This window comes from Schistosoma haematobium, chromosome 1 (assembly GCF_000699445.3).
Source record: "Schistosoma haematobium chromosome 1, whole genome shotgun sequence".
In the NCBI taxonomy this organism is placed as follows: domain Eukaryota; kingdom Metazoa; phylum Platyhelminthes; class Trematoda; order Strigeidida; family Schistosomatidae; genus Schistosoma; species Schistosoma haematobium.
In genome coordinates this window covers 43,847,169-43,919,257 of record NC_067196.1, presented here as the reverse complement: position 1 = coordinate 43,919,257, position 72,089 = coordinate 43,847,169, and the positions used below count along the sequence as shown (strand labels likewise).

Here is a 72,089-nt window from a genome sequence, read left to right as displayed (position 1 = left end):
AAAAACAGAAGCAATGTTTAGCGAGAATCACAATAAGTAAAGAAAGGGTGATTCTACTTTTTCATCTCATCATATTAGCTGTTTGTTTTTAATAAACCAACATGCTAACGTGCAAAATACTGATCACAAGAATAACATAATTAGAAATCAACTGAAAGATGAACCAATAAGTCAGTCAACTACCAACGAATAATATGACTTTCAGTTGTGCTTAACATATCATCCTAACAATTGAAGGTTCTCACTCGAACATCAAGAAATCTGTTTTGAAGTTAGTCAGTCTGCAATTAATATTTCAGTGTTTTATTGAGATTTATGTAAATTTTCATAACGAATCTATTTAAATGTGGATTTGTGGAGATTGTAGTAATTTTAATAGTTGAATTCATGAGTTGATCTAAGCTGGACTTCTGACAAAACGGTAGTCCAGTGCTTCCAAGTTTTCAGTGGTGATCTAGCTTCAATTGACTCATAATTTCAACTACTGAAATTTCTAAAATTATAATTTCAAAGAAAGCATAATATTGATAACATACTTGACTATAAACGGTCTAAATGATCTAAATGTATTTTAAACAGAAGTGGATACAATTTTCAAAGTCAATTTAATGAATTATTATTGAATGAATTACCAAGCTTTTAACTGTATTGGAAAGATTACAGAAACAAATAGTCTATATTGATCATAGATTAGTTTGAATATTGGAGAATTGAAACTAATTATTAGGAACCATTCAATGGACTTAAATTGTTTGTTTATTCACCAACCAATTATGTATAATAAACAAGACAGATCTATTTGAGAGTTATTCAAGTTCATTATTATCGTTAGATTTGTAGCTTACTCTATCTTTCTTTAAAATACAATTACATGTTTTACATCAACCTGATAACTGTGTACATTAAATTTTGGATAGTTACTCCAAACAATCATTAAAAAGTACGTGTTTTATATATATTGACTTCTATATTTAAGAGTATAACTTTCTAACAATGTAGAATTCTATTTGTTTTCAATTAGTTTAATTACATAATCAGATAGATTATGGAGAAGTTTCATGTTAAAATTAGACAATAACTAAAAAATTTTTTAGACAACTAAGTAAACAAACGGTCAAATGAATGAAACAAAGAAACTAATATAAAACTTGATACTGTTATTTATAAACATAGTCTGAGTCATAGAGATAAGTAAAATGTTACATATAATATTAAAACAAAAAAAATAATAACTAAGTCATGGTAACAATCGAATAAAATTCAAAATATTCGCGCAAATTAATTTTTAAACAGAAAACTGTATCAAAAAGAAACTCTACTTGAACAAAATGATTAAGTAAGATGAAAATAGACAGAAGTTATCCGTAACGGTTTACTATGGACATATCCAGTGCAATGCAGATTGACATACCAGATGAGAAACATTTGTGGTAAAGTTCTTACTTGAAATGAAACCTTTAATAAAACCGATACTTCAATATACAGCGCTCATCTACCAAGTGAATGGGAAAATAATAAAAGCTCCGGGTGCGACACACATACACAGTTAATACTAAAAATGTTATGAATGACTTTGGGCCAAGTCGTAGAATATTCACTTGAATTGGAGTTCAAACTGTTTTGTCATCAAATCTATGAATAACTTAGCATAATACTGTTAATTCAGACACCAATGTAGTTATTTGAAATTAGTATAGGGAGATTTGTGGAGATTGTAGGATTTTCGTGGTTTAAACCAGAACCTGATCTTAGCTAGACCACAATTGATAATTTGGCAGTACTGAACGGTCGTTTCATCCTAGTATGGGGCTCTTCACCAATGTGCATTCACGACCCCACTGCCGGGAGTCTAATCAAATAACTTCGGACTCATTCGGGAATGCTTAACTTCTAGACCACTGACCGGCCACCCAATAGTGCACATATTTAACTTCAATACGTTTACGATATTGCTCAAACAGCAGTCCAGTGCTTCCAGGTTTGCAATGGCGACCTGGCTAAGAACAATTAGTGATTTAAGCTAAAAAATTATTTAACCTAAGCTCATTCTACGGAACCGTATGTACACAAAACATTTAACCAAATATGACTAGTTAAAAAAACCTGTAACTATGTTATAGATCAGACAGGTTACTTTAAGAGATCTTAGTTATTTACATGATAGTACCTAACATAGTATGGTTTAAAGACAAGAACATTCATCAAGTATCATTTGAACATTATGACCAAATCTTCAAGACTGGTAGACTCTTTGTTTAAGCCTTGGGCCTAACATGTAAACATATGGAGCTTGGAAGGAGTACAGTTGATTAACATTGTAAATGCCACTTTAAATTCTTAAGTGTCATCTAAATATGGCTGACTTTTTCAATAGGTGTTCACACTTATCACCTTAACATGTCTTAATCCAAAAATAATATAAATAACAGTATTTAATCAGTAGAACTATCTGTCTCTTCCATTTATTTGACTGAAGCGATTAGTCACAATCATGATAAAACCAAATAGTAAAAACTGCCCACATATGTGATTAAAAGCTAAGCCGCAACAAGCTAAAAATAATATGACATTTACATTTAGAAAATTAATGCTACAAATGACCACATTTATCAATATTTCATTCTATAGAAGGTTCAAACTACTGACCAAGTTTCACCTTTGACTTAAATAAGTTGTCATAATGACAACATAGCTAACATCTTGACACACCTAGCCCATACATAGAATTTCAATTCACACTGTCTGTTCAATGAGAAGTTAAAAATTGTGAAAGTAGTCGAAATGAATCATCAACTGTATGATATTTCAATTGATCAATTCATTAATACTGATGGATACTGCAAACTTAGTGTGAATAGGTATTGATTATTGGATTATGTCATGAATGGACGAGTGTATTCTGTATTCTAGAGTTCTATAGGATGATTCATTACAATAAACTGACGAAATTTATTCATATCTGCTTATTAAATATGACAAATATAAAAGAAGATAACAGAAGTGAAAAAAAACATCGAAACCATGATGAAACAGACTTTAAATATTTGACAGTTCAGTAAATTGCTGTAGTTTAATAAGATTCATTTGAAGTAAATTCAGGATACATTTACTTCAGTAACCTAGGTAATATTGTTTAATTAAACAGACACATAGAATATAGACACTTGAGAATAAAAATAACTTCAGTTTATCATTGTCTAGACAATCCGATATCCATAAATGATTTAATCGTATAGCTTTTGAGTTTAGGATAGTGTGATAAACAGACAAGAAGTTTTTCATTAAGGGATTTTCTATTGATTTTACAAGTCGAAGGAAAACTGAGTTAAAAAGGACAGTGAATATATTATTGTCGTCTGAGTAGCAATCTAGGGGATCTTAGGGACGAACCAAATCTCTACGATAATAACTTTGTTTTTGAACTTGTTTTGAACCGTAATTAGTTATTATTACCCTCTAGTAGTTCTTTATAAATATTATTGAACTGTTATTGTGATCACTTGGTACTGTTTACTTAAATCTTCCCATTGATGTTTAGCACTACAATTGATCAGCCTCTTTTTGGCATATGTGCATACTGTATGTATCGCCTCGATATTGTCACAGAGTGAACATCAACCCTGAGTTGCAGGTACATCCAGGTGACGAATCCCAAGTAGGACGAAACGTGCGTCCTGGATTCTACTGCTAGCTACTATCCATCTTTGCTTGTTATTATATCTTTACGATTTTTTTATTGTTCGGTGGACAATTATCTATCATGTTTCCAACCCATAAATTATTTTCGTCCTCCTATTCCTTTCTAACCTCTTAATCATTACTCAACCTTCTACTGATTTTTTGATATCTCGGGTCACTTTATGGTGTAATCTCTTGTTATTTTTTTGACTATAGCCAGAACAATTACTGTAGTAGAATAACATGAAATCAATATATATTTTGCGTTTTCTCGTCAGCTGCTTACAGCCAAAACATAATAGTATTAATCTCTAGAAACCAGTGCACATTATATCGTAACATCGGAAAAGTTTTCATGAATGAAGGCTAATGAAAAGAGTAGTAATTATGAAAGAATGATGAGAGATGTTAATCAATATGAATATCTATAGATTGAATATAAGAATATTCTAGAATAATCAAATAGGAACATAGAAACAATTATTTAAAAATAACATATTGATGTTATAGCCCTATATCTTTGAAAACAAAATTAACTAATTAAGTACAGATCCAACAAGAAATGAGAATAAATAATTAGTTTCATGGAAAGAATTACATAACGAACATTTATGAATGAATTCATTATGGCAAGGCAAGATTAACTCCTGAATCTTCCTTCTTTAGTCTCATATATTTATCAAACAACTATATATATTACTTATGTCCACCTTAAATAAATAATTTCGTCGAAAAGAGAATTTTCTTTATTGAATTCTCTTTATTTCTTTTTAATGATACACTGGGTTACTTAATTATCAGTAAGGTATATGTAATCAACAAGTAGCTAATGAGTTTCTTAAATTATCTGGTGACCATTACATACATAAGAATAAAAGCGTTTGTTTATATATTTTTCTGTAAGAATAAGTTAATGACCTGTTTGTTAATGGAAGTACTATACAGTAGATTTCTTATCTGATGAATACACATTTTTACTCTTTCCTTTCTTATTGAAAATATTCTCATTGTGTATGTACTAATTAGCAGAGATCAAAGCAAATTTGGTATATACATAAAGTACGTTAGTACTTTATGTATAATTTATTTAATAATTTAAACCAAGTCATATTTAACTATAACTCATTACTTCAATATTTGTTCAATGGGAAGGTTAATGATAAGCTTATTACTTAAGCAAGGTGTAAACTTCTCCTTAACGAATAAGTATGTTCATTACACACGACATAAACCGGCATGGTAATATTTACTAAATGAACATTCAAAAACTATCTATTATTAGTAGTACAGTTATAACGCTCCATTTCCCCGTCTACACGAATGTGACCTTGATTTACCTTAGACGAATATCTACACTAGATATCTTCCTAGCGTCTATTCTACAGGACTTCAACGCAACTCAGATCAAGGACACGTGACTAGCCTGACTAGAACGTAAGTACATTTCCACTCCAAAAATCGTTAATAATCAAAATAATAGTAAGGGTAGAAGGATATATAACTTATCTAGTACCTGTCAGAAAACGAAAATGGTGAGAGATTTGCAAATCTATGTGCCTTCAATAAGCTGGTCATAGGCGGCACCATATTCCCACATAAACGCATACACAAAACCACATGGAATTCACCGGATCACTACACAAAACCAAATCGACCATATTTGCATCAACAAAACGTTCAGGAGGACTATAGAGGACGTGAGAACCAAGAGAGGAGCTGATATAGCATCAGATCATCACTTGCTGGTCGCCAAGATGAAATTGAAACTCAAGAAGTACTGGACAACGGGGCAGACAGTATCACAAAAGTTCAATACGGCCTTTCTCCAGGATACTAACAAACTCAACAAATTCAAGATAGACCTCAGCAACAAGTTCCAGGCCTTTCATGATCTACTCAATGGAGAAGGAACTACTGTGGAGAGCAACTGGAAGGGAATCAAAGAGGCAATCACTTCAACATGTCATGAGGTCCTGGGTCACAAGAAGCACCACCACAAGGAGTGGATCACTGTTGGTACACTGGATAAGATTCAAGAAAGGAGGAACAAGAAGGCAGCGATCAATACCAGCCGAACAAGAGCAGAAAAAGCCAAGGCACAAGCTGAATACACGGAAATAAACAAACAAGTGAAGAGGAGCATCAGAACCGACAAACGTAAATATGTGGAAGATTTAGCAACGACGGCGGAAAACGCTGCAAGAGAAGGAAACATGAGACAACTGTATGACACGACAAAGAAACTCTCTGGAAATCGCCGCAAACCAGAACGATCAGTGAAAAGCAAGGAAGGCGAGGTAATCACCAACATTGAAGAGCAACAAAACAGGTGGGTAGAACACTTCAAAGAACTCTTGAATCGACCAGCTCCACTGAACCCACCCAGCATCGAAGCAGCACCCACGGACCTCCCAATCAATGTTGGCCCACCAACAATTGAAGAAATCAGCATGGCCATCAGACAAATCAAGAGTGGCAAAGCAGCAGGACCGGACAACATTCCAGCAGAGGCAGTAAAAGCAGACGTAGCGGCAACTGCAAGGATACTCCACATTCTCTTCAATAAGATTTGGGATGAGGAACAAGTAACAACAGACTGGAAAGAAGGACTCCTGATCAAAATACCGAAGAAAGGCGATCTCAGCAAGTGTGATAACTACAAGGGCATCACTCTTCTCTCAATACCGGGAAAAGTCTTCAACAGGGTATTGTTAAACAGGATGAAGGACTGCGTAGACGCCCAACTTCGTGACCAACAGGCAGGATTCCGTAAGGATAGATCGTGTACAGACCAAATCGCAACTCTACGGATCATTGTGGAACAATCAATTGAATGGAATTCATCACTCTACATCAACTTCATTGACTACGAAAAGGCATTTGATAGCGTGGACAGAACAACACTATGGAAACTTCTTCGACACTACGGCGTGCCTCAGAAGATAGTCAATATCATACAGAACTTATATGATGGATTACACTGCAAAATCGTGCATGGAGGACAGTTGACAAAGTCGTTCGAAGTGAAGACCGGTGTTAGGCAAGGTTGCTTACTCTCACCCTTTCTCTTTCTCCTGGTGATCGACTGGATCATGAACACGTCAACATCTGAAGGGAAGCACGGGATACAGTGGATAGCTAGGATGCAGTTGGATGATCTAGACTTCGCAGACGATCTGGCCCTTCTATCCCAAACGCAACAACAGATGCAGGAGAAGACGAACAGTGTGGCAGCAGCCTCAGCAGCAGTAGGTCTTAATATACACAAAGGGAAAAGCAGGATTCTCCGATACAACACAGAATGCACCAATCCAATCACAATTGACGGAGAAGATTTGGAAGATGTAAAAACCTTTACGTATTTGGGCAGCATCATTGATGAACAGGGTGGATCTGATGCAGATGTGAAGGCGCGGATCGGTAAAGCAAGAGCAGCATATTTACAACTGAGGAACATCTGGAACTCAAAGCAACTGTCAACCAACACCAAGGTCAGGATTTTCAATACAAATGTCAAGACAGTTCTACTGTATGGGGCAGAAACCTGGAGAACTACAAAAGCCATCATCCAGAAAATACAGGTGTTTATTAACAATTGTCTACGCAAAATACTTCAGATCCATTGGCCGGACACTATCAGCAACAACGTACTGTGGGAGAGAACAAACCAGATCCCAGTGGAGGAAGAAATCAGGAAGAAGCGCTGGAAGTGGATAGGACACACATTGAGGAAAGCACCCAACTGCGTCACAAGACAAGCCCTCACATGGAATCCTGAAGGTCAAAGGAAAAGAGGAATACCAAAGGACACATTACTCCGGGAAATGGAGATAGACATGAGAAAAATGAACAAGAATTGGATGGAACTAGAAAAGAAGGCCCAGGACAGAGTGGGTTGGAGAATGCTGGTCAGCGGCCTATGCTCCATTGGGAGTAACAGGCGTAAGTAAGTAAGTAAGTAAGTACCTGTCAAACTATCTATTAGTCTGACTAAGCAAACAACCAATCATTATGTTCCTCGCCCACACATCAAGTACTCAATTCAAAGAATCTTGATTTCAACAACATTTTGTCTTGATTGGTGAACAGTGAATGACCGGACTTTTCTGTAGTCTACTTCAATAATGTATACAAGGTTACTTACGGTTATGAAAGTAATTATTTAGGGAGGCCTGACTAAAGGGTTTCCTCAAGATTTTGTAAGCATGTTCATCGAAACCTACAGCTAGGGAACAAACGTTTTCATAAGATAGCCAGACAACTGGCTGATAGTGAACTGAGAAATATATACTCAAGAGCTTTAAAATAAGTAACAAACAACCAACACTGTATTTACTTTACGTGTCTTTGACTTCTATTCACTTTATTCTAACGATAACGTTTATTATGTAATCACTCATCATTAATTGTAAACTCATCTTCCCATATTTGCGTTACTAAATTTTCAAAGTAAAAATATGGGTCACTTTTTTCTCTTAAACTACTACTTCACTATTTTTTTTCAAAATTCATTAATGAAATGATGTCAAACATTTGCTTTTAAGCAGATCACTTGTTGTAACTTGGATTCGATGAGTAGTTTTTAATATGTTTTTAAAAAAAAGTGAGTTCGTTTTTTTAATTTTGTAAATCTGTAGTGGCTCAGCTTCGTTAATCAATCACCTTGATAACCGTTATTATATAAATCTCAACGATGTTTGAAATCAGAAGGCAGTAAGAAGCGGCGACTGCAGTTTATTAGGGGATATTACAGACAGCAAAGTATTAGCACATCAAAAGAATGTGAAGCAGAGAAGCGAATGTGTATATGCGAGCAAATACAGAGGCGAATTTCTAGTCAAAACGAATAAGGCGCAGCCAAACGAGGCGAAGGCTAATAATGGGATTCAAGTACATGATTCATTGGGTGACATTTAAGGTATTAGCATTTTAGCTAGAGAGATATGTGCGTAGGCTGTCATGTGATCAGGCGTATACGTGTATACAGATATGGTAGTGATCATAATAATACAAACAAAATATGCGAATTGTTACTGTTCTAATAATATTGTCTGTTAAGTAAGTTAATAAAAGAGCTTAACAAAATTTAACCATAATCAGAGGTGATCGTAGGAGAGTTGCCGTAACTCATACTGTTGTCGCTTTATTGAAAAATGATCAAGGGCACCAGAGCTGTATTAAAATTTCAAGTGTCGATTAGTCTCTCTTCTTAACTATGCAAATCATCTTATGCTTTTAAATTATGTAGGTCTTATTTTATTGTACAATATTACACACGAACTGTTGTGTAAATTGATTACGTTTTGTTGAGAAGTATTATTCTCAAACGCCTATTTATGTTCATTCATACCTATTGATATGAACATAAATATAGTGTTATTACTCTTAATCTATTGTGTTTCTCAAAATAAGGAAGTGTTTTTTTAATATCATTATTCCATCTCTCTTAATATGAACATTTCGTTGTAAACTGATCTCTTTCATTGTCTTATTCCACCGGGGATAGTTAACATATTCAAGTACAACTTAATGTTTTTTTATTTATGTTCTTCAAAATATTTACTATGGTGTTTGTAGATTAATAATTTGACTAGTTTGTAAACATAATGAGTATTTAAAACGTATATTTGGAAACAGCACGAAATGGATGACTTAAAATTGAAACAACTGTATAACTGAGTTTAATTCCTTAAAGACATTTCTGCAAGTCATGTCTTCAAGGTTTAAGTAAATATTGTTACAATAACTTATACTTTAATATTTTTATTTTAAATAATCTTATTCCGGTGAATATCAACTGACAAAAGCGTTTACGGGCAAAAGTAATAATAAGTTGCTTGAAACTGTTTCTCATCGACAAGAGTAACCTGTGTTGAAGACCATTTAGTTACAGATTCTATAAATCTATGGAGACATTGCATCATAAACTGACTGATTACATAAGAAAATAACTTATAATTATGAAAAGTGGAATCACATGATTATACTGCTTTTAAAGATTCGAGTCTATTTGTTATTTTCATTGTCAATGAAAAAATGGTTTTTCTCAAAAATTCATACTTCTTGCTCAATTATCACTCAATGAAGACCACAATTGTATATTTATACGAGATGTAAAAGTTTAGTAAAGGGATGAGCCAACTAGAATCCAGAAAAAGATTGTCAGTATTTTAGATGAAATTTGAAAATGAACGACATTTACCTCATAACTCGTAAAATGAGTAGTAGAGATAACTTTGTAAAGTGTTTAGGACGTTGAAAATTATAACAATCTAAATTTTCCAAATAGAGTGAAAATAATTGTGTTAAGTATAACAAACACCCAATTCATTATATGAGGGTTGTATATGAAACATAAATAAATCCTGTTCAGGAAACCTGACCTGAAACCCTTAGTCTCGGCCTAGACCAGAAGTTTTCAGTCCTAAATCTCCAAAATTGAATCCCTAATCTCTACTCTAACGAAAAACGATCTGGGGACTACTACAAATCTTTTTTATCTTTATAAAAGTTCTGTGATCATGAGAAAGATTTCACATTGTCATTTGTTCAGTTTATAGACAGAAAAGCCATTAGAATACTTCAAAAATTCTTTAATCATGTGAAATCTGTTTACACTGTAATGTTGTTGTTTTCTTTTCCATAAACTATCCATTTACAAAGTTCGTTCTCTGGTTGACTAACAAATGGCTAAAAATTTATTACATTTGTTTCGGGCTCTTGCTTATATGATCTGCTTACCATACGAAGCAACACTGATTTTGAAATACCACTTGTTTCACTCGAATGACTTAAAATACTCGGATGGTGAGTACCTCATTTTTATATGAAAGTAAAGGAAATTTAAATAATATCGTCCAGTAAGAATATGCGAATATGTAAAGTGGATTTTGGAATAATAATAAATCTGAAGGTACTGAAAAAGATGTAGAAATAGATGAGACTTTTATTGAAGAAATGATTTATAAATGTTTGTGATGCAAAGTGATTTGGAGCCTTGTGAATGAATTCTCCAACCGGCCTTAATTTAATCGCAAAACAGAAACCTATAAATAACTGACACATCCATTACTCACATGAGAAATAAATGTACATTTCAATTTTATTAATTGCTAGAAGTTGTTTGGTCATATCGTCTACTTCTGGATTAGCCAAAATATGACAGAAAATTTTCAAGGTCATCTAAATAACCTCATAAATTAGCTCAGATACTATAGCTTCACTGTTATTTTACTCATAACCAGAGAAACAAATTAAGTTTACCAGATCTTTTGAACAAGAAAATAATTACTTCTAGGGTAAATAATTGAACTAATTTAGAAGAAGGTTTATATAATAAGATAAGTTAATAACCATTAGTTATTTTGTCTCAAAATATGAATGATTGATTAAGTTTATGAAATGAAAAATTAATTACTGCATACCATTATAAGAATTTTATGTTGCATAATTTTTAATTAAACTAAATTTCTAGTTACCACTGGTCTCAGTGTTCAGCTTTTTTCTGAGTTTTACTTTTTCAACAAACAATTTATCCTTTTTTGTTTTTCTTACCTAAAGTCACATTGGTACACTTGTCTAAATCTAGTCTGATTACAATTCGCTTCTCCAATATTATTTTGTTTAGTAATTAACATTTTTTCAGGCAATAGAATTAACCATTTACGCCATTATTACATTTAAACAAAAGCCTGTCACCGTATTCCGTGTCACGAAAACTATGTAAACAAATCAAACAATTAAGTACAATGGAAATAAAAAAACTGCTCAAAATCGTCCACATGCAAATAACGTTCAAAGGAGAGAATACCTTCTAGAACATATTCCACATGAAAGAATTAAGCAACATATTCAATGTATTCTTTAGCGAAGAAAACCTACCTGTACAAATTCATTAAAATATGCTCACTAGGTATCTTAATATCCTACATTATCTGGCTGCCCAAATAGTGTGAAACTATTCTTGCAAAGTTAGACGAAGTTCTTATAAGCCATAAAATGATTTGTGTAAACTATCAAAAAGACTTTAGAGATAGGTTGGTTTAATTCAAACTCAATATATAATGTATAAACCATAGAATGTAACTACTAAAGGAAGCAATCTGAATGTCATCTACTAATAAATCTATCATGACTATGATGAACACTATTTATATCCATTGACATTAATTATTTGTCAAATATAAAGATTTATTTTTGCACATCATTATTATATTCAGATATTTTGTAAACATTACATATATAGTATCAGACGAAGAACACTTAGCTAATTTAAGTGAAATAGTTCACATGTGTAAAGATAGTAGATTGAGTAATTGTGGTGTTTGAATGAACTGATGATTTCTTGATACTTTTTGAATGCTTGATTTCGAATTTTAAATACAATACATTCGTTCGTGCTTGTCTAGTACTTCTTGATTCGATTGCGTTAATTCTGGGATTCCTAGTTCATACTATAATTCAAATAATTCGAAACATTATAGTAATGTAATAAGGAGGATAAGATTTTCGAATTGTATCCTTTACTCGCCCATATAACATTTAAACAGTTGAAACCATTAAAATTAAAGAAACTAACATCAAATGTGAGAGATTAACTGAAATATATATATATATTGTTGAAAGTTATTGATTATTACTTATCTATATAAACAATGATTATTTATTGATTTCTAATTTTTTGATAATCATATTTCCTAATTTGTACAATTTAACAAAAATTACTGATAGTTTAATCTATTTGTTACATGAAAATGTTTATATAAAACTAAGTTGAACAATCTTAACATTAGTCTTTTAAATTCATGTATTATTTGAATGTATTACTTATTTTATTTAAGGAAGTTACATGTAAAATACCAACACTTTTACACATAATGAAAATGGTCAATAATACCAAATATACTGTGCTTATACTATAGTATACTATACTATACTATACTAATATGCATCATAAGTCTTTGTTACTTAGTATCAATAATATTACTACTATTGTACTATTAATCTATTCACCTTCTAATTGTCCATAAAATTAAAAAACAACATATTGTTTGAATCAATCAATAAACATTTCTACTAATTAACGCCTGTAAATCAAGTTAACACTTATATAAATTCTAAGCAAAAGTTTAATGACAACAAACAAACAAACAAACAAGTAAATACATGAATAAATTTATATAAAATAATGATGTATCATAGTGATGTTAATGTGAAAGGATTATTCTATTCATTTTTTGTTTAATTACAAATATACCATAGAACTACGCACGTAGTGATTATTAATCTACATGTTTTTTTTTCACATGAACCTACAACATTAAAACATGGTGCTAATCACACGTTTTTTTAGAAAAAAAAACCCTTAAATTATTGGCAGAAGTTCAAGTAAAATAAAAGTGACCAACTCTGTTAAGTTTAATGATTTAAAATAAAGTCATAGTTAATTTATTGAGAATTAGTGATATAGAAACTAATTTTCAATGGTTTAAATACATTTGGTATTGTTTGTTTTTATTTTCCGATTATTGTGTCTTATTGACATATGTACATCATGTTCGGACTGCCTCAATATTGCTTATAAAGCTTGTGACTTAAGACAATATCGAGGTGATCCGCACAGGATGCACATATGTCAAAAGAGACTGATCAATTGAAGTTCTAAACAACAATAGGAGAATACAAACAAACAATACCAATTGAATTTAAACTTCAACCCATTGTACAAACAAGTGGTTATTGGGAATCAGTAGCTAAGTGGATAATGTGATGACGTTTGAAGCGAACGTTATTGGGTTTGAGCCCCAGAGTGAACATCAACTCTGAGATGCAGGTACATCCAAATGACGAGTCACAGATGGGACGAAACGCGCATCCTGGATTTCACTGCTAGCCACTGCCCATCTTGGCTTATCATTTAGAATGGATTTAAAAATATATCAGATTATGCATATATTCAAAACATGTGACTTCTTTGTCTATTCACCTAAAATCTTCAAGTTAATGAACATTGAATTATTGTTTCTGGTTAGCATTTTTTTAGCGAGTTAATTTTCTACGGGATGGGGTCGCTATCCCCATTCCCAACCCTCCTCGTTTACCCGGGCTTGGGACCGGCAGTAACTCCAGAAGAGCTACAGGCGGATGAATAGCAACTGGAAAGAGCTGGAAAGGATCTGAATAAAAAGCTTTTTCCAATCCTATTTGGGACCCATCAGCCGAATGTGCCTGCATCCCAGAGTTGGCGTACATCCAATTGACGAGTCTCAAACAGGAGGAAACGCGCCTCCTGGATTCCACTGCTAGCCACCATCCATCTTTGCTTATAATGCTTTTGTCAATGCTTTTTTTTGAACTGATAAATGATCGTGTTAATGAACAATAATTAATGAGTTTTCTCTATTCATTTATTAATTACAACTTATTTAAAAGTATTTGGTTGGTAAATACAAATAGAAAAAATTGAAACTTGGTAAACTTAAAAATGAACAGAAAATTGTCAATAACATTTAAATATTCTGTTTGAAGATTTATTGTTCTGTTATAAATTAAAAAGAATCTCTTCTATTTTGCTCATTTGAATACGTTTGTTCGATTGATCTTTTCAGCCGGTACATATTGTAGCCTCAGTCATATATGGTTTGTCTATGAGCAAATTATTTAAACCTTTAATTGCACCTATTTAGCATTAGTATTTTAGTTCATAATAATCTGCCTACATATTTTAAACATACCTTTATGCTTGTATGAGTATTATGATTGGATGCATGCGACACCTACATACTTATTTTCTCTTAATTGTTTTGATGTTAATTCTTCAAATTATTAATGATTCATTAGCATGCACATATGTATTAGCTTGTTAAACTACATTTATCCTGTTCTATCGTGATGTGCTTTCTGGTTATTTAATCTGACCTAGGCTTGAAATAAACTATCCAGATTAATTTGTTCTGACTTTTGGAAATCGCACATCGTTGGGGAATTATGGTAATAAAGATTGTCTAGCTCATCGGTATACAAATTATGGGAATAATCTTAAAGATATTCACAACACACATTCTAATGAAAATATTAAAAAAATTATGTATTTCATGGGAACCAATATTTCAAAGATGGGACTTTTGTGGAGGTTTGGGAAACCTATGATACCAAAAATAGTTCGATTTGATCAAAAAATATTGTAAGCTGTCGTACAGAGGAGCACTAAAAAGTTGCTGCACGCTCAGTAGTTCAGTATAGATCCAAGGTCAAACTGTTTGATATATCTGCTCCTGAATTCCTATCTGTCTCAGGAGTAATGTCGGGTGTGGTGTTAACGCAATGGATAATGAATCGGTATTTCATGGGCTATGTTCTGGATTCGAGTCTGAGTGTAAAAACCAATGTTGTAGTGAACATCATATGTTAAATCAAATCATGGAAATATTGTGATGCATCCATTAACTAAAGAAACCATAAGTGTCTAGTGTAAAAAACTGTCAGTTTGCTCAGGAAATCAACCTCTCAAACCCAACCGACCAATGGGCCATCAACTATTAATTCGTTAGTTCGAAATCCTTTCCACTTCGACTTAGGATGCTGGGTAGCATTACTAGCTCTCAATTCCAAGAAAGTGGGTTGGATCCCAAATAGACGAGCTTTTATCCTATAAGCAAAATAATCTGATGAAAAATGATTGTACTAGGATGAAAACGGATGTTAAATTGAATCAGTGATCATCCATTTCTGTCTATTCTGACGAAATATTTGAGTGCTTGTTGTGGTGAAGTAATCAGGCATTTCGATCTCTTCAATTTTTGTTGACGTTTCTTCACACCTGATAGTTCAGTAACTGACGTGACCTTAACAAGGATATGATAAGTTCATCTGACTTTTGTTTAAATACTCCACTTATAGCATGAACAAGGTGTCCATCTGTTTATCTGAGGGCTAATATACTGCTCAGCAGTCTGCTATGCATTACTTCTGGTAAGCGCTTTTTTGGCGAGTTAATTTTCTACGGGATGGGGACGCTAACCCCATGCCCAACCCTCCTCCTTTACCCGGGCTTGGGACCGGCAGTAACTCCGGAAGAGCTACAGGCGGAGTTGCTATGCATCAATCTATTATTATAAAACTTTGTGTATGGAAGTAGAGGACATATGTACTATGTATTTGGTCACCTATAACTAAAACATTTCTTGCACACAATGTACAAATGTCGAATTTCCTTATTATTCTCTATTTTCATTACTACGTAATTAACCTCCGTTTAGGAAATTACTAATTAAAAAATTCCATTTCTTGATGTAGTGAATTCAATATTACTTATAAATATTTGTTAGTAGTCTCCAGTAATTTGAAAAAAAGTTTCATGTTATGTGATTAATTAGTGACTTGATTATACATTTTGTTCAATAACATTTGATAAATTCTCAAAATTAATGAAAATAAACCCACTAAAACTACTTTTTTTCATTGTTATTTCTCATTGATAAATGATTTTCATGTATAAAGTGTAATTTAAAATTTTTTTACTAGTATAGGGGTTGCCGAGATTATTAAGTTTTTGATTGAGATCATGAACCGATTGACGTTAGACCACCACAATCGAAAACCTGGAAGCGCTGGACGGCCGTTTCGTCCTATTGTGGGACTCCTCAGCAGTGCGCATCCACGATTCCGCTCGCGGGATTCGAACCCCACGGTCTTGGTTTAATTAGTATTGATTAAACACGAGAACTGATCACAGAAAGTTTGTTTATACTTCTTATTCGAATTAATTGCGTCATGAGTTGAGGGATGAGATGCTTTTCGTCAGAAACTGACATCAACTAGAGTGTAATTCAAAGCCAGTTAATAATAGGCAATTGTTTTGTTCAAACTTGGGAATCTTTTCCTGTGAACACTCACAGTTCAAATGGAAATCATACGTAGAACCTTTAAGTTTCATATTTCATCATAGATTAGATAGACAAAAAATTAAAATGATCTTGTTCTTCAAGAGATCTGATGGTCTTGAATGCTTACTGTTTAGGAGTCTCAATTTAATTCGAAACAAATTCGCAGACTAACCTAGTACTCAACAACACTTCAGCTTCTATTAATTTACAATAAAAAACCTCCAAATTAAATGAATTTCTCCTAAACGTGAAGCTTCGTTATTAACACATTTTTTCATTTCATTAACTAACGGTAACTTCACTCTTATGATTTCAATTGTTTCTGATATGCACAGTGAAGTTTATGTATACATTGTAACGTCCAATGTTATTTTAGTCGTATTTATTATTAGTTTTAAGCACAAATATGCAAACATACAAATGAATACATTATATGGCATCTAATACTTTATGAATCATCTATTTCTTGAATTGCGAAGTTTATTCCTTTATTTATAATACAAATAAACATAATGTTTATTATTTGTTAGTAGACAGACCTTTATTTAACTCCGATTAATAAATTCTCAGGTTTTCAAACAAATCTATTGTTTACACTAATCAGTTACGTTTGTCTAATACGTAAGATTTATGGAGGAAAAAGCGTTTTATTTAAAAAAAAATGCACTCTTCGTCTACTTATTTATATCTTAGTTATAAGTTTTTCCTGTGATTCTTGTATGTTTTATATTAAAATAAGTAATAATCTCGAAAATTAGTCATATCTAAATGAATATACTGATTCCATTAATCATAACATTTCAATATTTTTTCAGTAAGTTGATTTCATTAAAATAAAACCTGATCACAAATCAAGCACAGATGGATAGTGGATAGCAGTGAAATCCAGGATGCGCGTTTCGTCCCATCTGTGACTCATCGTCTGGATGTACCTGCATCTAAGTTGATGTTCACTCTGGGGCTCAAACTCAGTAACGTTCGCTTCAAACATCATCACATTATCCACTTAGCTACTGATTCCTAATAACCACTTGTTTGTACAATGGGTTGAAGTTTAAATTCCATTGGTATTGTTTACTTGAATTTTCCCATTGATGTTTAGAACTGCTTGTAAATTAAGGCAATATCGAGGCAATATACACAGTATGCACATATAGTAATAAGAGACTGATCAATTACAGTCCTAAACGTCAATGGGAAGATTCAAGTAAACAATAATAAGTAAATTGATCATGAACCACTTTGTTAAACAGTTGAAATAAATAGTATCGAATTATATGTTAAATTTTCTTCAATAGTAATATATCATTTACAATTAAACGAGAAAATAGACATTCCGGTGAATAAACATGCATTGTTTCTGGTATTGTTTCATATAATGAGTTATATTCAATAAAACTTGACTGATCACTTCAATTGTGAAACAAACGAATAGTTTAGTAGCGAGTTAGTGGTATTTTCTAGAACAGTCCTCTTCTCAGTTCATATATTTTAGTATAAAAACTGGTTAAGTAGGTATAAAGAAGCTTGTAATTTATCATATTTTGTAATATATGTATTGATGTATTGATGAGTTTGAATCATACGATGCTATTTTTACTTTTTATGCAATAATTTCTTCTTAACACAGGAACTATACTTGGTGGAATTTGAAGGTTTTTTAAAACTCGAGTTATCGTGGCAAGATTTTTCCTTGGAATTCTTGTAGTGTGAGCTACTTATAACCATATAAGTAGTATATAACGATGGTCAGACATAGATTGTATTTCAGTGGAAGATCGAGAAGTAAAGAACGGAAACGAAGGGCAATTAGGATGAAAATGCATGAACATTGAAATCTAAGACGATGGACTGGGATCGCAGAAGGAACAGTCATATTTGAGACAGTCGATTGATATTTTGCAAATGAACTATTCACTATATGGTTCTCAGATTTCAGTGAGATGTTTTGTAATTCTGTGCCCAAGTGCTTTCGGTTGTCCTCACTCGTCTTCTTGTTCGCTACATTTGGAGTAAGGAATGTAATTCTTAAATTTACTAGTCTTGTCAGAATATGTTGTGTGAGTAGGAAAATTCTGGGAGTGTTTCAAAACGGTTTGCTGGTTTTAATTAAAAAAACACTTGGAAGGAATATATATGTGGTTGAAATCTCTACTATCAAGTAACTGTGAAATTCAATTTCACTCCACCGATAGAAAGTTAAACAACGATAGGAGAATTGTGACTTACTGATCAACGTTGAAGTTTCATTGATTGTCTGATAACTTTCATTTTAGCATTAAGTAAAAATTATTTGTAATTTAATAAACAGTTTATGACGAGAGGAATTTCTCGAGCTCAATATTTTCACATACCTGTCTGATCAACAAATTATTGACCAGTATATTTATTTCTTGATAATTTTCTTTGACAACTTGACACTTCTGTCTATTTGGTCTCGATCCTACCTGATGGATAAATATTGCCAACAAATGTACAAAAATTAATCATAACAAGCATTAATTGAATGTAATGATTTTATCATTATCAATTATGCTTTATAAATTGTATTCATATTATTATTGTGAATAAGGATTATATTGATGAGTGGTTTCTAGAAAACATTATTATAAACAGTAATTTGAATGTCATGTAAAATGGAAACAAGTTAGTGATGGACAGTTGTCTTATTCCGGTCTGTTTTTTACATTACATACAGATAAATACAAAGCAACACACAAGATCGGATAGTGGACTTTTGGTTCTGGTGGCGGGCTGATATCGAAACCTAACAAAAGTAATCTGCAAAGAAGCAAAAATTTTTCGCGAAGCCGTCTTCGTACATCATAACTGTGTATTTATCAGTGATTAACGTCCAAAGCTTATTCATTACAACCATTAAAAATAAGTTTTAACCATGGTAATATCATTTTATGTTCAACATAACCGTCATTACATTAGAAAAAATAGTATGTAACAAAGTAAAAGAAAGCTGAATGATTGTACTGTTTTTTATTCATTTGCTAATTATGTGACTATATTAACCTGAATATATCATGTGAACGCTTAAGTTTCATTAGCTATTCACATTTTTCCATATTTCGGTTTATTAAATTGATCGCTAGTATCGAGGGTTGGAGGGGTTGTGGAAATTGTTAGTTAGAAAACCAATAAAAACGCAGGACAACAATTTCATTCCAGTATGAATCTTTTTAGCAATATACAGTTATGAATTTTTCAGGGCTCAAACTCAGGAACATCAAGTCTAGCCAAAATTGTCTAGAATTCAGACAACTGAGATGGCATCCAATGATTTACTTTGTTAACTCCAGTGAATTTGCAACACTGCACAACCATCATCCTCTGCTACTTATAGTGTTTGCTTTGCTTCATTAGATCTCAGGAAATTATCTCTCATAACTAATTATTAGTAAGCACATGATTTCTAGTCAATAAAGCTATCGGCAACAACTGGGAAGGAAAGCTTGGGACAGAGCTGGTTGAGAAATCCTTGCCAGTGTCCTTTGCCTCATCAGGGGTAGCAGGTGTAAGTAAGTAAGTAAGTAAGTAAGTAAGTAAGAAATATGAGGCTAAGGAGGATCCTGGATTTGTCGTTTTATGTCACTAACTGTTATTTGTTTAAATAACCGAATTAGTAAGTTTATTTTCGGATATGAATAACATCGGCTGAAAACTTTAGTTCTACGAATTAAATTTCTGAATAAAAGAAATGTCAAATTCTTTTAAAGAATTATGATTTCGAGTGCAAATTCAGTCTTTTGATTTGTTGAGCTATTTATAACGTTTTTTTGTCTTTTCATTTAATTTCACGACTAATTACTTTCTATGACCAACTAACCATCTGCCTTTTTAAAAGTCATACAGTTATATAAATTCTTGGTATTCATGGCTGAATGGAAGTGAACAGCTGTACACAGAGTATAGATCATAGCTAAAAGCTGGAGTTTCCACTTCAATCAATATTATAAGTTTACTATTGAGTAATCATTTTTACATAAATATATAACATTTTTACATCATCAGCTGAAACCCAGTATACAGTGAACGACATACGAGGGTATTATAATTGTGAAGGGAAAAAGGGTCATCTTTAAAGCAAGTGTGTTTTTAGAGAGATATTGGTTTTGCTTTTGAAAAAATCGATAGTGAATTAAATAAAGACTGCTTGCAAGGAAACAATTACTTTCAAACAGTACTTATTGTTAAAGTATGATAGTTTACAAGTTACATAGATCCGAATAATTTCTGTCGTCAGTTCATATCTAACTGAACATAGAACATGGGTTCATCAACTAATGGTCATGCATGATAATCTGAAGATTGTACGCAAACTTTTGCAGCTACTGAGTATCAGTTTGTGGAAAGAAAATAAAAATATGAAAATCAGTGAATTGATTCTTATGGTTTTACGCATTAAATCGTGTTATATTTTTAAAGTCCCTAAACTGACGTTGATTAAATGTATGTTTGTCACACAGGTTTATATCGAAAATATTTCAGTTATGCACCGATTAAGATTTATTAATTCACTGTGTGTTATATTCTAACATTTTACATGTGTAAACATGTGAGTTAAAGGTTTAGATAATAAATCAACTTGTGACCACTTATTTGGCTTTCAGGTGCCTAGATTGACAGTTTACCGACATGAAAATTTTAGTACACTGTAGATCATCTGACAATTTACAATAGCGTAGTTGATTTACTGGGTTCGAATAAGGAAGACCACAATCCTGAAAGTAAATAACTTGGTGAATTTACTGTAAAACAATGGCTTTGTTAGCTTGGATTCCTGATGCAATCATCAGGATCTACTTTTAACTAGCCGGTGGAAAACGTTTTGGAGTCATGTAAGCGCTTATATAATCCCCTTATTCTTCATAAAACCTAGCACTTTAAGTTTTAATTAAATCTTTATACCATAGATCATGTTTCGAAAAGTTTCAGACATATGTTGAGAATCAAAATAATTACCTGTTAAATTAGAAAGACAGAAAAAGTACTATTGATGAGAAATTCATCATCTTGATTTTACATAAAAATGTAGTTACCTTATAGAAAATCTAGTATCCTCATTGTGAGTAATGACCCTAGTCTAACTTGTGATAGATTCTCTAATCCTGCAGTATGATACAGTTCATGAATTTTATCCCGTTGTATTAGTCATCTATTACCTTGAAGCTAAGTGAAGTGAATTAAGTGCATTGTAATCATAATAGAAATATTTCAGACTTCAAGCCAGTAGAAGAGTTTGTAGTAACCGAAATTGTTATAACGAATTACTGTTAAGGGCTTGCATGGGAAGTTCCTTTAAAAAAAGTTTCGGTTCAAAACTACTACGTCTACTACTGCTACAAGAATTAGATAAAGTTTGTAAGCACTGGGTGGCAATTTCATCCCAGGAAGTGGACTCCTCAGCAGTGCGCATCCACGATCCTCAGTGCTATATCTGCTCCTCCTACCAAAGATAGTGTTACGACATAACTTTATTCATATCCGTACTGAAGACAAACTGGACTCAAACCGTGATAGTATTAAAATAACACAGAGCTGGAATTGACCAGTGATTGAATTTAAGTTTTAATAATACTGGTACTAGAATGACCAATATTTGGATTGTAATATAATAACTCGGAATTGTACTGAACTGGTCTGGTACGAATTGATATAAACTGAAATGCACCCAGTTGTGAAGAGATATCTAAGGTATCGATATTTGATAGAAATAATGTATTAAGATAAACAACAGACATACAGATGGATGAAGACTTAGAATTGATCACATGACTTTTTACATGAAAATAGAATTGAACTAGTACAATTATCAGTGGTCTGATCTCAGGTAGTTCTACGGTATATACTCGTAAGAAATTGTTTTGTATAAATTCGCCGCCGCATTTATTCGCCTTGTCAATCGATTTTGACATGATTAGTGATAAGAGAGGGATAAGTTATACTAAGGCCGTATAATGAGTGATCTGAACGTCCTCTCAAGACTATAATTTGAGGTAATTAACAGACCGGGAGACGAATAAGTCTAAGAAGTATGCAGATCTATTGAGTGAAATGCTTTGTTCAGACTAGACACATGTTATTAACATTAAGTAACGACAAGCTTCAGATTTATAAGTTAATGGTTGTGATAGATGATCATAGAAATATTATTTTTGAAGAGCCTCCTTTCATCATTTTAAATATAAAGCTGTATCCAGAAATAAAGACACATCATAATAAGTAGAAAAATTGTATTTCTTACGTTTTGCGACTTGATGTAAGTTACTTCTTCAGAGTACTCTGAAGAGAAAGTATGTGTATTATTAGCTTTCCACCCAATACACAATTTATTTGAAAGTATAAAGTCCAACCTTGGTAATGATACCTATGAACTCGTTAAGGACGTTTAAATATTACGTTTGTAAGTAATAAAAATTGTTTATCATAGTCTCCAACGGTATACTTAAGAGCAGTTTAGTAGGTATATCGTCAAAATGGGATCTGATAACTGATCACCTACTCAAGTGATCATGTAATTACACAGGATTTTCTAAATTTATATCCAAAAGTATACAATTAAAACTATGCTACTTATTAGTAGAATGAATGTTAAATTAAAATAAAAGTTAAATATTTAATAATTACATAGGATTTTCAAATCAGTTACAATATTTTTGTTTATTTATACTTCATACGACATATTTCTAACTGAATGATGAAAATTTTTTTATCAGAAACACGGAAATATTATCATTGATGTTCTTACGTGAATTCTTTGTGACCAACTTAGCAACTCTTCCTCACAGCGTATTACTCATTTAATAAATTTGGTTTACGAATTCATTATTACTTAGATTTCTAATACATTTTTGGTTCCTTTTAGCCTTCAGACTCTATCTGTGACCTTGTATTTTGTCGACATTAAACTGTAGAAACACTTGATTACACTCCATCTATAATGCACTCAATGATGGTTTCAAGTTGCTTTAATTTTATAAAAGTAAGTCAGTCATACGTAACGTAGATCCTGGCACATATGTACATCATTCTTGGTTGCCATAACCAATTGACATGGTGAGATGAAACTATAAGTGTGAACCTCAGAGTAGGAGAAGTAGTTATAGTATTATTGGTAACACCAAAGGTTAGGTATCGAAGATGAGATTAGAGAAAAAAATATAAGTTGGTAAAATGAAATAAATAAATTATGAGGAATTTAGAAACTTACAATTCAGCGAAAATAAAAGATAAATTTAATTACATCATTCAGAACCATGTTCAGCTATACCATATAAAGTCTGTAGCCATTGGATACGATAATTATTTGGATCTCAACCGAGGAGTCTTGACGTACCTAGATGGCTCAGTTCCATGTCAGTGTCTCCATGATCTGATGTCACGTTTCGATCTAGCCTCCCCGAGCTTTCTCCTAGTTTACTTCTGCACCAGATATCGTCCTTCGAGGTAGTCAGTTGCTGAGCACACGCAATATATGTCCTAACCATCTCAGTCGGTAAACTTCGTTACCTCGTCAACTGATTTACCATACCTAACCAGTACTTAGCGTCTGTTTAACCTCCAAATTGTTAAATCAGTGGTCTCAGAATACTCGAACAATGTATTGAACACACCCATGATCGAATACCATTAGTCTACAAATGTCTCATATCTCTGAAAACCACATTTTACACCCATAGACCGGAACGGAATGAACTGCTGCGCAGTATCCTCATCCTTTAGTTGACAGACGAATATCTCGCCTACACCACAATTGATATGGGTTGGTATAAGACTAATAGGCTTAGCGAATTCGTGCCGAGATTTCGCCAAACACTAGCCCATCAGGGCTGATGAGACTTTTAAGATAAATGAGGTGGTTGGCACACTCGGATACCTCACTATCATTAATTCAGGCATTGATATAGTCCAGCCATGCAGCAACATTTTGCATTTATAGTGGGAGAGTTGCCTCCCAATCATGGCTTTATTCTTGTTTAGGCGGTCAGAAAAAAGTACTTCATCAGCGTTTTCACCTAACAGAACAATGTCATTCCCGCATTCAAATTCAGCAGTTAAAAGATCGATAGCTGATAAGCCCGACGATGAGTGGATTATTTCTAGACGAGCATCTACGGCAAAGTCAGATAAAAAAATAAAGCAGATAAATCTAGGGACAATTTAAGGGTATTTATGTAACTTCTGTAAATGATCCTAGTTGAATTTTCCACACGGTGAAGTTATTATCGACTTACAGTAGGAATTTTCGACGTAATATATACTGAGATATTATCAGTTCTTTTTCTGAACCTGGGATCTGAGCAAGCGCAAATTATTGTTTATAGATGCTCGGCTTTGGGTTGAATTCAAAACTGCACTAACAATCAATCACTTAGTAGCCAAAAATTTCAACTATTTTCAATGGTTTTACACAATAGAATACTGTAAACGGTGGGAAATATTAATCACAGGGCTATTATCCTACTTATATATTGCAATTAATACACTGTTCACGTAATTTATAGAGGAGATATTCTAGACATATTCAACTTGCTCAACAGCACATGAAAAATGAATTCAAATTTAGACGCCAAATTTATCAATTTTATGGTTTATCAATAACTAGGAATAAAACTATCGTTACATTCTGCATAAGCCATAACTAATTATTATAAGTGTTAGTAAAACTATTTTGAAGTATCGAGTTAATTGAAAAGTGACCAAAGAATTATTTTTTATTTGATTGAGATCATGAATCGATCGATATTAGACCATCATTGAAAACCTGGAAGCACTGGACGGCCGTTTCGTCTTATTGTGAAACTCCTCAGCACTGCGCGTCCACGATCCCGCTCGCAGGATTCGAACCCAGGGCCTTCGGCCTCGCACGCTAGCGCTTAACCGCTAGACGATTGAGCCGACATTCAATGGTGTTAATGTCTAACCTCAACCAATCCACGAAGTTGCGCGACCATCTTCCATTATACTGAGGTAGACACCTGTTTCTACCCAACACGGATTAGCTCCACTGGTCACGGCTTCTCACCAGAACTCCGAGAATTTTTAGTTAAATACGGAATCATTAGGGGCATGTAAATAGTGTTAAATTATCCTAACACTTTGATCATGAGAAAATATTTGATAACTAAACTTGCTTTCAAATTTCTAATATCGTCCATAAAATACTCTGCTTTGGGTAAATGGTAGCATTTGGAAAGAAGATTTGGACTTCGTTTACGTGTTGATTAGCTCATGTCAGTAAAGCGTGTTATCAGTCTTGAAGCAGCTAATTCTTTTTTTGGGTTCCAATATTCATTACCTACAAATAATATCAATTCTTTCAAGAATGTCGGCATACTTTTGTCACAAATGCCAACCAGCACCAAACACAGGTCCAGAGAATCCCGTCTACTCTCTGAAACCACCTGACTTCAGAACAATGGACGCAATACAAGTTGATCAACATCATAGATTAGACAAAAATAGCACTGGTAACTATTTAGTGATGAACCAGTGTAAGGGGTTGCATTTTTCAGTTAGTTAAAAACAATAAATAATGTACATGTCGACTAAATCAATTCATATCGTTACTAAGTAATCCAGTAGATAATACACTGAGAAATGAATCTGTGGGTTCAGAGTTTGATTTTCTTTTTTAATATTAAAGTTGAGGGACGCAGATAAATTCGTCTGACGAGTTTTAAATGGAACTAAAAGTGTCTTTACGATTCCAATACTAGTTATTATTGAAACTAAACATACTGATTCTACCGAAAGCATATTTATTAGCATACTTTTATGTGAAGTAGTTAAGTGATCAGTGTCCAAGTAAACTAATTTCAATGTTTCAAAACTCTCAACTAAACGATTCTCAAGAAAATAGAATATAAGTTCAACAAACTTTTAAAATAATTTTGGCAATTTTGTGAAGTTTCCATTTAATAAGATCTCTGCTAGTGCGACAATATCTCATTATATTCTAGCTTTGAGTTGTTACATGGTTAGAATTTGAGATTTAACCTTGAAATAAACTATGAAACGAAAACGGAAATTCACAAATTTTTTTTAATAGGTTAACTAATTTATTAATTGTTCACCTGAACTCTGTTGAAATTTCTTTACAATTCAAAATGCCTTTTAGGATCTAAGATCAATTCTATATTTTTCTGTTTTTTACATATGTTTACATTTAAAACTTAGTAACTTAGTAACAAAACTCATCACCACCGTTCCTTTCTGCAAAAGAAAAATCACTAAATATTAGAAAGAATATAATAGAAAAACGTGTATAAGAAACTAGTTAAAGATGAATGTATAAAATTAATAATTTACAAGGTAATGAATAAAAAATATAATAAGATCATTAAGAATACAAAAGAAAGTGATATTTTAACTATGAAAATGAGATAAAAAAATTATTTCAGTAACTTAGTTACCAGAAACAGAAATAAATAACATTATATTAGATAGTAATTTTCTGGGTAAAAGATGATATGATATTCCTATGTATCTGAATAGTCTTTATTATTGGCATCTGAATTGAAAGTTCTGTTTTAGATTATCGATAGAAACATAGATCTTAGGATATAGTTTTATCACAGAATTATATCATGATATTTTTTTTCAAGTTAAATCTACTAGTTTATTTCATATGAACTGAAACTAACAACAGGATCATTGAAAGACATTATGGATTGCATAACAGTTATGTTTTAGATTTTATTCTCTTTAAAATATACAAAATCAATCTGGAATAATCAAGTCTTAAAATGAGTAAAACACAATTTAAACATAAAGTATAATATTTTCAAAAATTCTGTCAATTTATAATTTTATGGAGTTTATCATCGAAAGTCGTTGAGAGATATATTCTTTACTCCCTATTTAAATGATTCAACTAACAGTAATCTCACACTTGATTTGAGGTATTGGCGATCTGTTAAACCCTACTATGAGACACTTCAGCAGTATGCTTCCATGGTACCATTCGAAATCGAAACCAGGTCCTTCAGATCTCATGGTGAACACTTAACCTTTAGACTACTGATCTGGTATCTGAAGAGTTACTTGCCTGTTTTCAATTAATTTTCAATGTTATATGATACTCAAAAATATCCACGAACATCTATGTTAATAACAATGATATGCTCGGTAATAACTGACTTCGAGATGCAATTTTCAGAGTTTTAATGAAAAGCCGTGGCCGTTAGAGTTCAAATGTGCCTTACGCTGGGCAGTTATTTACTGATAATATAGAGCGATATCGCAACTGACTAAAACTGGATATGTTAACCATACCGATTTAGTGGTTAGGGCTTGTTGAGAGGCTTGAAAATCATCTAATGCTATAACTGAACAACATTAGATATGGCTCAACGAAAGAGAGAAATAAAAGATGTAGACACAGGAAAATTTCTTCGACATTAAAAACAGATCAAAACTAAATGCATTGATTTCTCTGAAGTTACATGAGTAAGCATGATAATAATCAAAGTAGAACAAAAACACTGAAGATTGACGATTTGACAATATTTTAAAGGAACATTCAAACTTTAACTCTATGATAAGTGAATTACCTAATACACTTTACAATGTTGTAATAAGAATTCTTTATAGTGTAGTCGTACTTTGGAATTCAATGATTAGATAATTTATTCAAATATGTTTTATTCATAGTAAATCAAATAAACTCTTTACAACAGTTTTTTTTTTACAGAAAAGAAGATAAATGACGCTAATGATTAACATCAATGTATTCTCGTAATTGGCGTGATTGATAAGAACACAATCAAGCTCAGAATACCAGGTGTGTTTATCCACATCAACAGATGACACAAAGTTAAAGAATGTTATTAAAAGCTTCATACAATAAAATATTCGATAGAACAGAATATCAACACTATACTGTAAAACAGTGGAAAAGTAGTTCATTTAAACATCAATAACTAGTGAGTCTATAAACATAAGGTGGATTGGAACCTCTCATTATAACTCTGACTGTATAACTCTTGTATTTGTTACACGATTGGGCTTAGTTCAGCTACAATCAACATATGATTACGCGATCAACAGAAGTGAACCAAAACAAATGATCATTGTTGTCAATAATACAAATATTGGCATATATGATCTCAAACTAAAGGATAAATTACAAGTCAGGAATGTATTTGAATGAAGAAGAAATAAATTCGTCAATTTTGAAAAAATTATTCAAAACATTACTGTAGATCTGACACAAACTATTAATAAAGTGTAGTTAACCAGGAAACTGGTTATTTGTACAATAAAATTTCAGTGAAAATACTTTTTCCATTGCTAATAAACATTTTCATTTAAGATGAATAAATTATACCTAAGACTCAATTCACTATTCTTGTTATCATTATAAATTTGATAATTAGAATTAAAAGAGTGTATCAATCAATCCATCTTCTCACGAATTCAACTAGATTTCATATTGAGATGATGAAGAATGTCTTTAAGTCCGAATGAGAATGTTTCATATCACACATCAAACATATACGTGGATATATCTTTAACTCTTGACTAATCTACTATGAAAGATTTTATAAAGTAACTGTAGCTAGTGTAAGATCCATTAGAATAGTATTATTTTACTCCACAGAATAAAAGAATCATTTTAAATTTTGTGATTAAAAATTTCATTTTAACACTAATTTCATAAACAATTATACCTTACACAAGACAAAAATAATTGATAATTAAATACGCTTATGTTTAGCTATTGTATATATCAATCAGTAATGGAGATTAGAAAGTCATGAGCGACGCTTGTTGATGATCGGCATACTGTAGTGAACAAGAACACAGGTGTGGAAAATCGAACGGATTTGGCAGGAAATTACAGAACTTCTTAATAAAATCTAACAAGCATATAATAAATGCTTAATTTGCAAAATGTCCATCAATTGTTTTAAAATGAATCAGACTTCATTGTTCTTGCATTTTCATACAAATTGCATTCTGTTTCTATTCTTTACTGTTCGACCCTCTTGTTTCTCTGCTGCTAGACATTCTGTTCCTGACTAACGTCATATACTACTTATGTCGACATAAGTAGCACACACCACAATACTAGGACAAGAATTATTTAAGGATTGACTGTAATGTAAGTGACATCTTATATTGATTTTTAAATGGTACACTTATATTATCTAAATGATTGAAATTAAAATAACACACAAAAGTTTCCCCCATTTTTCGTTTTCTTTGACCATAAAGTGATCAATATATACTTTTTCAAATTAATATAACAAACCAGTAGGAAATCACTAATAGTTTCTTTGGTATACTATTGGTTTTCTATTTTGAGCAATGAAATATAACAAGTTGTCAAATAGAAAATATGAAACAGATTTTACACATTTCTTCTTTTTTTTTTAAAAATCCCTTGTAATGAAAGAAGTGTGAATCTATGGAAAGATCAAATTCTTGTATCAATTAAATTCTTAGAAAGGATAATGAATAACTTGAAAATTCAAGAGAAATCATCTTCATCTTCTAATAACTACAATTCTGATAGAGCAGTAGCATTAAAACAGCATTTGGATAATTTACATAAACTAATAGGTAGGTGTAAATGTTTTATTCAAAACTAGTATTTTATACAACAATCTGATATGATCTACTTTCTATCTATATTAAAAATGAATTGAATGTAAACTAACTGAGAATGATCAGAAATAGTATCATTTTTACAAAAGATAAACAATATAATAAACATAGTTAATTAATTTGTTTTGTTAGTTTTACTTATTACTAGATTGTTATTGAGAATAAAGTGTTTAAATTTGTAATACAATGGATGTGAATATGTTTTACGGGAGCAGGGTGAATTTGTAAATATATCATAACTTTAATGATCGGTGATTGAATGCAAATACTAGAAAATATTAGAATTAATGGTATATAGATGAGTAAAGGTTAATAAAAGAATTATGTTGATTATTTTTTTAGTTTTGGAAATTTTTTAGTTTATGTCAGTTTATGATTATAATTGTCTTTGAACAATACAACTTACTTACTTATGCATGTTACTTCTCGTGGAGGAGCATAGGTCGCCCACCAGCAATCGACATCTAACTCTGTTTTGGGCAATCCTATCCAGATCTTTCCTGTTGTTATTCATCCTTTTCATATCTGCTTCTGTTTCCCGACGTATTGTATTATTTGGCCTTCCTCTTTTCCGCTTCCCTTCAGGATTCCAAGTCAGGGCTTGCCTTGTGATGCAGTTTGATGATTTGCGTAATGTATATCCTATCCATTTCCATCGTCTTTTACTAATTTCCTCTACAGCTGGAAGCTAGTTTGTTCTCTCCCACAAAAGGCTGTTGCTGATGGTATCCGGTCAATGGATGTTGAGTATCTTGCGTAGACAACTATCCATAAATACTTGTACCTTCTTGATGATGGTTGTAGTAGTTTTCCACGTTTCCGCTCCGTAAAGTAGAACTGTCTCGACGTTCGTATTGGAGATTCTGATTTTGACATTGGTTGACAGACAGTTGTTTTCAGTTCGATATGTTCTTTAATTGGGTGAATATATATTTCTGTTAGTGATTGTTGTTATATTTATCTAGTCCTTGATTGCTGATCCAATTCTGCTAATCATATTTCCACGTAACCCCTAGTCTAAGGGACTCGATATCGCTTATATAGTGTGTACTGAATAGTTCAGTCGTAATGTCACAGACTGTGAAGTTGGATGATACATGTTCTAATCGCATAGCGATCATTAGATCCCTCAAGTGTTCAGGTGAGCCTTACTGATAAATGTCAACTGGCACCTCAGTTTAGGGTTTCTTGCTGACTACCTAATACCACCTAACACTAAATATATTTTATTGTTAATATTCTTATTACTGATAAATCACATATCTCTCGTTCATTTGTTAATTGTTTTTTCTACGATTAACTACTTAATAAATTTTGAAAGTAGTTAATTGATTTCATCATTTTATTTTTTATTTAACACTTCGTTGTTTACTTTGATAAGCAAATTTACAGTGTGATAATTCAATACCATTACATTCTGACATTGATGCGCGAGTTGTTTCTAGTAATAATTGGTTAAACTATAAGGTCACCTGTTACAATTTATTACTTGGTTAAGGTATAGTTTGAATGTTGTTCGTTTCTTTATATTACGTGACATCATTCAGTAATATGTTCATACAACTCTACTGGTGAATCACACTAGCACAATTCATAGTAAACTCAGATTGGTGGGAACAGTGAAAAGTTCAGATAACTGTCATTTTGTTAACCTAAAATATTTGTATTCAAACAAGATTATGGGATATTTAATTATTATAACTGATAGGAAACTAAGATCATTTATTCTGTAAAAATATTCAGTAACACTTTGAATAAGTCTGGGTGTATCTGTAAGTTAATCACATTTATTTAGTAGAGAATTGTTATCAGAATAAATAGAACTTATGATTAATTTACACTGAATTTGAAAATACCGTCACTTATAATCTAGACGGCCTAGTGAATTTACTTTGCCACGTATTTTCTAACCGTTTAAATGTTGCTATACATTTACCTGTTTTAATCACTTACTTACTTATGTCTGTTACTCTCAATGGAGCATAGGTCGCCGACCAGCATTCTCCAACCCACTCTGTCCTGAGCCCTCATTTCTAGTTCTACCAAATTGTTGTCCATTCTTTTCATATCTGCCTCCATTTCTCGACGTAATGTGTTCTTTGGTCTTCCTCTTTTCCTTTAGCCTTGAGGATTCCATGTGGGGGCTTGTCTTGTGACACAGTTGGGTGCTTTCCTCAATGTATGTCTTATCCACTTCCAGCGTTTCTTCCTGATTTCTTCCTCCTCTGGGGTCTGATCTGTTCTCTAACACAGTAGGTTGTTGCTGATAGTGTCTGGCCAACGAATCCGGAGTATTTTGCGTAGACAACTTTTAATAAACACTTGTATCTTGTGAATGATGGCTTTCGTAGTTCTCCAGGTTTTCGCTCCATACTGTGGAACTGTTTTGACAGTTGTTTTGAAAATGTTGGCCTTCGTGTTGAATAACAGTTGTTTTCAGTTCCAGATGTTCTTCAGTTATTGATGTACTGCTCTTGCTTTGTCGATCCACGCCTTCACATCTGTATCAGATCCAATGTGTTCATCAATGATGCTTCTCATATATGTAAAGGTTTTTACATCTTCCAAAGCTTCTCCGTCAAGTGTGATTCAATTGGTGCATGCTGTGTTATATCAGAGAATCTTACCTGTTTTAGGATTGTTTTAACTAATCATTTATGCATGTTGACCGTCTAATATAATAATATGCTCTTTTAAAAATCTTTTTAAACTGGTCTCAGTGTATTCGCCGTGCAGTTACTGAAATGGGTCTTAAAACAGTTGATGTCTAAAAGTTTCGAGTAGTTTGTACAATATGATTTTAAATGAATAAAAGTTTTCAAAACGTTTATGATGATAAACAATCACAGTTTGTTGATGGATATTTATAAATTTTAGCTTTTGTTAACTAGCCATGAAAGATGACTTTAAAAATGTTTGATGAGGTATTTATTTCCGTGATTTACATAACGCACCAGTCCAAGTGACCCTTGAAAACCAGGAAGAAATGAAGCTGTACAGAGTTCCATCTTATCTTATCTTAGTCGTGGAGTGTAGGCCGCCAACTAGGATTTTCCAACTAACTCTATTCTGTACTCTTCTTTCCACTTGTTCCCATGTGCTGTTCATTCTTTTGATGTCTGTCTTTAATTCCTGGCGTAATTTTTTCTTTAGGTTTCCTAATTTTCTTTTGCCCTGAGGATTCCTGATTAGTGTGTGCTATGTGAAGAGGGTGCCATACTAAGAAGAAATAGCTATCTAGTACTTCTGGGTGTCTAATAATTGTTAAGCTAAGATCAAACCGTAATGCAATCTATGAAAATTCTACAATCTCAACAAAATCCAATGAAATATCTATTTGTTGAATCTAAAATGTAACTGGATTTTAATTCATATATATTAGTTGTTTGAATTTTCCTATTGATGTTTAAAACTGAAGATGATTGGTCTTTTTTGGTACGTGTGCATCCTAAGCGGATAGCATCTATATTGCCAGTAAGTCACAAGCAATTTTAAGCCAAGTGAATATCAACTATGGGATACAGGTACATCCAGCTGACGAGTCTCAAATAAGACGAAACGCGCGTCCTAGACTCGACTGATGTTCACCATCCATCTCTGATTAAAAATAATTTGATTCTTCATTCAATTATTGTATAATAATGTGTTCAGAACCGATACTTTATTTTACTATAAACTACAAATAGTTTGGTCAATAAATTATTATTAGTACTCCTTTTCTAAAAATATCATTATATACTTATGTGAGTTTGCTTTCATAAAATAAATGAAGTAAGGTGTTTTTTGACGGGTCATTTAAAGTTAAATTGTTATTTTTATTATAGCTACTATGTAAGGACAATATTTTCCCAAATAAGCTAGTATTTTTAAAAGAAAATGTACTAAGCAAGCTGGTATTATAAAGTTTATTGAACACTAGGAAACACTAAGTAGTATTTTCAAAAATGCCGAAAATGTTGTAATGATATTTAGTGTCATAGGGCGGTTATTCTCTCTAACATTTTATTATAAAAGGTTATCTTTCTTTCATTGAAATAGTATAACACTAGAATTCGATGGTTTATATTGTAGCTCTAATAAAATTTGTTTTCATGATTCTGATGACTAATTTAACATACTAACAATATTTGTAGATTAGCTAGATAGTGAAGAGTAAGGATGAGTGGTGTGTTCTATTAGCCAGATGATTTAGTTATGAAGTCATCATTGTCTTTCTCGATCACATAGCGCGTACTTCACAGGGAATTGACCCATTAAAAGTTCTCCACAAGTGACTAATAGCTTATTCAGTTGATTTTGAATTTAATAATTGTCCATAATTGTGCTGTCGTTGTTTGTAAGTTTGTCTTGACTATTTTCTATCTTGAACCTGAATCTTTCAGAATATACGGAGTGAAAAACCTATTAACTAAAGATGGATTATAATATGAATCTAATAAGCTAATTAGATACATAATTTCTGAGATATTAAACATGAAGATAGTTGGGTTAATTCGGCAAATTTAGCCAACCACAAGAAATATTTTCGAATTGACTATAGTTTCACGTAATATGATTACGAAAAACTCAGGCTACAGATAGTTTGTGATTATTGTTTTCATCGTTTGTAATTGTTCGCCGTAATCCTTTGTTTTATATCCTATAGCCTGTCAATTATCACGTACCTGAATTGCCAATCAGAACACCGACTTATACGATCTTGACCCTGTGTCAAACCAATGACTTTTTAACTAACACAAACAGCTTAGAGTCAACTCTGAGTCCTTATTGGTTCTGCTTGTCTTACCCTACCCGTTAATTCCAGAATACAATCTCAGCTTCCATTGTGCGAATAACGTATTTCAGACATACGCAGTTTATATACAAACAAATCAAACCGCATCCTAAAATAACGTAAAAAATAACAACCATCCAACATCGAGTCATAAGTGGTTGTGGGTGTGAGAGACGGTAACTAATATATCGGGATTAGGTTAAAAATGGTAAATCTTATCATAATTGTCAATATGTTAGATGAAAGAATGCATACATATATATGTAACAGTCCATAAACAATTTTCAGCAGTAACGATTAATTCATTCTTCGTCAGAATATGACACTTAGCACAGAGGATACAATATTTCTTGAAAAGTAGTAGGAGTAAATAATAATGCTTATGATGGAAATTTTCGATTATGTGATGAGCGACAATCTTCAATTTTACAGATATAAGTTTTTCTTATTACAAGACGGTAATGTTAACTTAAATCGCCGAATTAACCAAACATTAAAAAGTCGTTATTTATCCTATTATTTATACGGAATAGTAAGAAAGGTTAATACGCTTTGATTGACATACATTATATGATATTGTCATATGAAAAATAAGTTCATGTGAAGAGCATTCATGTATATAGTCATAGATGACTGAACTCAAAAATATTCAGTAGCTATCTGCATTGGTTCATTTTAGTTAAATATCTCTAAAGAAACGATTTGTTTGTTTTCTACTCCTATTTTTTTACGTAGTTACTAATTTCTCTAATTTCGTCAATCAGTATGAAGAAGAACAAACAAGTGAATGGATTAAACATTTGAATAAATCCAATCAAATTATTGACTATAAAACTCCTTCATATGACTGTCTTTACAAGTACACTCTAAATGGTATATTAACAAAAAAAATAAAACCTACAGTGAAATCCTCCGAAAGTAATCCACAAACCGATGAGAAGCAAAGTAATGTCTCTATAAATAACGCCATAGATGAATCAGAACAAAATAAACCACATTACTCTATTGATATGAGTCAGTTTACTTTAGCACCTTTATGGTCTTCTGAAGATATTTTCGATAATTATAGTGAGAATGAAATAGACAAGGAAAGTACAATAAATGAACAAATTTCAAAGAAACTACTATTTCATGAAGTCATGAATACAACTAGGACATTAATCGATATTTATAAAGACAATTGTATGAAACTGAAATGTAATGCAATAAAATCTGTTATTAATCGGTTAGAAAAATTATGTACAACAAAATATATAAATTTTTCAGAATTACACTTAAGCAAGTTAAAATTTCAACCAGTGAGTAACTTATTGAAGGTATGTTCTGTTCTTCTTTTTTTTGGTTTTAAAGAAATGTTAGTTTATATAAACTTGGACAAAATTATGTAGGTCAACTGAATAGAATTGTCTCTTATCATAATCAAAAATCTTTTTACCATAAAGTAATTTAAAATGACTCAGTAATCAAAGAAAGTATATGACTAGTTTCTGTAAATCTCATAGAGTAAGTCATATAGATGTGATGTTCAGAGTATTTTCAAACTGGTTTTCTAGGTCGACAATTATTCTACGATACTTTTTATGATATATTTATCTAATATGTAATGAAGTCCTTAATGGGACTATGTGTTTACTAGTTCAAAGAAAATGATGATGATGTCGTTCAGAAGAGCGATGAAAGCTCCACGACCAAACCATCCAGCTCAGAGAACAAAACTCCACCAAAATCATCCACCTGAGCTACAAATCTTCACCATCTCATAATTATACAATAGGACTAACTCACGTTTACCAAATTAGAAATGTTCACCATATTTACACATAAATGTATGGTACGATTTTCAAAGTTTTGCCAATAAAAATTTTTTTAGTGAAACTATTGAACTAGAAGGAATAAGTTTTCAATACAATTGCTTGTTGTCTCAGAAATGAACCGAAAAAAATTCCTTTTTTATTGGGATTCTTGGCCACTGTGTTTTAAGAAACATGAGAAAATTTTAAGGAAAACTTCCACTATGGTCATATATGATCTACAGCATTATTTGGACAACCACAGAGAACTGGACTTTTATTTTGAGATGGACAGTAACTATCCATAATACAGATTTTCTGAAAATCGTAGTCCCATACTAGAACGAAACGGCCGTCCAGTGCTTCCAGGTTTTCCATGGTGGTCTAGCATCAATTGACTCATGATTTGAATGTGTGAAATTCCTAAAAATCTCCACAAAACCCATTCTGATAACTATGGATTTGTTTGAAAGCTACTTTAGCACTGGAACTGATATAAATAATAATATACAAAATATATACAGTTTACTAATTGTATTCTTCGTTTTTCCCTTATGTTTTAAGAGTTGTTAATTACTAATCATATTCCCACAGGCTTTAAGTAATTTTTTAAAACATGTGCTTCAGTCTATAATCACAATTTATATAACCAGATATCAAGTTAATAAATGTTTGGTGATGATTATCACTTATCAGTAAGGAACCGATTCTTATCGAATGGTTTATTCAAGCGTCAGCGAATATCAAAGCCAATAATGTCTAAATTTCTGAAATTAGGTTTAGCCAACAATTTCGAATCGTCTAGACTAATGGGCATATAGTACGATGATTGATACAATCCAATCGATATTAAGGACCAGACAAACGACATTGGATGCTATTCAACTGGTGCAAATAGACTAATCATCATAAAAATGAAGTTTTGATAGTTCAAAAAGAAAGCAAATAATCAACATGCTGAAGGAACATGTTATAAATTTATTTCCTACTTGGTGCTTCTATCAAATAAATGTTTGAAAGGTTCTAGAATCCCATCCAGATTTTAAATTCATCATCCTAGTCTTAACGTTAATAGATCTTTGTTGTATTTGTTAATTTTTTGTAAGAGACTAGTTAATCTCATACAGGTAAGGAGAATTCGATAATGGAATATTTAGTTAAAATTATCCATTTTGTTAGAAGTGTTAAGATTTTTCTAAAGTAGAGATTATATAAATTATTTGCCTTCTGTTAGTGATAACGATTAGCAACTTTGTTTGTCAGTTAGTTAGCTACAACGTAAGATCAGGCACATATATGCATCGGTCCAAGTTGCCACACCTGATTAACACAACAAGATAAACACCAAATTCATAGAAGTAGTTACTTCAATACTAGTCATGTATAAAAGAAAGATTTTGTATAAGGAAATAATGCAGGGAGCAAGAATTAGTTCATAGAAAGAAAGTTATAAAGTGATTTTAGTCTCATGTTTTAAAGGAAGATAAAGAGTGTATACACCTACGCCATTGTGATTGATTTTGAGCCATGTCACTTAGAGTCTCCAACCATTGGTTACGATAGTCACATGTACTCCAATCAGGTAATCTGCTACTACTAATATGATTTAGACCAGAAGTTAGTGACTTTTGTTTGTGGGCAAATACAATTAATATACTATCATAAGAAAAGATTCAAGTTGTTAATTTGATTACTGGATAGTTGAATCATAATAGGTGGTTATTTTGAAAGATCAGCCAAACAATAAAACGAAGGTAAGATTAAGTTGTAGTCATTAGAAAGCGTCAATTAAAAATAAAGAGATCAAGTGTAATATGCATGATGATGATGATCATAATAATCACTTTTACTTACTGACTATATTTGAAAAATCTTGTTTTTTTTTATATTTTAAACATAATTCTAACAGGAGTGTAATGAATTGGAAATATTGGATCTGAGTTATAATAATTTTGAAAATGATGGACTCATATTAGTGAAATATTTACTAGAAGAATTTGCATTTCTTAGACATATTGTACGTTATTAATACAATGGTAAACATATTTTTGTACATTATGATTTTTAAAAAAAATTACATCAGGAAAAGATCTGAGTTGTAGGATGATTCAAAATGTAAAATTTGAGACAGCGGTTTATTTCTACTATTGAACTTTTAACACTTGGCATCGATGATATCACAAGATATCTTGTAGCATCAAAGTGAATAAAGTAGCTGAAGATAAATCATATAATATTCACTGGTCTATATTCACAACTGAATTCCTTGCTTGAAATGGTATGATTCTTATGAAATGTCTTGTTTGAGTAATTTTACTAAACACGTAAGTGAAAATATCTGTATATGTTTATTGAAGTGAAAAAACAATTATTAAAAACAAGATCCTAAAAAGATAGCCCTTAGGAAGATATGTAAGTATGTGAGCTAAATATTAGTATGGTTCACTGAGTAACTGCCTATATATTTATGAAATTATAAGCTAGGGTTTAGTCTATTTTATGACTTATGAGAATCTCGTAGGTTCTAAAGAATACTTAAACTTCACGAATTTATTTTATTGTTTTTAGCAGTTGCACAGATATCTGAACTAGTTTATTTTCGTATTCGTTATGCTGCAGATCATCACACTTTAAAAAACAGTTGATTAAAATTCATCGTTGATGTATTTTCGAAACCGCATAATGATATGGCATAATTTAACTGAATATAAGGTGGTGAAGTTACCCTGAGCATCTATGTAAATCATCGCTGTTTAACAAACTGAAAGATATGTATCATAATTAATTAAAGATAACTGGACATTAAAAATTCCACTGAAATATGATCCGAATAGATAGGTATTAATTATTGGAACTTCATCATTAGATCACTATCGACGTAAATACGTTGAATACAGAAATGTCACTATCTTGATACACATAATTTGTCTTTATTTATCGAAATTACTTATATTAGTCAGTGATTTTTATAATTTTGTCACTTTCTGAATTGCCCGTGTGCATGGTTTATTTTTCTCCACCAGAACCTTTCTGGCAATCATTTGAATCAAGAAGCTTTCGTTTTGCTGCAATCGATACTAACTAAAAACACCCAAATGGATACATTAATTTTGAAAGGTGAATGATTTAAGTTCCTGCTTTATTTTTGATCAGGATCATTTACAAAACTGTGTGGAATATAAAAAACAAACGATAATCCAATTCTACAATTTTATGTCGTTAATTTGGTTATTGAAAGACTGATAGTGATTATGAAAATGTCTAGCCCGTCTAAAGACATTTTTCAATGACATAATGAAGATAAAATCTAATGATAGCCTTAAAGCTATACATAAGTTCGAGTTCAGTTATAAGTAAAATGTAACACTTGATAAGAGTGTTTATTTGCTTACAGAAATCATGTATGAAACATCAGGCTAAAGGTCAGTGTCTATTGTAACTAAATGAACTGTTGTTAAGTGACAAATAACACTTGTAAACATTGTGTTTCTTCAAAATTGAGATAGTTCTCAGCACAGGGCTCAATGTTAAACCACGATTGTAAACCTGGAAGCACTGGACGGCCGTCTCGTTTAAGTATGGGGCTCTTCAGTAACGCGCATCAACGGTCCCAAACACGAGATTTGAATCCAGGACCTTCGGTCTTGTATGCGAGCACTCAACCTCTAGACCTCTGAGCCAATCTGAAGTAAAGCTTCCAGGTTTTCAATGGTGGTCTAACGTTGATTGATTCATCAACTCAATCAAAACTTGAGATAGCTATTACTTATTACTTCTATCATATTCTCACCTATTCCATTTAATACATGAAAGCGACAAGTTTGATAATTTAGTGTGGTAGTAAACTACGGAAAAATGATGGTAAAGAAGTCAAGTGACAATTACTGCTTCAACTGCGAAATTCATTATTCTGTATCAGTTTGCAAAAATTTCAGTTACAAATTGTAAAATAATCTGTAAACCATGGTTTGACATTTTTTGAAAGAAATTTCCTGTCTTAAAATTTTCTTTGTTTTTATATTTAAATCAAATATTGCCAGAGGTCTTACTGATCCATTGAGATTCACTGTTTATCCATCTATCTAATTTTAGATGCAAGAATAAACGATACTGGTGCAGTCATGATCGCTAGTGGTTTAAGAGTAAGTCAAAATGTAGCACGTTTTATTTAACTCCAGCATAAATCAAATTATCAGTATAGGGATTGTGGAGATTGTTAAGTTTTGATTGAGATCATAAACCGATTGATGTCAGACCACCATTGAAAACCTGGAAGCAGTGGACGGCCGTTTCGTCTTATTGTGAGACTCAGCACTGCGCATCCACAACCCCGCTTCGCGGGATCCGAACCCAGGACTTATTACTCTTGCACGCGAACGATTAACCTACTGGACCACTGAGCCGGCATCCAATGGTGTTAATGCCTAATCTCAACCAATCCAAGAAGTTGCGCAACCATCTTCCATTGTACTGAGGTAGACACCTGTTTCTACCCGACACGGATTAGCTCCACTGGTCACGGCTTCAATGGTGGTCTAACATCAATCGGTTAATGATCTCAATCAAAACTTAACAATCGCCACAACCCCTATACTGATAATTACCATGTGCTCATTAGTGACTAACTTCGTGAGAAAATTTCCGGAGTTCTGGTGAGAAGCAGTAATAATCGTAATAATATTAATAATAATATGATATGTAATAAGAGGTAGTTACGATGAAAAAAGGTTCATGTCAATTGGGAAAGATGGATATGAAGTTTAAGATAATGGGAAGGGGGTAAGAGGTTTATAATATTCAGTTTAGGCATCGGGTTATCCAGTCCCAGGCCAAGGCAAACATAATGGCTGGATATGCCTTTTCTGGATACATTAGTTCGGCTTTCTAGAGTTGGTCCAGATGGCTTCGGCTGTGTAGAGTAGCCGTAATCTAGTTTCTTGAAGTAGATTTTTCGGAACTGGATATAAAAAAATTTTTCCTCTATTTTGATATGATGTTCACTATATACCAAATGAGAACAAATGGTGCTGTTGATTGATTTAGTAACTCTTTTTCCCAGCCATGCTGATATCTGTTCGCGAACACGCTAGGATAAAGCCCTCTGAGTACGGCCTATGTAACTAGTTTCATAGGAGCAGTTAAATTGGTATACACACATGGAGGAGCCTATCATCGGTAACCTATCCTTGATTTGTTGTGTGAGTACTGGTTTAGTTGAGAAAATTATATGTAGCTTGGCGGCGTGAAACGTTCCTTCAACAGATCTTTTGAGTCGACGTGTTAAATTATCACCCGCCATGTCCCTTTTAATATCCAGTCTCACATATAGGATTTTTTACTAACTGAGTCACAATTTCTTTTTTTCATTACCTTCTACTAAAAATTTTTTGACGAAATTATCTGGATAACCATTATGTCGTAATGTGTTCTTTAGTATATCTATTTCGGTGTCTACACTATCCTCAGAACATAATAGCCTGATTTGTGGCTGAGATATTTAACCAAATTTATTTTGCATTGGAGAGGTATGAAGCTTTGGAAATGGCTGTACTGACCCTTCCATGTGTTCTATCTAAGTATATTTATTTTGATGGAGCCGTCTATCCTTCTAGAAAGTAGAACATCAAGGAAAGCTATACTATTGTCTTTCTCCTCTTCGCTGATGAATTTAATAACTGGGTGGACGTTAATAAAAAGTCCAATATCTCCTGTTTGTCGATATTTCCGTCACATACGATTAGTGTGTCATCTATGTATCGACACTAATAATCTAGCTTACTTAGGATGTCTTTCAACTGTTTGTTTATCAGTTTGACCAGAAAACTATCAGCAAGGATCGAGCCTAATGGTGATCCAATTGCTACCACATCTACTTGTCTGTAAAATTCATTGTTAAACATAAAGTAGATATTCATAGTACATTTCAACAGAAGATCCTTCATTTTACTAACTGGAATTGGTATCTCTGTTTTCTTGTCTAGCAACTGTTCACATATGTAATAAATAGTGTCAATCAGGGGGTGTTAGTGAACAAAGATGCCATGTCTAGTGATAACATGGTTTTGCCATTTATATTCATTTTTTATAGTATTCACAAACTCAAATACATCTTTAATGCTGTGCCTCACCAATTTTTGGTATAATGGTTCTAATAATTTCACTAATCGTTTTGCCGTTGAATGGTATGGTGAGTATGAATGTCCAGAACTGGGCGTAAAAGAACCTCAGGTTTATGAATCTTAGATAGGCCATAGAGTCGAGGAGTGTGTGTTCCCGAAGGCATCAGCTCATTACATATATACTCGGAGATGTATTGATGTTGTTGCAAAACTCCTAATTCTGTAGTTAACTGACGTTCGATCTTTTCATTGAGATCTCTATATGACCCAAGCTTTTGGAATTCAGTTTGAATATTTAGGAGGATATTCATCTTACCTATATGATCTGTCTTGTTTAGAATTACGGTGCCCGATCCTTTATCAAGTTTAGTGATAAGAATGTGCTCATTTGATTTTAGCTTTCGGAGGGCCACGCGATGTTTATCAGTCAATATACTAATTATGTGGTTCTTGTGTCTTTTAAATTGGTTACAGTTATCAACCAGTGTGGTCTTGAATCTTTCATATTCGACCTTTGTCGTGGGCATTAAGTCTTGTGTTTGGGTAAATAGATTCTCAAACTGAACATCAGGCTTCAGGTAATCCACATTTTTACGGCTATCATAAGATTTAGAACATAATGATAAAACTTCTAGTTGAGTCCTGTCGAGATTAACAAAGGAAAAGTTAAAAACATACCGGCTACAGTCGTCTGGAAAAGCCGGTTTAAATATTTGGTTGTCTCGTCCTTTGATTCGGTCGATTCTTTTTCTGATTTTCCCTCGTCTAATCAGCGTGAGGATCCGACAGGTGTTCTATGGCCATTTCTCCAACATACAAACTTAATATACGGCTTCTGATCCCTATGGAAATGAAAATGGCAGTACGTCTTTCATAAATTCTGATCGCGCTCTTTAACCCTTCAAGTGATTGAAACACTACCAGACACAATGTATTCAAGAACATGTTATCTGTGTCCATGACAACGTGAGAAACGACAGAGCTTATACTTTGTATGTTACTATCGTTCATAATTTGAAAAAAAGTTGCTCTGTCGACAAGTACTTAGATTTTATATCAATTTTAAGAAATAAAGAACTAACTATAACGAATTTAGAACTAGTCACTTAATCGGACGAAACGAAATGACGAAAATTGAAAAATGGGATGAAAAAATTAGTTAAAAAACACAAAAGTCGCCGTGCTTTTAATGATATTCATCATTATACCTCAATTAACAAGATGAAATTCTTATACTATGCATTTTATTCAAACGATTTTTTCCATTTTCGTTCTTGTTATATGACTATTTTTCTGATTGTGACTTGACACATTAATCCAAATCATTATGATCTTTATTAAATGACCTTTCTAATTTACAAATAACACAATTTTGAAATATATATGTCGTAACAGATGCACCTGTTCATCACTTTTAACACTGTCGAATTCAATAGTTGAGATCATGAGTCCATTGAAGCTAGACCACCATGGAAAACCTGAAAGCACTGGACGGCCGTTTCGTCCTATTGTAGGGCTCCTCAGCAAATTCATTAATGCATGTATTATTTTGGCCTTTGTAAAATATCACGATAATTGTGGACTTATAAATGTTGATCCTGATGAAGTTGTTGAAAGCAATTGTCCACTCAAATACTCTTCATTTTTGAATATTCTATGGGGATTCTATGTTTATGGTTGATGAGTAAATGAATGTATGTATTGGATAGTGGTAAATTCACCAGAATAGATATTTACAGTTTTCAATGTCTCATAGAGAAGAATTAGAATGATCTTATAATTCAGTTGCTACATTTCTATAAATTTACAAATATGATGTAGCTTAAACGATTTGACAAATAAAACATTTTTAAAATTTTTTTAACGCATATAATGTACTTACTAGTGATAAAATATCTACATACTTTGCTTTTAAGTAATGAATATCATTTTATCATAAATATAGGAAAGAGACCAGTGTTTAGAATAAATAAATTGAGTCTGTTTACCTAAATGATGCTAAACAGCGCAGAAATTCCAATTGATGGATGGATTTTCAGATTTATTTGCTTGTCGTGTTTTTTCGTCACTATCTCCTTAGTGCAACTTGGTCTGGGCAATATATATGGTCACGTTTGGGGCATACTGTTGAATAGAATTTACGGTAGAACTGGGTGTTATGATCACCAAACGTTTGCTATTACCCAGCTGATACATAACTAGTTTTTGTAAAATCCCACTAGTTATTTGATTTGAAGAATAATCATTTTAAGATGTCATTGAATATATGAGTAAAAATACACTTTACATCTTCCACAATGATTCAAACTGAATTATATGAGCAAGCAGAAAGCAAAACGGTTTTTTCTTCATTTCAATTGTTAGTTAACTGTTTTACAGATTATTTATATTGCTGCTATTATATCCAATATTTATTCTCGGAAATTTCTAGAATATTCCCTTTTTAATTTGTTTGTCGTATTTATTGCTATATGTTTTGTGCCAAATTCAGTTTTGGCAATATCAGTATAACTTCACATAAGCTCACTTGTTGCTCGCTAAATATAAAAATAATTCAATAGAAACATAAACAAATAACAGACACGTAGAATAATTCAACAGTTAACTATAAAAACAAACAATCAAATGGTTGTATAATTTCTTTTATTTTTATAATAAAGTAGTCACATCGTAATTTTATGAAATAAGGTTGTAATGTTACCGGTTTCGAATAACTTAAAGATAATCGTCTACTTCTTTTTTTGGTAAAATCTGAACATTTTGATCAAGAATTCAAAACATTATCAAACATGGGTTATAAATAAACATCATAATAAGAATAAATTCATAAATGTTTTCGAAAATATGAAGAGGTCAGCGGACGGCTATGTATCAAAGATATTAGGGACACATCTATATGTAACAGTGATTTTGAAATAAATGTTAGGTGTTACGTTCGCTGCAATACGGAAGGTCCTGGATTTGATTCTCAGTGGGGTCATGGATCCACACCGTTGAGTTTCTGATACTTGGACGAAACAATTGTAAACTACTATCTGATTTTTAGTAGTTGTTTAGCTAAAGTTAAAATGTGATGTAAGGTATGTAAATTAAATTTGTATTTAATTTTGCAGACAAATACACGTTTAAAAATGTTAGATCTATCGAAAAATCTTATACGGTGTGAAGGAGCTTTAGAAATTGCTAAAGTCTTAGGTAGGTTAATATTAATAATACAATAACATTTTAATTCATTATACAGCCAACAGCATTAATTTACAATGGCTCAGTTTACACTGGAATCAAATATGTTCAAGTGGAGCATTTGAATTTGGAAATTCATTAGAGGTAAGTTCAATCATGACAGTAATGAGTATTATTGGAAATATCCGGGAAGTCAAAGTAGTTTCTTGTTCACTGGTAAATACACGTACTTATCGTATAAACTTTTCAGTTAAACTTTGAGGAATTAAAGAAAAATATATAGAAAAACTAATTATGTGGTGGGTGTTTTTAGTCACTATCTACTCCTAATCGTATTCAACTTGGAATGCTACTGCACATATATATAACTGAAAAAAATTACTTGATTTTTGAGTACGAAATAGTTATACTGAATCGTCTCAGATGCTGGTCAGACAATGTAGCGATAGGATTTTTATTTACCAATGGGAAGAGTGGCTTATTCAAGGTTATACGACACTTTATTATCTGACAAATGTTATGTAGCAAGGTAATGACAATAGAATCGTGACTTATTCATGTATACTCCAGGATTTTGTGAACCTGGCATCTGTGCTAGTTGGAACTTGAGTGTAAATTCTATCCTTATTTTCTAAAGAAGTGAATTCGTACCATTCTCTTTCGAAAAAAGCTCCTATTAGGTTGTTTAGGTCACAGCTAACTTTAGAGAGTAAATAAACAGTTGAACACCTATTAATCACTTGTTGTTAACAAAAACAGTAATAATAATAATGTTATTTTTATCAACTATTGAGCACTGATTTTATCCTATTGACCGTGTTACAAAGTAATATTATGATATGTCGACTCAAACTTCAAAGTGTATATCATATTGATGATTTCAGAAAATGTTTACCAGTCATCACCAACCTGAACAGAAACTAGATTTTGAGGTGTTTTGCAAATGGTCACCAATCAGTTAATATAAAACAAAGTTCAGTATAATGTCTAGGCACCCGGAGTAGTGACTACAGTGTGATCATATTGACAACACTGAATTACAACTAAAAACAATTTGTAGCCTGTAGCCTGTAACTTTTCCAGGGTTACTGCCACTTCCAAGCCCACACAAAGGAGGAGGGTTGAGCATATGGTTAGGAATCCCATCCCGTAGAAAGCAACCTTGCTAAAACACGCTAGCCAGAAAAACAATTCAAGCCGTTTAAACTCTGTCCTCCGTTATGAATTATCTTCTTTCGGAAGGATTATGACACACCATGATGAAAGCCGAGAGCGACTATGGTGCACCTAAGAAGATCGCCAATATCATCCGGAATCCATACGATGGACTACAGTGCAAAGTGGTGCATGGAGGACAGCTGACAGATTTGCTGGACTATAAGGACCTGAACATGTGAGGGGAAGCATGGAATACAATGAACAGTTCGAAACCAACTAGACGATTTGAACTTCACAGATGACCTGACCCTTCTATCCCATACATACGAACAAATGCGGATAAAGACAACTAGTGTAGCAGCAGCCTTTACATCAGTAGGCCTAAACATACACCAAGGAAAAAAAAATCCTCAACTACAGTGCGGTGAACACCAACCCAGTGACACTAGATCGAGAAGCTCTAGAATAGGTGGAAACGTCCAATTATCTGGACAGCGTCATCGATGAACGTGTGGGATCTGATACAGACTTAAAGGCGAAGATTGGTAAAGCAGCAACAGCATTCCTACAGTTGAAGAACAGATGGAACTCAAAACAGCTGTCAACCAACGTGAAAGTCAGAATCTTCAATACGAACGTCAAGACAGTTCTACTGTACGGAGCTGAAGCGTGGAGAATTACCATAACCATCATCAAGAGAGTATCACTGTTTCTAAATAATTGTCTACGCAAGATACCCAATGTCCGTTGACTGATTACCGTTAGCAACAACTTACTGTGGGAGAGGACAAACCAACTTCCATCTGAAGAAGAAATTTGGAAAAGACCTTGAAAGTGGATAGGACACACATTGAGGAAATCATCAAACTGTATCACGAGGCAAGTGCTAACTTGTAATCGTGAAGAGGGATCGAAAAGAGGGAAACCTAGGAAAACATTGCGTTGGGAAATAAAGGCATACATCAAGAAAATGAATATCAACTGGAAACAAGTGGAAAGAGTACTCAAGGACAGGATTGTTTGGAGAATGCTAGTGGATGGCCTATGCTTCTCCACGAGGGGTAATAGGCATAAGTAAGTAAGTTTTGAGAAATTCGAAACTGTAATCTATATTACGTCGTACCACATGTATTATATTATGAATCACTGAGTAGATATGTTAATCTCTAATTGATATTTCTCTGTTTGTATTTTTGTTTTTGGAGTGCAACAAGTCACTTTTGTACTTAGATCTTTCATGGAACGGATTTAATGGAAAATGTCTGGAAAATCTTGGCAAAGGTTTGAGTCGAAATTGTCATTTAGAGGAATTAAACTTGAAATATAATCGTATTGATTTAAAAACTATTATCTCATTTGTAGATTGTTTATACACAAATAAATCCTTAAAGAAATTATGTGTGAGTAATATTGGAATACACATTTATTTCATTTTATTAAACTATCGTTGCTTATAAAATCATTGTTTTTTTATCAAAGTAAATATTGGCTAGATGGAAAGATAAGCTATGATTACAAAGACTGAATTTGATAGATTAAACCCTACTCCTGCTTTTGTGATGAAGGTAAGAACAAATTTAACTTCGATTAAGAGTAGTATTCGTAGTACAAAAACATCACACAAAATAATGAAAACTGAATGAGCTTAAAGCTTGAAATCACTTTCATATTCCTAGAAAATTATTTGTGTCTTGCCAAATGAGAATATGTGATTAGTTAATTTTAAGTAACCTTGCGTTGGTACTCTTTATAGGTTTGAAAATTGAAAAATAATATTTAATGTAAAACTTTGTTAACAGATTACAATAAATTTTTAATAGTGATTTAGATGGAAAGACTTTTTTGACATGATTTTGAGAATTCAATCTATCATCTTGAATGTCAATTAATTCATTGTACGAAAACTGTTTGAATTCATTACATAGGTTTCTTACTTCATTACATATATGTTCGAATAATTTTTTTCTGGTTATTGTTTTTTTAGCGAATAAGTTTTCTACGGGATGGGGTCGCTAACCCCATGCCCAACCCTCCTCCTTTATCCGGGCTTGGGACCAGCAGTAGCCCCCGGGGGGACTCCAGGTGGAGTTATTACATATATTTTATTAAAGATAAATATGAGGTTTGATGAATGTACTTTTAAAAGTCGTCTGAGTCAAATATAATATCCATCAACAGAATGAATCTAATATTTAATGAACTCAGTAAGTCAATTGAAGTTAGACCACCATGGAAAACATGTTATTAGTTACTATCCACATTTAACCTTGGATTTCATAATTTATAACCATTCATTCCGTAAATTAGTTTTATTATCAATAATAAAATAAATAAATTGAATTTTCAATTTTAATTTATTATTTATCCAGCTTGGTTTCAATCCATTGACAATGGCAGGTATTCATGAATTAATTCATGTAATTGAAAACTCAACACAATGTATTCTTGAAGAATTAGATTTAGAAGTACGTCTATATTCTAATACTTCTTCCTAACATATTTGCATGATTGTAAATGTTTACTTACATTAAATTCATTCATGATATGTACGTTAATGATTCATTTAATTAGTTCTTATGTATCTAGAAGATATCAAGCTTGGGTGTGTGTGTTTTTCGGGGTTTTATTGAAACCATGAGTTGATCTATATAAAACAACCATTAGAAACCTAGAGGCACTTGATGCTCGTTTCGTCCTAATATAGGATCCCATAGCAGTAAGAATCCACGATGCTTCACATGGAAATAGAACAAAGGATTTTTGATCTTGCGCTCAAACTTTGAAACTCTAGACCATAAGGTCGGAACCCAGCAGTGTTTATGTCTAACCTCAATCAATCCATGATATTGCACCACCATCAATTATCGTCTTCGTTGAGTAACTGCCTCATACTCTACATGGATTAGTTCCACTGGTCCCGGGTTCTCACTAAAATTACGGGGATTTCTTTCCAAATTGGATTGAATAAAGTTAGATATCAACATACTTTAGAAGTTCAGAGTTTGCGCGCGAGATTGGATATCTTTTGTTCTGTTTCCGTGTGAAGCATCGTGGATGCGCACTACTGTGGGACCCTATGTTAGGATTTTAATGGTCGTCTTACTTAAGTCGGTTCATGATTTCAATGAAGTTCAACGATCTTCGCAACCTCATACTGAAAATTTTTGGATTTGCTAAAGGCCAAAAATGTCAAGCCATCAGTTCCAGTGTAAGAAAAAAGGCAAACGAAGTTCTTCTAGACGAAAAAAGAATAAATTTATTTATAATTTCTATGAGCAGTTACTTGGTCTAGATGACCGTTCATCAAACATTAACCTAGTTTCCTTGTAAACTAATAACATTATCTTTTAAAAATAAGTGACTCTCAAGAGGAATGATAAACTACAGAAACCCCGTTTAATTCGGCATGTGTTAAGAACTTGGTTTTTCAATCTATTGAAACTTTTGTACTATTATTACATTACTTCAGCAGTCTGGAAAAATGCAATATGTTACTTACTCTGTTTAATCTCTTAAGCTGAATATCTCGAAACATCATAACTTTATGAGGACATGTTTACAAAGGCTATAAATTGTTTGTAACCTCATTTATTGCTGAACACATTTTTTCAGAAAGTTCATATTGTAAATCTCTTACATTTATTAAGTTATTTTTAATCGTTAAGATCATGAGTCAGTTGAGGCTGGATCACCATGGAAAACCTAAAAGCACTGGATGGCTTTTTCGTCCTAGTATGGGACTCCTCAGCAGTGCTCATCCACGATCCCACCGCGCGAGATTCGAACTAAGGGCCCATCAGTTCCGCACGTGAGCGCGTGTCTAACTTCAACTAATCCATGAAACTGAAGTTAGATATTAACACCGTTAGATGCCAGCTCAGTGGTCTAGTGGTTAAGCGCTCGCGCGCGAGACTGATAGGTCCTGGGTTCGAATCTCGTGAGGGACGGGATCGTGGATGCTCACTGCTGAGGAAACACGAAATGGCCATCCAGTGCTTCCAGGTTTTCCATGATGGCCTAGCTTCACTTGACTCATGATCTCAACCAACGAAGTTACTATAATATCCACAATATCCCTTCTGACTTATCAAGTTACTTAGATTAAACTTACAACTAAACAGAAAACTGTAAAACTATGATATATTCCATTTGAATAAATTTCATAAGTAATATCATTTTCGAATTTTAAATAGTATCTATCATTAGAAAAAGGAAATTCCTTATCTTAATCAAGCTTGATAAATTGAACAAATATCATACTTTAATAAAGTGGAAATTTTGAAATTTGTAAATCTGATTTATAAGGGATGCTTTAATCAAATAAAAGCATCTTCCATAGGGTTCGGTTTAAACGATGACAAATGTATTAGGAGACTTTACAATGGTATCACACTCTCAATATGTTAATGAAAATAATCAGTTTACTATATTTCTTTATCAAATATTTGTTATTTGTAAAACTCGTGGTAATGTCTTGTTATAGAGCATAATGATTTCTTAATAAAGCTGACAGGCATATTATCCACTTGGTTTATTTACTGATCTTATAAAACCTCATTATTTCTAAAATAATGATAACTAATAAACAATCTTAGTAAGCGTAATGTTAGTTGTCTATTGGAAAAGTAGCAAAGATTATAATCATTTTAACTGATAAAAATATTGCCATTTTATATGTAACAAAATGGAGCTAATAACATTAAACAAATGTTCGGAGTTTAATAATATCTTGTTCTATAAGATACCAGAAGTTCACACTACTTAATTGGTTGATGATAACCGATATTGCACTGTTTAGTTCTCAGTCCCGATTACATTATGTTAATCTATTATATCAAAATTCCAGAGATCTTGAGGAAAATTCTAAGAAAGAACGAATCCTGGGTCTAGTGCTCTCTTCATTCATTTAACATGAAATGAAAATTGCCAAAAACGTTGATGACTTTCAAGTTCATTACTTAAACACTTTTAATTGTTATTCACAAGTTTATCTCGTTCAACTTTTATTAATGAAGTTAATTTAATAACTTGCTAACTTTTTTTTATAATAAAAGGGGTTGACAATTAATGAAAACATTTTACAACAAGTACATCGTATTAATCGTAAACGACATTTCGTATTAAAAGTCGCCAAATGTATCAGGTGGGAACCTCGTCAAGGAAAATACAGTAAGTCATAGGGTTACAGTTTCTTCCTTCCTACTGATTAGAACAGTAAGATTAACAATTAAGATAAAATGCCAGACTATTGCTATTGACCTTATCGTAAAACACTATTAATACGAATGCTTTATTTCTCTAGATTTATTGGTCTGTTGAACAGTAAATAGCTATGATTGTTTATTAATCAGCAAATGGACTTTTAATTGGAAGTATATTATAAGCTAAGGTTTTATTGATATAATATTTAACCTCCTCAGGAAGGCTCTAGGATATGGGCGAGCAATAGATAACATGTTATTACTTAAAATTCTATAGAATATGGGCATATATGGTAACCTCGATACTATTTATTTCAACTGTTTAACAAAGTGATTCATGATCAATTCACTTGGTATTGTTTACTTGAATCTTCCCATTGATGTTTAGGATTGCAGTTGATCAGTCTCTTATTGATATATGTGCATACTGTGCGTATTGTCTCGATATTGTCTTAATTTACAAGCATTATGAGCAAAGATGAATAGTGGTTAGTAGTGGAATCCAGGACGCGCTTTTTGTTCTATTTGGAACTCGTGAGCTGGGTGTACCTGGATCTCAGATTTGATGTTCAGTCTGGGACAATACGCACAGTATGCACATATATCAATAAGAGACTGATCGATTGCAATCCTAAACATCAATGGGAAGATTCAAGTAAACAATACCAAGTGAATTTAAACTTCACCCCATTGGAAAAGCAAATGGCTATCACGACTCAGTGGCTAAGTGTATAACGCGAAACATTTGAAGAAAACGTTACTGGGTTCGAGTCCCAGAGTGAACATCAACTCTGAGATGCACGCACATCCAGCCAACGAGTCACAAGTAGGACGAAACACGCGTCCTGGATTTCACTGCTAGCCATCATTCATACTTGCTTATCATCAGATTATCTGGAAAGTACAAGTTTTATACAAATAACTATCCTATGACTTTTATTAGTTAGTTATTGTGAATTACCTTCGGGAAAGAATAGAGGACCAGAGAAATTCGTAATACCAAAAGATGAATGGGGGTAATTTAATCACATTTCATTATGTCTATGATAGTTTACCTATCTATCAAAGAAACAAGAGTGAACAAATATATACGATATTCGGGATTATGACACATGAAGTGATTGCATATATATAGGAATCTTTTTAAACTGTCAACAAGAGATAATTTCTAACATAGTAACCATTTCAAACACCTTCATAAAATTGTGAAGAACCACATGTCACTGTTTTTTTAATAGATTGCCTCATTAAGAATTCATAGAAAATTTAAATCTCATTTTGATGAAAAGTTGATCAATAATTCTTTAAATTTATCATTTATGTATAATTTTCTTTTCTTATTTAAATGTAGGTAAAACAGATCCAGTGACATTTTTAATAAATTACCTCAGTAGACATGGAATGCGTTTATTAGATTTATATCATTTGTTAGATCCTCAACAAACTGGAGTGATAAGTGAAGCTCAATTCACAGAAAGAATGATCGTAAGTTACATAGGTTTATAACGATATACGAATTACTTATTTAAATATATATATATATATATATATATATATATATATATATATATATATATATGTTTAGTGATGTATGAATGCTATTGAAAGTCAACTTAAGAATATGAAAGTCAAAGTGAAATGATTATGACAGAACTTAAAAATTGTAAATTTATCACTTAGATTTGTTTTTATTGACAAGTGTTAACTTCAATTTCTCTATGGTTACAAAATACAATAAGATTTAAATGGAATGGCTTTTTGGAGGTTATACCGGTTTGTAGCTATAACTGATCTCACCAGTGATTGCCATATGATGCATTCAATAAATTCACTTCATGATGAAGACTAATGAAATATTCGCACTTCGTTGATACAATCGACGATCTTAACAAGATAGAATGATTTTAATATTTAGTCAGTAAAACTTTCAAAATTCTACCAACAAAATTGTCTCAATTTTTTGTTCAAAAAATAATTTGAAAAAGCTTTATTCATTTCGAATCATTCAGATTAATGACATAATAATAAAACCACGTATAAACACTACTATTTTACTAAACTATACTCATTGTGAATACATTAATAACAATATATATATATATATATATATATATATATATGTATATATATATATATATAGGAAATGACCTTAACTACACCGTTCATAAATTAACAGGCTGTCCACTTAAAAAAATTAAAAATTCCCTGCTGATGTATTGGATTACTGTAATACATGTACTACCTGAACAATTACTGAACTAATACACTTAAAACTATCATATATTACATGTTTGGTCTCTACATCTAATGTTACTACTTATATCGAATTGATCATGCCTGTAAACTGGCATTAATTCTGTAATTATTATTTTCACCATATGTACATATTATTACTATTATTTGATTATATTTTAATTGCAGAAAAATCACATTCCGTTAAATCCTGAGGATCTCAAAATACTGATTAATTATATTGATTTAGAGAGAACTGATAAAATAACTTATAAGTAAGTCATTATTATTAAGCCTTTTTTATTATTAGGTAACAATTAGAAATTAATCAACTTTTATAATATTCTAGTAATTTTTAAACCTAGTATTCGAAAGATTATTAAAGTAAAAGTTTACATTTAAAATTAAAAAAAAAAAGAATTTGTCTTTACACATTCTGCAGCAATTCGGATGACTCTCCCGTTCTCCCACATTGTACGAGCATTCCATGTACCTAAATTAATAGGTGCTCTGGTTGTCGGAAGAGGCATCAACCTCGTGACTTTCGAAGAAACTCGGCTTTCACTATGAGGCGTCATAACACTTTTAAATAAAGACTTTCTAACTCCTAGGGCAGAGTTTAAATTGTTTGGATTATTTTTTCTGGTTAGCGTTTTTTTATCGATTTAGTTTTCTACTGGGTGGAGTCACCAACCTCAAGCCTAACTCTCCTCCCTTATTTGGGATTTGGACCGGCAGTAGCCACAGAGGGGCTTAAACTATTCTGTTACCAGCTGTTTTATATCCATTTGACTAATCTGCTTTTATGGGTATGTAGTAATTTGCTATTTTTTAAAAACTCCTGTATATCAAAAACTGTTCTTTGTTTTATAGCTTATTTCATCTAGACCATTCACATAATTAATTATCTATAACTGTTCAGATATGTTATTCAAATAACAAATTGCTGAGTCTGTTAATGTCATATCCAATTTTCGTTTATTATATTCTATTGTATTTCAATATTTCTTTACAATAGATTTGACAATTTACAATCATTTTTGTTATACTTCGACATTTGTGATATTTCGATGGAATATTTGTGTTCTTCACGAGAACATACGGTAATAGGAGCTTCTGGGAATATTTATTTTATATTTATGTACTATCATTAGACAGTTTCACAGTTGACTTTCAGACTTGTTAACATTATAGTACAAAGAGACGTTCACCTTAATAACTCCATTGTTATAAGATAATAAGTAAGAGGCTCATATTACTCTTTTATTTTTATTATAACAGAATATAGACCTGTTATGAATAATTCACTAGTTGAGAAAATATATGCATCAGTCAGAGATTTTATTGATCTATTAAGATTCGATTAAAGCATCATTTCATTGATAGAGTCAAATACAATTCTAATTTCTTAATTTCAATAAGGTCAAAAAAACTTCATCAATTTATTTATTCCTAATCATAATATTTTAGATGAAGTTTGAATTTAGGACTTTTTCATCCTTTACTTCATTATTATCTTTCGTATGCTGAATTGATCCTATCACAAATTCAGTTATTTACATTTACACAAGTTTATGAATAAAGAGGTTCTTTTAATGAGGTTTATTAAGCTGCATGAATAACGTCTTACACGTTATTACTTTTGGTTACTATCGTTATTGTATTTCAAACATGTAAATATGAATTAATTTTAGTAACGGCAAATAAACTCATGTTCTTTTATATTCTCCTCTATGAATCATTTAACTGAATGTAGTTTTTATCAATTTATTGATCAATCAATAACCTAAACTATCGAAATATTTAGAAACCATGTAAAAACTCATATTTGTCTTAGTTATTTTGGATTATTACACTATCAAAATAAAATTTAATGAATAATGAGTTTTACAAATAGATCAATATCCAGATATTTTATAATATCCCATTAAATGTGTTAGTGATTTGAAAAACAGCGTTAGATTTTGTTAAAATAATGTTGTACAAGTGTCAGAATAGTAGAAAACGCTAATTTGATATTGTATTTTGTCAGCTGAATGTACTTACATCTCAGAGTTGATGTTCACTCCACAACTCGAACCTAGCATCGTTCGCATAATAGGACGAAACACACGTCTTGGATTCCACCACTAACCACTATTCATCTTTGCTCATATTGCTTGTGAATTAAGGCAATACCGAGACAATACGCACAGTATGCATATATATCAATAAGAGACTGATCAATTACAGTCCTAAACATCAATGAGAAGATTCAAGTAAACAATGTCAAGTGGGTTGTAATAAAATGTCATAAAAAAGGTAGTGATAATGTATGAAAATTTACTAAAGTATAATGACTTTATAGGTCCCATAATTTTATTAATTTAATCAAATTCAGTGTATAAATTGAAAGAAATAATGAACATTGAGCAATTCATCACATTCAAGCAAGTTTCATGTAAGTTAGCAGGAATCAAATTATGTTCATTAAAGGTAAAACAACATCAAAATGAAATAGTTTGAGAAAAAAACTACGACAATACAGAGAAGGTTTTCGTCGAGTCTCATTTTTATTCTTTCTCAATAACTGAATGAGTTTTTTTCGTTGTCTAAGAAATAATTTCTAAATCCTCAGGGATTTCAAAAAGTTTATATGAAATAAGTTGGGTCGGAAAGAAAAATAAGATTTATTCAAGATTTACATACGTTCTACTAATTAACTTTCAGTGTCACAGTCAACTTATCATTCTAAGGTACTTTTATTTAACAAAGCATAATGTTTTAAATTCAGCGAATTGTATTAATACATTAGAAATGAATATTTCTCTTAAACATTTACTAATGAGATTTGATTATGTTCCACTTTTATTTGTATTTTCTAGACTGCTTGCAAGCCGAATTTATTATTTTCGAATCAGTGTTGGGGAACAGTTACGAATTAAAGCAACTGAATTGTCAAAGCATCAATTAGACCAACACAGATTATTTGTACGTCCAGAAGGACCAGATATAATTGACAAACCACCAAAAGGTAACGCTTCGAAAAGATTTTTATTTTATAAATCTATTTTTCATGATATTTTTGATAAACTACTGAGTTACTGGTAATTACTTTCAGACCTAACATTCAACATTAATGAGCGGTAGATCATCAATAATGGTAATGATCTTTATTACTCCGCCTTTAAAATTCCGAACTGAATTAGGTCATTTGTAATTATCTATTTTCTATTAAAAACGTGACTTGATAATTCTTGTATTTATGTTGACTCAGCACCTTAGTTTTAGTCAACTTAAACCTTATGTTTTAGTTGTTGTGACCTATTTAATAGTCTAAATGGAAACATCGACTACGGAATTTAAATCCATCCATCAGTGAATTCCTAACTGGGGCGAAAAGCGAGTCCAGGATTTATCTTCTAGACATAATCCATAGTATAATCTTTGAAAAATAATCGGCAGTCTATTTGCAAAATATACAAAAAATAGTCCAAACAAAACTATGAGACATACTCTTTGAGTGAAAAGTGAATAATTATGGTATTGGGTATCTGATTATATGAATGAATTAATGAGTGGAAATGGATAAGTATCAGCGAACATATGACAGCAATATTCTGTGATAATACAAACGACGATTATCAAGATATTCCTGACATAATTTTCAGGGTATATTACTGATGACAGTAAACAACAGAGCATAGACTGATTACCTTTTTCGAATTTATCCTCATTAAAAACCTCATATCTTACACATGTATTCTAGTAAAGACAGATATTAATATCGAACTACTTCGGTACTGTACTACTCCTGAACAGTTTTCTTTGGAAACTCATTCGTTGTCTAATTCGAAATCCAGACAATTTATTCTATAGTTCAAGATAAATTTAGATTATGTAGTGTACAATGTTATCTTTCTTGTTCTTGAGTCTACCTGTTTATTGATTTCTATTACTCCCTTGAGATTATTTATTAATATATCCCGTAAATAATTAATTTTATCAACAATGCATAAACAGATGTCGATATATTTTTGGACTTTGAGTGAGAATGGAATCCCCGACAGTTAATTCGTTCAACATACCTATCAATGAAGATAATATCGAGGAATTTGTTCAATGTACGTATTCCTAAGGTAGACTAATCAAATGTATTCCTGGATACCATCAACACGACTATAAAAATCCTTAGAAGTTCTTGAAAAGTTAACAGTTATTCTACGACTCTGGGACATTTGTGTAATCTGCTACCGCAATCATCGGTCTCTTATTAACGTGATCATAGCAATCAGCTTTCTTTACGAAATTACTTATTGGAAGTGTTGAGATACAACTAGGCTCATATTATCCTGCCACTATTATAAATATTGTTCTGATGGAAAGTCGTAGATAGATAGACCATAAAGAAAAGTGGTGGAAATAGAGATACAAATTTTATGAGCTTACAGCAGTTAATCCGCCAGTAAATATGATTGTAGGTAACAATACATGAAAACTGAACTAATAGTGCTTGTTTAACGATATTTACGTTATACCAAAAACCAAATTAAAAACAAACTAAATGTAAGCCTTACGTGCTCCTTTTTAATAACAAAGCATTTTAATGACGTAACTTAAGCAAACTCCTCAGTCTTCAAATCCTGACAAAATTATAAAGACGTCTAGTGGGGATCGTTGGAGAAATTTTAGACAATCTTCTGGACACGCTCATACTTCGTTATTCTTTGAGAAACTTAAATTCGCTTTCTTACATTCTCATATTTGTTGCTTTGTAGGATTTCCTTCTAAAACAAAAAGATCCGTTGCTAATTCAAAAAAACAATTATCCAAAACGCCAAACGCAAACCTTATGACGGATCTAAGTAAAAGTAGCCGAAACTGTGCAAACGGTCAAGAAAAAGTGTATCCGAAAGCAATTTCTAGTGACAAGTTGCAGGAAGAAAAAAATGATCTGTCCATAAATTTTACAGAAATTTTGAAAACAGAAGAGAGCAAACCTAATTGTGCATCCATCATAACTAAAGTATCTAGCTATGATTCAGGTGAAATTTTAGACCGAATGAAAAAGTTGGATCATGGGAGTACATCAGATAAACGTAAACCTTTAAATATACCGAAATACAAAGATTTCGGCAAACCAATTAACGAAACTACAATTAATTCCAAACTTCATGTTATTCCAATAACTGAAGTTTTCGACAAGAAATATTTTCAAGATTTTCTTTATTCGTAATTCATACGCAAAAATTTAAAACGGTTATGACACACAAACTAAATTAATCATGATTCGCGTTTCGCAAATACTTTAAACGTTTTCCTGTATGTTGAACGAATAAATCATCTGTCTGCTCCAAGCTCTTTAATAGCCAACTGTATAAACATAATTATCAAAAGGTTTTCACATTTAATTAGATTCATAACCTAATTAAGCCTGTTACCCTCTTGGAATGTAGGCCATAGACCATAAATCTCCAACCATATCGGTCTTAGGCTCTCCTTGTCGATCGTTGCCAAGTCTTATTCATGTTTTGACATTTGTCTCCGTTTCCCGATGTCATCCGGTTTTTGCCGGCCTCGTTTCTTTCTGAATTACATATTAAAAGTTAAGACTTGCTTTGTGGTACAGTTTGCTGATTTCCACAATGTGTATCCCATCCTTCTCCAGTATATTTTTAAATTCCCTCCTTAGCTGGTAGTTGTTTCATTCTCTGTTATGGTAGGTTTTTGCTGATCTTGTGTAGACAGCTATGTAAAAATACCTGCACATATTTGGTGATGGTTGTGTTGGTTCTCTGATTTTTGGTTCCTCGCAATAGGACTATCTTAAAGTTTGTGATGAAAACTCTGATCCAGCAGACCTTGTATGGATTGTCACCTTTTGCCGAGAGATATCTTGAATTTGCTGAGTTATTTTAGCATTTCGAAGGATGGCTGTATTGAACTTTCGTAATGTTGCTTGGCCAATTGTTTAGCGCTTCTTTAGTTTAAGTCTTAGGTTAGTCACAACAAGGTTTTGACCTGAAATTATATAAACTCCTCTCTTTTTTATATGTTTGTTGTACCTTCTGAATCTTTCACTTGTCCTTAAGTAATTCGTTTAGTTCTTCGTAATGTGATCTGGTGAAACGTGTGTGGCTCCGTCCATTTGCTTTTGTGGTAAGACTTTGCCGCATATAATCACGTTGCAGAATGAAGATGAGTTTATTGGTTTATTTCCACTTTTATTCATTTCCCCTGGCCTCCTCATGATTCCCTCATACTAACTGTTGTTCACTCCAACTCTGGCGTTCACTTCTCCAAACAGAACAGTCTTCTTCTGGGAATTCCTCTACGATGGACTACAGCCTGTTGTAAAACTTGTCTTTATAATCTTCGTTGCTATCATAGGGTGGGAGCGTAGTCTTACATGATATTCACTGTAATCCCTCCCGTCTTTGTTTTAACAAATGATTTAATGATCGTGGGTCAGAGAGATTCCTATTCTGTAGGCGCTTTTTGGGCTTCTTTGGAGAGCCCCAGAATGACTCTGTGTGTGAGAGGAATTTTTTTTCATTAAGGCGAGAATACAGCAGCATCTTTCCTGAAGCTAGATTTTCCTTTCCCACTTTGGTCTGATTTTTTTCACACATTCTAAGGAGAACACAGTCGTATCTTCGCATTTCTGCCACTACCCAAATGGTTCCCTCGATCCCCCACCATTTTCTAGGCATTCCATGTACTTATATTAACTGTAGCTCTGGCCGTTATGAAGTGCAATGGCCTCATAGTTTCTGAAGGATCTCAACTTTCATCAGAAGGTGTCATGACTCTGCCTTATAAAGATTCTTCAACTCCCAAGGCAGATTTTAAATAATTAAAATGATTTTTTCTGATTAGCGTTTTTTAGTGAGGTTCTTGATTACAATGTTGAGTTGACAGCCTCATGTCTAAAGCTTCATTTTTATCTGGCCCCATGAGGAGTTAATCAGATCCATTAGATATCAGTAAATTTAAGTTTTGTTTTCTAGTCTGCTTTCTTTACAAGATGATAAATATAAGACGACTGTTCGAAGTATAACAGTTGATGTTAGTAGAATTAAGAAATACATGCATAGAGCTTAATAAAGCACGTTTATGTACAATCAAATATAGCTGTAACGTGATTGCTTGGTAGTTACTGTACAAATGTTTGATAAACAGTTATCTAATTAAATACTTAGTAAAGCTTATTAGGTGTGTAGCTGACCAATGAATTTTTTTTCAATACAAAAATGAATTTGTTGACTAACGAACATTTCGACATGCTACTTTCATTTTTAAAAAAAGTAGTAATATGTAATTTTGTCTCATGTTTACTTCTTTCAATATCGTACACGGATGATTGTCAGAAATATTAATGTTGACAATCAAACATTTGTATCATATTCATTATCATTACACTTAACAAACTATCAACTATAGAGATAAAATAAGCACAGTGAAACAAGACGTGTAGAATATAAGTAGTGTTTAATTACTCATTAGTTCGTTTCACAAATTTGCATATATGTATTCAGTTTACTCAATATCCTGTCTTATCTCCTCTCATGGATCATAAGAGCTTTGTTTATGGTTAGTGATTGCATCTAAATTATTTTAAGCTAATATAAAGAAATAAATAGTGAATTTTATTGTAATCTAAACAGTCACCTTGGGTACTATGTAAGGAAGAAATGTTGCCTTCATTCAGAGTGTGTTATTTATAGAAACTATAGAACTTGGTAACATCATACTTCTGAAACGATTGAAATAAAATTCCAAGTTTACTAAAACGTTAAAAAAAAAATGATTGTGAATAGTGTAATATAGTTACACCCAGTTGCAAATTTTTTAAATTGTTAAAATAAACTATCTGTTGAGTATCAACTTAAGAGCATTAAAATACTTGAATGTTGTGAGTTGCTTTCAATTTCAATTTGTAGAATAAATATATTAGGTGAACTCATATTTAAAATTCACCAAATTTAGTTGTCATTCACTTAATATTAAGCTATGTCAGAAAAAAATTTCCACAGAGATATAGAATGGAAGATCTTGAATGAAAGATCACATTCTGTAGAAAACATATTGAAGTAGAGACTTTAATTAATTTGAAGTGAATTAATAATATAAACACAATCATAAGGTTTAAACATTACGGCAGTTTGTAAATTTTCAGAGTTATTGATTCACGTGAGTGACTGGTAAAGGAGAAAAGCAATTATTTTTAATACAGTAATATTGACTTCATTTATTTGTACATTTTCAGTTTAAAACACAATGTTCTATAATATAGTACAGTTTATTTAGTGTCTTAAGCCTAACGTTGATTCCTTTTTTTGTTTGATGGGGTTTGATGCACTCAGTTACACGTGAATCTTTACATCACTTCACCTGTCAGATTATACTATGATGGAAAAGTCTCTATAAAAATGTAAGCGCATGCAATATACAGATGTAGTAAATTATTTGTAATTGATAAATCTTACCAAGTAAATCTATCATTAATGTAATTGATAGAACAGAACTAACATACTAAAAATTGAAATCTATATTTAAATTGTTCATTAATTTTAATCGATTGAATAGAGCAATTCTATGAAGTTTAGTTTGTTAAAATGATGATCCATGTTTACGATCACAGTTTGATGCGTTTATTACTGATAAATTGATTTATCCTGTTTTGAATGAGTAAAAATAATGTAGGGTTGACTAAATTTCGCCATACCTATATTATTTGTTTAGAAGTTTGTATTATTTGAATGCAGTTTTCATCACAGACTAATATCAGCTGATAAATTGTAAAGTACTGGGAAACTATTTTATTCTGGTCTTTAACTTGTCAGAAACGTGTGTTCACAACGCTCTCATATGGGATAGAATCTCAAAGTTTGAGACACCTTTAGATTGCATAGTAAGAACTCAACGGTCCACCTCCCTAATTTCACCATTTATATGAAGTTCCACAATCCTCAATGAAGATCATTGGATCTAAATTTGATGGCTTTTATTGTAAATCCTTAGGATCCTACCTTTACCTACCCGTGGCACATTTCAGTAGTGCCCCCGTTGATAATAATCTATGACAAAAATCAACCGCAACATGAAACCTGCTTTTACATATCACTAGAATGAACTATGATCATGTGCTCACTATTGACTTTGTCGTGAAGTTTCGAGGCTTTTGTAAGAATTCGAAACTAGTTGAGTTCACGTATGTCAGAATTGAAGTAACTACCCATCAGAGTTGTTGAGTAATGCAGCGTTACTCTGCAAACTGATTGAATTTATAATATAGGCTATTGGATTTCAACTCAGTAGGCTTAGATTTAAGCATTTGCCATTTGAAAGTCTCGCGTTTGATCCTAGATAAGGTCATATGACTGTAATCCTGAAAAGTTTCATATTTCAATACGATAGCTCCTTGGTGTTTACTAGTTTCTAGTGATTTTGCAATTAACATCAATCCTTGTCGAAAACTGATTTCAAGTTGTAGATATGTTGTCATAGAAGAAAATATACTTATATTATTTAAGCTGACTTGTTTTCTTGTTAAATAGTCAATGTTAGTGTTGCTTAGATGTGTTTGAGTTTGTAGTGAAAATAATTATTTCAGGACGAAATTTGCGATGTAACTTGATTTTACTTAAATAATAACGTCACTTAAGATAATGAACAGTTCTGTAAATGTTTGAATATATTTACAATAAGGTTAGGAATATTAGTACACTGTTGGTGTGAAATTCGACGTAGCTTTCACACTCGGTGAAATATACGTCAGGTTATGAGGTATCATTACCGAGGTTTGACTTGATAATTTTGAATAAATTGAGCATTGGGTAGATTGTTCTAAATAAATAATATATTTGTAATATCCCAGTGAGTAGAAAAAATAAATTTTTTGATGTTTCGTGACTCACTGTAGGCCACTTTCCTAGAGAACAAATAACCAAATCAAAATTAATCCAAGTTTAAATAGTACAACGGAACAACACAATAATATTATGTCATAATATGAATCCACATCTTACAGGTCGAAACAGAATGCAGTAGCAGTCAGAATTTTACAAATCAATGACCGGTTGAACATTTTGTGATAAGACATATGGTTTCGAAGATATATAAAATCAAGGAGTAGATGTGGTGCATTAAGCACTTCAACTAATTAGCGCCATAAACATATTTGAGGTTTTATCCCAGTGACAGCACTGTCACAATATGACATAATATTCTTGTGTTGTTCCGTTACATTACTTAAACTTGGATTAATTTTAACTTGGTTATTTATTCTTTGAAGAACTAGCTTACACTGAGTGACGAAACGTCAGAAAATTCAATGTTTCTACTCATTGGGATATTAGAAACATGTTAATTTATTTATATGTCAAATTATTGTTTAATTTCATTCATAATACAGAAAAGTATGGCACGTTATTTATCAGTGACATTTACACTGGATTCAAAATTATTAACTGCAAACTGAAAATCCCGGTTTGTGCAACTTTAGTTTGCCGTTCGCTAATCCGTAACTAACTGCCCTGTTAAATAGATTTATGCATATATTTTATTCTGTATTATTTTTTCAGGAATCAATTGTTTGGTTCAGTGTGTGAGGACAGTTTACCTAAAAGTTTCACTTTATATATGAATGTCACTTTCATATCAGTGGTGTCGGTTTCAAGTTCAGACGGCTATACATCTATAGGCATAAATACTAGAAACGATATTCATCTGTGAAACACTAGATTTGATAACTTATTGACTTTTAGCTAATAACATTATATTATTATAAGCTAAACGACGTTTATTAGTTATTTATAAACTAAATTACATGATTCCTATTAAAAAGTTTATTGGCTGTCGGATTGTTTATCTACAAAAGCAACTAGTGGAAAACTGGATTACTATACATGTGTCTTTATTGCCAATCACTTTCAAGTAAACATAATCATCTGAGTGTATGGGTTGGATCCTATATAAGTAGTTCATTTATACTAATTCTCAAGCTTACTGAAACTTCAGACAATAATTAATTTTTATTCAGAATGATATTTAATAATAACTTTATTTCGGGCTGTTTAATATTATTCAGAATATGGTATAGCGATTCATCATTTTATTGTAAGATATACTATAACTGCCTACATTTCAGGGTAATCATGATGTAAAAATGATATTTACTCCGAAAGTACTAGTGCTGTGAAGTTTGTTGTGTTACTAACGATCGATCAATATGTTCAAAGTTCAAATTTAAAAGTAAATCTAAATTTGCGCTCATTGATCAACTATGTTAGTTACATTAATAGTTAAACCAAGAAAAAAATTTTCGATTTTACACCTCCCTATTTCTCGTCAATATTTCAATATTCATAAACATTCGAAAATGCAATTAACATTTACTATTATAATTCTCATAAACAATTGAAGTGATGGTAATCGATAGAACGATGTAGATGTAGTTTGAATGTAAATGTTTATACTTCATAAACGTTTTGTTCTGCAGTATGTTTAATGAACTCCGCCTGTAGCTCTTCTAGAGTTACTGCCGGTCCCAAGCCCCGATAAAGGAGGAGGAGGGGTGGGCATTGGGTCAACGTCTCCATCCCGTAGAAAACTAACTACTAGAAAAAATAATTCAAACCATTTAAACTCTGCCCTGGAAGTTAGAAGGTCTTCATTTAGAAAAATTATAACGCTTCATGGTGAAAGCCGAGTTCCTTCGGAAGCCATGAGGCCGATGCCCCTTCTAACAACCAGAGCAAAACTTTTAATAGGTTAATGGAACGTCCGAACAATGTGGGAGACCGGGAAGACCAGTCAAACAGCAACGGAAATGAGGAGATACAACTTGGCAGTACTGAGAATCAGCAAAACCCACTGGACCCAAGCTAGACAACAAAGGCTAAATACGGGAGAGATGCTACTATACTCCGGTCATGAAGAGGAAAATGCTCCGCACACTCTGGGAGTTGCTCTAATACTGTCCAAAGTAGCACGAAATGCACTTGTAGGATGGGAATCTCATGGATCCAGAATCATCAAAGCATCATTCAAAACAAAGAAGGAGGGGATCACAATGAATATTATCCAATGGTATGCGCCCACCAATGATAGCGACGACGACATTAAAGATCAATTCTACGGGCGGCTGCCCAAGAAAAGACCTCACCATACGGATGGGAGATCTAAACGCCAAAGTCGGAATAGACAATACCGGACATGGAGATATCATGGGACAACATGGACTGGGTGAGAGAAACGAAAATGGGTGGAGATTTGCAAATCTGTATGCATTCAACAAATGGGTCATAGGAGGCACAATATTTCCGCACAAACGTATACACAGAGCTGCATGGATCTCACCGGATCACACTACAGAGAACCAAATAGATCATATCTGCATCAACAAAAAATTTTGAAGGACAGTGGAAGATGTGAGAACCAAGAGAGGAGCTGATATAGCTTCAGATCACCATCTAGTTGTGGCCAATTTTAAACTGAGGCTAAAGAAAACTTGACAACTGGACAAACAGCACTACAAAGGTTCAATACAGCCTTCCTTCCCTCAAGATACTGACAAACTCAATGAATTCAAGATGGCTCTCAACAACAGGTTCCAAGCCTTACAAGATCTACTGAAAGAAGAAGAAACTACTATGGAGGACAACTGGAAAGGTATCAAAGAAGCATTAACTTCGACGTGTCAAGAGGTTCTGGGTCTAAAGAAGCACCATCATAAGGAATGGATCTCTATAGAAACACTGGACAAGATCAAAGAAAGGAAGAACAAGAAGACAGCAATTGACAACAGCCGAGCATGAGCAGAGAAAGTCCAAGCACAAGCTGAATACATAGAAGCAAACAAACAAGTGAAGAGGAGCATTAGAGCCGACAGGAAGAAATACGTTGAAGAACTAGCAACGACGGCAGAAAAAGCTACTAGAGAAGGAAATATGAAACAGCTTCACGATACAACGAAGAAACTAGCAGGGAAATACAGTAAACCAGAGAGGCCGGTCAAAGACAAAGAAGGCAAGCCAATCACCGAAATTCAACAACAGCGTAACAGATGGGTAGAATACTTCGAGGAACTCCTGAATAGGCCGGCTCCAATGAATCCACCGGACATCGAAGCAGCACACATAGATCTTCCTATAGATGTCAATCCACCAACGACGGAAGAAATCAGAATGGACATCAGACAAATCAAGAGAGGGAAAGCAGCAGGACCCAACAATATACCAGCTGAAGCACTGAAATCAGACGTCGAAGTAACCACAAGCATGCTTTACCTTCTATTCAAAAAGATTTGGGAGGAGGAACAAGTGCCGATGGACTGGAAAGAAGGACACCTCATCAAGATTCCAAAGAAAGGAGACCTGAGCAATTGTGAAAACTACAGAAGCATCACACTACTGTCAATACCAGGGAAAGTCTTCAACAGAGTTTTGCTGAACCGGATGAAAGATGCTGTAGACGCCCAACTTCGAGATCAACAAGCTGGATCCCGTGAGTATCGGTCGTGCACAGACCAAATTGCGACACTACGGATCATCGTCGTACAATCAGTTGAGTGGAACTCGTCACTATACATCAAGTTCATAGATTATGAAAAGGCGTTTGACTGTGTAGATAGGCGGACGTTATGGAAACTTCTTCGACACTACAGAGTTCCTGAGAACATTGTCTATATTATCCGGAACTCATACGACAGACTACAATGCAAAGTCGTGCATGGAGGACAGCTGACGGATGCATTCCAAGTAAGGACCGGAGTCAGACAAGTCTGTCTACCCTCTCCCTTCCTCTTTCTTCTGGTGGTCGACTGGATTATGAAGACCTCGACATCTGAAAGAAAACACGGAATACAATGGACAGCTCAGAATCAATTAGACGATTTGGACTTCGCAGATGACCTAGCCCTCCTATCGCGTACACATGAACAAATGCAGATAAAGACAGCCAGTGTAGCAGCAGTCTCTGCATCAGTAGGCCTCAGCATACTTAAGGGGAAAACCAAGGTCCTCAAATACAACACGGAGAACAGCAATCCAATCACTCTTGATGGCGAAACTCTGGAAGATGTAGAATCCTTCACATACTCGGGAAGCATCATCGATGAACAAGGAGGTTCAGATGCAGACGTAAAAACGAAGATTAGCAAAGCAAAGACAGCATTCCTACAGTTGAAGAACATATGGAACTCAAAACAAATTTCAACCAATATCAAAGTGAGAATCTTCAATACGAACGTCAAGGCAGTTCTACTGTACAGAGCTGAAACTTGGAGAACTACAACAACCACCATCAAGAAGGTACAAGTATTTATAAATAGTTGTCTACTCAAGATACTCAACATCCATTGACCGGATACCATCAGCAACAGCCTTTTGTGGGAGAGAACAAACTAGCTTCCAGCTGTAGAGGAAATTAGTAAAAGACGATGGAAATGGATAGGATATACATTACGCAAATCATCAAACTGCATCACAAGGCAAGCCCTAACTTGGAATCCTGAAGGGAAGTGGAAAAGAGGAAGGCCGAATAACACATTACGTTGAGAAATAGAAGCAGATATGAAAAGGATGAATAACAACTGAAAGGAGCTGGAAAGGATTGCCCAGGACAGGGATGGATGGAGAATGCTGGTGAGCGGCCTATGCTCCTTCACGAGGAGTAACAGGCGTAAGTAAGTAAGTAAGTATGTTTAATGCCTAGTATAATGCATTTTCTGTTCTCTGATATTGATGTTGAACTCTGATAATCAAATTCGTTGGATTATTTACGCTTCCTAAACCTCTGACTAGCCAACCGCTCCAGAGAAAAAAATAAGACATGTTGAAAGCTGTATTTCAACATTCCGAAGGTATGTGAACAGGAACTATGCTTTTTTGATATTGGATTCATCCAGTCAGGGATATTCGGGTGGTAAGCAAAGGTGGACGAATAAATCTATCATTCACTATGAACTTTCAACATTTTCACTTTGTAATTACCATTCATACTTATAAAGACACATGATTTATCTGAGTCTGGGAGATATATTAGTTTATTATCAACAAATTCATTAACATATAATTACTGGACTCTGTATCACAATGGATAGTACACCGGCTTTTTAAAAAGTAAACAGTGGGTTTGAGTTCTAGTGTTGAGACAGAAACAGGATTCGGATGTGTTCACCTGACGAATCCCACATAAAATGGGACAAATGGCCAATATTCTGCTTCTGGCAACTATTTAAAAGTAATTAGTAAACTTATAACTACAAAAACCGTTCAAGATACTTATATATGAACAACGACTGATCGTTGAAGCTTGAAAAGATCATTCGATATTATTATGAAACGTTATTTACATTCCTGATCAATAGAACAAATCAATCGGGAAGCTAGTCTTGTGGTTATGTATATGTTTAATTTTGTAAGGGAAAAAAATTGAAGTCGTAATGGGACGTTGACTCTGAAACTAATAACCATGAACGATAGAAATGAAACTGAGTAATTTCGTTCAGGCGTGCTTCATGTTGATTAGAAATGTCTAAAATGCTTTAGACGTATTACCAAAGCACATAAGATGATACCGACGTATCAAAAATAGTTTTAACTAGTTTTTATACCGACTTGAGAGCAATTAGTTTCACCTTATTAACTGGATTTTATAATATTCCGAAAATGGGTGTGTATCTCAAAATCTAATACCTTACGACACAATAATAAGTGTTTAGGTATTCTCTACTGTAACGTATAGTATTATTGTTGAATATTAGGAATAACCAACATGCAAAAACACACACTTGAAAATATGTAGCTATACTTTTACTTCGGCAAAAACTTAGAACATTTTGACGATTAACATATCACAGTAGCAAAAAAAATGTAAGTGCCTTTATCCTAATATTATAGTACCCGTTTCAATTCTACACTTTTAATTTTATACTCTTTAAAGAATCATTTTGGTTATTGATTTATTAGTTTATCATGCAAATATGTAGATAGATGAAATGAATCTTTTGAAATTATTAGAACAAAAAAATAGAATATTTATACATAATATATAGGTAAGTTTGAAAAATGATAATCTTGATTGCGGAAAACTTGTAGCAGCTTCATAAAGGAAGAATGTATTTGTAAAATCTCAGCGAATGAATTTTGAGTAAATCCAACATTACACCTGGCAATTAGGTCCAAGCTTTTACAAGGAAATATAATCAAACATCAAAATGATCGAATAATCGAATACAAATACAAGTACATTCTTCCTCTTTAATGTCTCACATCAACTCGGCGTTCCAATACTGAGAAACTAATCGATCAAATTTAGACGAAAGTTCTTATTTGTAGCAGCTTCTTTTTGTATATATATGAAAACATTTTTGAAGTTTTAATAAGTGTACATTTTATTTGTTTGTATATTTATATTGAAAAACAAACAAAATTATTCTGTTTCCTTCCAACTATTTTTGTATACTTGATTCAAATGGTGCTTTTCGTTGTGTGCGTGCAAATACCGTTTGTTAGCTTTTTATTATCACGAATTCAACTGTCATTGGTATATCGTTATCAGGCTCAAAAGATACACATGGATAATGGATTAATTTATATACTTATTATATTTAAAGTCAGTTAAACGTACTGCATATTCAGTAACTTCAGGATTTCAATCTATAAGGTCTATATTTGTAGGTTATCGAAATTGACTGTATGATCTTTATTTGAGTTATGATATGATAGTCATAGTTCAAAAGTGGATTTAGCATCAATATATATAACGATTAAAACAAACATATGTTATAGAAAAATAAATTCTTGAACATATTCAAAAACAGACATTATGTGTTATGTAAATGAGCATCATAATATTATTACAGAGATTATAATGTAGATGATATCACATCTTTTAGGGATACTCTTAAAAAGAATAGAATTCACTTTAGATTTGGAGTATTTTTTGCTCACATTACAAATGATCATTTTAACAAAAAATAATAATTTCATATGACCACCCAACGAATACCACAATGAGTAACTGTGTAACGTAGTGCGCGATGAACTGGATATAATTTATGGTTTTCACGAAACATCATTAGCACAATCATCTCTAATTGACAAACACTTAACCGGATTTACCCTACAAATACATTAATCTACAGTATTTCAAACATTCATTCCTTATTTTATTATGAATCATCTAAACTCTTTGTATCAAACGCAGACAGTGCTCAGTAATCAGTTATTCAAGTTATCAATTCGATGTAGGAATAATAAACAATAACCAATGATGATTCATTTGTTGAATATATTATAATGTTTAAAAAGTTCTTAAATCTGTTCACTTATATTGGCTGCACAAGCCAACAGCTATCTGAGCCTGGTAGCTGGTTGGATAATGCGGTGACATTTGAAGCGAAAGGTACTGGGTTCGAGTTGCAGAGTGAACGTAAACTCTGAGATGCAGGTACATTC

General features: G+C 32.6%; 1 protein-coding gene across 1 annotated transcript; it reads left to right on the top strand.

Moving 5' to 3' along the window:
- The first annotated feature begins 29,933 nt into the window (after window positions 1-29,933).
- On the top strand, window positions 29,934-60,046 carry MS3_00010143 (uncharacterized protein). Its single transcript, XM_012939164.2, has 14 exons — window positions 29,934-30,143; window positions 35,698-36,278; window positions 38,662-38,769; window positions 39,776-39,869; window positions 40,845-40,894; window positions 45,985-46,066; window positions 46,113-46,198; window positions 48,418-48,612; window positions 49,582-49,677; window positions 52,267-52,381; window positions 53,765-53,898; window positions 54,835-54,920; window positions 57,510-57,658; window positions 59,403-60,046. The coding sequence occupies exons 1-14, from the start codon at window positions 30,035-30,037 to the stop codon at window positions 59,858-59,860; spliced, it is 2,343 nt and encodes a 780-aa protein (XP_012794618.1). The 5' UTR covers window positions 29,934-30,034; the 3' UTR covers window positions 59,861-60,046.
- The last annotated feature ends 12,043 nt before the right edge of the window (window positions 60,047-72,089 follow it).

Bases quoted from the DNA above. Each gene is read 5' to 3' on its own strand.
- MS3_00010143 (XM_012939164.2), top strand. From the start codon at position 30,035: ATGAATAACTTGAAAATTCAAGAGAAATCATCTTCATCTTCTAATAAC. The intron at 48,613-49,581 runs GTGAGTAATATT...TTATTTATCCAG, and splicing joins AATCCTTAAAGAAATTATGT to CTTGGTTTCAATCCATTGAC. The intron at 53,899-54,834 runs GTAAGTTACATA...TTTTAATTGCAG, and splicing joins AATTCACAGAAAGAATGATC to AAAAATCACATTCCGTTAAA.